Genomic DNA, 72,089 nt, shown 5'->3' with positions numbered 1-72,089 from the left:
ATCTACCCTTCTGACAAAGGGCTAATATCCAGAATCTACAAACAACTAAAACAAATATACAAGAAAAAAACAAACAACCCCATCAAAAAGTGGGTGAAAAATGTGGACAGACACTTCTCAAAAGAAAACATTCATACAGCCAACAATCATAAGAAAAAATGCTCTTTATCACAGGTCATAACAGAAATGCAAATCAAAATCACATTGAGATACCATCTCACGCCCGTTAGAATGGCGATCATTAAAAAATCTGGAGACAACAGATGTTGGAGAGGATGTAGAGAAACAGGAGCACTTGTACACTGCTGGTGGGAGTGTAAACCAGTTCAACCATTGTGGAAGACAGTGTGGCACTTTCCCAAGGACTTAAAAATTGAAATTCCATTGGACCCAACAATCCCATTACTGGATATATACCCAAAGGAATATAAATTGTTCTATTATAAAGACACATGCACATGTATGTTCACTGCAGCACTGTTTACAATAGAAAATTCTTGGAAGCAATCCAAATGCTCATCAATGATAGACTGGATAAAGAAAACGTGGCTCATATATACCATGGAATACTATGCAGCCATGAAAAATGATGAGTTTGTGTCCTTTGTAGGGACATGGATCAATCTAGAAACCATCATTCTCAGCAAACTGACACAAGAACAGAAACCCAAATGTGGTATGTTCTCATTCATAAGTGGATGTTGAACAAGGAGAATACATGGATATAGGGAGGCAAACATCACACACGCTGGCCTCTTGGGAGGTGGGGGAGATAGAGGAAAGAGAGCAGGTGGTGGGGAGATTGGGGAGGTATAACATTAGGAGAAATACCTAATGTAGATGATGGGGGGATAGATGCAGCAAACCACCATGGCATGTGTATACATAGGTAACATTCCTGCACGATCTGCACATGTTCCCCAGTACTTAAAATATAAGTATATATATACATATGATTTTTCAAATAGTTAAAAAGAAAAATTCAATTAACCGTAACTATCCCTGAGGAAGTCACAGGTTGGATTCACTAGAAAATAATTTAAACCAGCTATTAAAATATGTCAAAGAGCTGAAGGGGGCCATATGAAAAGAACTAAAGGAAACCACGCTTAACAGTGTCTCACCATTAAAAAATATATACACAAGATGAAGCTAGACAGAAATTTTGGAGTTAATAATACAATAACTGAAATAAAACTTTTACTAGAAGGATTCAAAAGCAGATGTGAACACCAGAAGAGAGATTAGTGAACTTAAAAATAGGTTGGTTGAAATTTTTCAGGTGAGAAAACTTGGAAAACAAATGAAGCATATGAGTATATGAATAATGGGAGTCCAAGAAAAATAAGAAGAGCAAGTGGCAAAAAGAAGTTCTGATAAAATAATGGCTTAAAACGTTCAAAGTTGATGAAGAATATTAATCTGCAAATAATGAAACTCAATACACCCCCAATAGAGTAAACTCAGTAATCCTAAGATTGAAAAACTCTTGAAACTAAAGTGAAGTAATTTGTCACATACTTAAGATCCTTAATTAGATTAACAGCGGAGTCTCATCGGAAACCCTGGAGGCCAAAAGGCAGTCAATGACATATCTTATTCGCATAATAGAAAAAAAAAAAAAAACTGTCAATCAATGATTCTATATCCTGAAAATCTATATTTCTAATGGTGAAAAGAATTTAAAACATTAACATATCAACAAAAAAGAGTTCAGCTCTAGCAAACCTTGTCAACAAGAAATGCTAAATGTACTCATTTGTGCTGAAAGAAAACAATTTTAAAAGACAATTTTGTACCAAGATTTATCAATGTTTTTTATTATAACGCAATTCATTTTAAACCCTCAAAATTTAATACGATTCTTACTATGAATAATATCAAAGTAGTACTCAGAATAATATTATTGTATTATATTTAAAGTTTAGTTTTTAATGGCAATTTTCTAAAAATATTGCTTTTTCAATATGAGTACTTCTTGAAAAAATAGCTTTATATTAATTAGACCAGAGCACATTTTTGACACAGTTGAAAGAGAAATTGCTGAAGTTGGTATTACTATGGTTTTAAGTAAATATTTTTCTTGTTATATTTGATTGCAGTTCAGAGAGTACTTTCATTCATTGCATTCATTCCTAACATCATATAAGTTCTGGTGCTGAATTAATTATTTGTTATTTATTCCAGTGAATTTCATGTGATTATAAAAGATTCATTTGATCTTGTTCAAGTAAATTATGATTTTCCACAGGGTTATCTTTTAAATTATGTCCTGTGCATTATTTGCATATTTTTTATTAGAATTAGTTTTAGGACATGAGTTGTGAATTATTGCTGTTTCATGCATCAAACAATCTTATCTGTGTCATACTGAAGATGTAAATATAAATTCCTCTCATGAAATTTATTCAAAATGATTCTTACAAACACCTAAAGATGGAAATTGTATTTGTATCAATACAAATTCTCTTCTAACATCAAATAACTCAAACATCCTTATTTGGCTTTATTCTGTGGTAACAAAAATAAAAGGCATAAAATTGATATGGCTTATATTTCTAACTCTCAATTTTGACATATTTATATTTTTAGACTAATAATGTTTGACATGGCCCAATAATGTATACATTTATGTCACTAAAATAATAGAAGAATCATTTATTAGGTTTTGATGTTTAAAAGGATTTAAGACACTATGATAAAAAATGGTACATCATAGGGCCCATGAATACTACTTTTGTAAGAAGTTATCAACATTTCAAGAATTAAAGAGAGAGAGAGAGAGAGTTGTCCTTATCACTTTATTCCAAGGAAATAGATCTTGTTTGGGTCATGTCCTTATGTCTAATGGGAATTAAGATATTAAAGCAACCAGCCTGAGATCCATTTATCTCTGAATACTAGGGCTGCAGGGGGAGGAGAAGAAGACATTTTGTCTCATTTGCTTGCAAACTTAATAACTGGACATTTTGATAAGTAGTATGATGGTATATGCAAGAAATGGTCCTTTTATATAGAATACTTTTAGTGCTGATTTGGAATTAATTACTGCAAACAAATGTCAAACATACAGATTCATGAGACATGGATAATGTCACATAAGATATTCTACCATTTGATGTATAAAATGGAGATGTTATGCACCTTAAATATTCCCTATTGATATTCTGGTCTAGAGATGTGTGCTTGATATGATACAGGTGTCCTTGGCACTGTCTTCACAGTTCTAGATATTCTTCCTGCTTTTCCTCTGCCTCTTTGTTGTTTGTCTTCTTGAAATTATTAGTTCACCCTGATTTTGAATAAGATCTCGAATTCATTTGAGTCTGATTGTACAGTACTATTTGTTATATTAGCTCATCCAGTTTCAACCACTAGGAAGTTTGGCAGGAATTTAGATGAACTATTGCATAGTCGCAGTCAAAGTCTCATGACTCTCTTACCTACATCTGTCTCAGGTTGACATTTCAACCTAGACTTGCTTGTTTTATTATTTCAACATTTTCCTTCCCTTCCTCTCTGTCTTCCCCTTCCTCCCTACTCTTTTCCTTAGCTCCCTACTCCGTTACTTTTGCTTTTTCTTATAAAAAATTTACAACTTTAGATGTATGTAACAAGCAAAAACCCACATTAGAAACATTCTGCTGGGACACGGTGGCTCACGCCTATAATCCCAGCACTTTTGGAGTCCAAGGTGGGTGGATCACAAGAGGTCAGGAGTTCAAGACCAGCCTAGCCTGCATGGAGAAACCCCGTCTCTGCTAAAAATACAAAAAGTAGCCAGGCATGATGGCGCATGCCTGTAATTCCAGCTACTTGGGAGGCTGAGGCAGGAGACTCACTTGAACCCAGGAAGCAGAGGTTGCAATGAGCCAAGATCGTGCCATTGCACTCCAGCCTAGATAACAGAGACTTTGTCTCAAAAAAAAAAAAAAAAAAAAAAAAAAAAAATAGAAACATTCTAATGATCAAATTCCTCCCCAGAGATAGTGCTTACAATTTATATATAACCTTGATAAACGTTTCAAACACACACATATACACACTCAAATGTGTGTTACTTAATTATATTTATAGTATCTAAATCAATTTGAAAATTTATTTTTGTTATTGCTTTGAGATTTGGTCTAATTTTAATTTTACTACAAATAAATTGTGAAATATTTCATCATTATACATTGACTAGCCTATCCATTAGCTACTTGTTAGAAATGCTGCCGATATCATACATTAAATCTCTGTATATAATTTTTGTATGTGATTCTGCTCAGTTATTTGTATTTTTTAATTTTGGTCTTAAACATTTAATTGCTATAAATTTATAAAATGTGAAATATACTTGAAAGCCAATTTTATTTATTGTTCCAAAAATAGTTGAGGATATTTTGCAAGCTTAAGAAGATTTCTTAAAATTCTGATTTCTTTTGTATACATATTTGTATTTTCTTTATAGAATAATAAAAAGGGATGTATTTATAACATGGACACATATTTTGGAAAAAGGACACATTTACAATATTACTTGTTCACATTAAGAACCCTTTATAATATCAATTTGTTCCCATATATGGATAATTCCCAACTTAATGGTTAAAGTTATGATTTTTTGACTTTACTAGGGATTTATAGGTGCATTAAATGCAGTTTTGACATGCATTTTCTATTTGTGATAGGCTTATTGAAATGTATCCCCAACCTAAGTTGAGAAGTGTGTGTTGGAGTTTTTATATTTCTTTCCAATTTTACCGTTTTGTTCTATTAGTGCTTTAGTTAGCTGTTTTTAAAAATCTTTTTAACAAACTAGGGATAAAAGGAAACTTTATTAACATGGGAAATATTATATCTGAAAATTTACTATGTTTTACCATTTCTTTAAGGATTATTATTAGTTTTTAACTTTTATTTTAGGTTGGAGGTACACGTGAAGGTGTTAACTTTAAGATGCTATAATGTTAGTTGCTTTTCTCAATGTAATATTTGTTTTATTTTGTAGTTAACTGGTAGAATATATTAAGCTAATTATTATTTTATTTATCTTGCAGTTAATTATTTTCCTGCTCTTTTTCTGTATATACAGCACTACGAATTACATTCATATATTAACTTATGTATTACCTCCATAAAACACAGTATGTTGTAGTAAGCATGTGGACTGTAAACATTTTGATTAGAATTTTAGACTGAAAAAATATCTTGAAGAAAGTTTAAAGATCTAATAATAGATCTTTATATTAATAATGATCTATCAATATAGATAATAGTGGATCATCTAATCTATAGCTTTAACTAAACTGGTTAGGAAGGTCTATTAAAAATAACATTAGAGTTTTTAACTCTTTGTTTTTGTTCACTTTGTTTGTACTACCTGAATTCTTTTCATGTTTATTCCATACCTAACCAAACTCATGGGCTACAAAACCTTATCTATAAATCTATCTTTCCCGGAATTTCACAAGCATTTTCTTTCTAATTATGCTGTTATTTTCTAGCTGTTTCGCATGTCCCTGCTTGGCTTTTAAGCTTGGGCAGAAACTTACTTCTTTGAATTATTACAGACAAGTGCACTTAGGAACAGGATTCAGGAAAATAGAAGATCCTTCTACTCCATTATGGAGACTTATTTATCAAGTTTTACTAGAACATGTATTTCAAAGTCTGTTAATGAAACATTTTTTGACTAAAGCATTTTGAAACATTTCTAGAATGCATAGTGTAATTTTCTAACATTATTAATTAACCTAGAAAGAAAATGCCCAATTTTACCAATAGTATTGAAATAATTTATAATTCTGCCAGGTTTTGAAACACATCTATTTGAATTCTCTGAATTAAAGGAAGTAATTGATATAAACATTCACCATTGAAAAAATGAGTTTTAAGAGCCAAATTGGAAGATATCTATTTAATTTAACACAATTAACTAATTAACCACAAAATCAATCTCTGTATTTGTTATGTAGAATATAAAGAATCCCCACTTCCCTTTCTAGTAAATAATTCTAATGTAAAAGTAACAGCTAATCTAATATTTATGAATATAGAATAAATTTATCTAAATGAGATTTATATATAGATACATGCATTGTAGAATATTTGATTTGGTTTTTACATATCATTATGCTTTTATTTGTTTTCATCTGGATATTTAAACATAACAGCAGTTTATAATTTAGCGTTTAGTTCACTATTTAGCATTTCATATGAATATAACATATTTTATTTGTTCCGATGTTGATGGACGTTTGTATCCAAATTTGGGCAATTATGACAGACTAATAAATGAATATATATATATATATATATATATATATATATATATATAAAATGTATTTAGTAGCTCATAATATAATTTTATTAAAATTTGTTCATTTCCTATAGGTATGTTTTATGTAAATATATTTTTTAAATATGATAGTCAAGTGAAATGATAAAGGTGTCATAAATAAGATTTTCACTTTGCTATACTTAAGAAATATAGCCCAAATTTATGTCAGGTCCTAAGAAGCAAAAGTAGTCAACTCACTCCCAGAGACAACTTAATTTATTTATGACCTTAGATACACAATGAAATAATGCTCATCATCACTAGTCATTAGAGAAATGCAAATCAAAAAAGATTTTTTCATCATGGATATTGGCCTGAAGTTTTCTTTTTTGTTGAGTCTTTACTGGGTTTTGGTATCAGGATGATGTTGGTCTCATAAAATGATTTGGGAAGGATTCCCTCTTTTTGTATTTTTGGAATAGTTTCAGAAGGAATGGTACCAGCTCCTCTTTGCATGTCTGGTAGAATTCAGCTGTGAACCCATCTGAACCTGGACTTTTTTTGGTTGGTTGGCTATTCATTGCTGCCTCAACTTCAGCCTTTTTTATTCATCTGTTCAAGGTTTCAACTTCTTTCTGGTTTAGGCTTGGGAGGGTGATAGTGTCCAAGAATTGATCCATTTCTTCCAGGTTTACTGGTTTACATACAGAGTTGTTTGTAGTAATCTCTGATTGTAATTTGTAATTCTGTGGAGTCAGTAGAGATATCCCCTTTATGATTTTTTATTGCATCTAGCTGATTCATCTCTCTTTCCTTTTTTCTTAATCTGGCTACTGATGCAACCAAAAGAAAAAAAGGATGAGTTCTTGTCCTTTGCTGGGACATGGATGAAGCTGGAATCCATCATTCTCAGCAAACCAGCAGAAGAACAGAAACCCAAAGACAGCATGTTCTCTCTAATAAATGGGTATTGAACAATGAGAACACATGGACACAGGGAGAGGAACATCACACACTGGGACCTGTTTGGGGGTGGGAGGACTAAGGGAGGTATGGCAGGGGTTGGGGGGATTGGGGAGGTATAACATTAGTAGAAATACCTAATGTAGATGATGGGGGGATGAATGCAGCAAACTACCAAGTCATGTTTATACCTAAGTAACAATCCTGCATGATCTTTACATGTACCCCAGAAAATAATAATAATAATAATAAGAAGAAGAAGAAGAAGAAGAAAAAATTTGAAATGGTTAGCTCATGGTCTCCAGAAAGTAAGTGATTGAATAAGGCAATTCTAATGCAGAACTTATTCTATAAAACTATAATACCCAGGGCAGCCTCCAGATTTATGTTCTAAATTTAAATCTTCCAGATACTCTCAGCACCTTGCTATGGTTATATTCATAATACAACATTATGTCCCACTCCCCATTTATAAACCTTTGGTGAGGTCATCATATTCTCAAATTAACTATGTCTTTCAATTTCCCTGCTTTTGTCCAAAGCAAGATCATTTTCTAGGACCAAGTGATGGAAGACGTCCTTGGTTCATTTGGAACCTAATTCTTATTTTCCAACCTCATGTTCACAAAATTAAAACTGTCTTCTGGACAAAAAAGTATATTAAATATATTATGTTAGCATGATTGGTGTACCAATGTTTATGTTAAGGTAATATATTTAAACTTAACCAATCTACAAAACTTCTAGTTGTATAAGACATGATCTTAAATAATGCTGAAGTACACAGACAATTAATTATGAAATCATTCCTGCCTTTAAGAAGTTTATTATACTGAAAAGAAGGGTGTAAGTACAAAAGAGTATATAATAGGAGCTTTAAGAGAGATACAATAAGAAAGAATGCAAGGAGATCTCAGTTGAATATAGCATGTTAATGGGAATGGTGTTAGGCTTTCTTTTATTTTGCATCATGGCAAATTTAGAAAGATCCCTATTTAACAACTATCCAACCATATTTCTTGTCATGCTTGATCTCTGTAACACATAAATCATTGAGATAACTAATATTTTGCTCCCACAGATACAGAAATATATAGGAATAAAGTAAATGATTCCTCCAAAACAGGTACATTTTATTTGAATCCTTATTATTTTAAAGATATTATATTTTTCAACATTACACAGCTAGAAAATGTCATTTTTGTGGCAACACCTACATAGATTTAACCACAATAACAGATGTTGGTCTACTTTTTAAACAGCTAAATTATTATCACGACATACAAGTTGTAATCACTTAGTTGTAATGTAAAAGAGACCTTTATTATATGGAAAAATAATACCTATTATGCAAACCAACAGGGGATGAGTGTGTATTACATCTTTATTTATAGCAGCCTAAAACTGTAAATAATTGAAAATCCTAAGAGCAGGTAAATAGATGATCATAATGTATTGTGCATCTGATGGAATGCTACAGAGTGTTCAAGAAGAATGGATGAATGCCACTACAGAGATAGCTCTCAAAAACTTGATGCTGAGTAAAAAGAGCAGACACAAATGAACATAGACTGTATAATACTATTTGCATTAAATTATAGAAAATGTAAATATGTACAATGACAGAAACCAGATAAGTTGTTGTCTGGTTCTGATCTAGAGGAGGAGATGGGCTGCAAGTGGCATCGAGAAATTTTTGTGCATGTAGCAATTGTCCTACATCTTGATGATTGTCGTGACTTTACAAATGCCTATATTTGTCAAAAGTCATCAAATGACACATTTTAAATTAGACAGTTTGAGTCTTTCAATTTATATAAGACAAATTGAGAAAGAAAAAGAATGAGAAAAGTGTAAAGATTTTTCAGATTATTAAAAAATATAGAGATTATAATAAAATAATACTTAAAAAGACATAGTTGCAACCAAGATGAATAGTTTCTTTTTTTAGTTCAATCAGAAGAAAAAATAGTGTACCCTTATAACTAGAATTCTGAAGAACCCAAGTTTTGAAATTAACTTCTTTTAAAGTTTATGAAGTGATGGCCCTTTTCAAGGTAATGACTATAAACATAGTTCAGTATTTTCAAGAATAATATATAATGCTAGTTACATATTAGCATAAGTTCTGATCATCTAACCTAATATTCTGATCACTTCACATCCTTAGCCTATATGAGATTTTGATATCATTCATTGCAGATTCAGTAATCAAACCTTTTTCTGATACCAAATTTTGATGCCTCTCTTAATAAATACCTACCTTTTCATGTCTATGATAATTTACAATAAAAAATGTATGTAATAAAGCTAAACTCATTGATATAATTAATTGCATTTTAGAATTAAAAATATGTTCTGTATAAAAATGTTTGAAATTTTAAACATCAGTTGATATATTAGACCCATGAAAAATAAATAGTATGAATCTAGTTGAAAAAGAATAATTAACTGTAAATTTTTAAGTAGAAATATATGAAAAATTAAAGAATATCTAAAAATTGTAGTGAAGTTTCTGTATTGTATATATGTTAACTAGCTGTATTAGTTTCATAACTATATTTCTCATCATATTTAGAAAAGTTTTTAAGCACTCGTGTATGTAGGTCATCTTATTTGCCTATAAGATTGCTCAGTTGAATATTTAAATAAATATCTAAGAATGTTTATAAAAATTTTGTATATATTTAACCTGCTTAAAGGAATTTTATTGACTGAGATTCTGAATGGAGTTAAGAATTATTGAGTCTTTATGAGTTACCATGCAGACTTGCTAATAAAATTCCCTGGGAATGCAGTTATTTATATTTTATCTAAAATTATCAGGTTGCTAATTAAAATGCCAAGACTTTTGAGATAATTTTAAATGCTGTGAATGAAAACTAGATTTTAAATGTGCTACTTTACAAAATGAATATGACTTGAAAACCTGTTATTTCAGATACTCCTTTGAGTACCCCAAGTTGCCCTCTTTGTTCGAAAGCTGACATCAATACTGTATAGTGGAGTGCTAGAGTCAAATGTGATTATATTGGATAGCATTAGGGCAAGATAATGGTTACGTTAGTGTACTGTTTTACTGACAGCAGCTAGATAGCAAAATCAGAAATCCATTATCAGTATGTCATATAGAGCTAGATGGCAAAATGGACATACCAACTCTAAACTTCAAGCAAATTAGAAAAAGACCAGTTCCATAAAATCAATATTGTGTCAACATTTTTGTGGAAAAAAATATAAGCAAATAAAAAGGCAATTTCTTACAGACTTAAGAACAGGGACATATTGACATAAACAATAGATATTTATAGAGAATATATAGCAAGAAATTTTTAAAACAGTAGCGGAAATAATATTGAGAAATACCAGGATGTTTCACTAGGCCTGCAATAAGGAGGATTGAGGGATGAACACTGTATCCCTTATGACATCTGGAAGCTTATGTTCTAGGGCTCCTTTCTATCTAGGTCAGCGTTCCATGGGGACAAGTATTTGCAATCAATGGGTTTAAAATTAAGCAGAGAAGAAACAAAATAGAGGAAATATGTATGTAATAGCTTTTTTATGGTATGGATTATATAACAAGAGGTAATGGGGTAACATATTTAAGATATAAGGAAGGAAATAATGCAGTAAGATTTTATATCCAGAAAAAAGTATTCGCAAACTAATTAGCATACAAGGTACAGGGTACATTGTTCCAATAAGTACTTTGAGAGTGACCTTCAGACAACCCAAACGACTTGAGAGGCTTGGACATCAAATATTAATGGGGAGCACTAAATGTAATGCTACCTATGTAATTAAGAGAAAATGTGGGGGCCGGACACGGTGGCTCACGCCTATAATCTCAGCACTTTGGGAGGCCGAGGTGGGTGGATCCCGAGGTCAAGAGATCGAGACCATCCTGGTCAACATGGTGAAACCCCGTCTCCACTAAAAATACAAAAATTAGCTGGGCATGGTGGCACGTGCCTGTAATCCCAGCTACTCAGGAGGCTGAGGCAGGAGAATTGCCTGAACCCAGGAGGCGGAGGTTGCGGTGAGCCGAGATCGCGCCATTGCACTCCAGCCTGGGTAACAAGAGGGAAACTCCGTCTCAAAAAAAAAAAAAAAAAAAAAAGAAAGAATGAGAAAATGTGGAATAAGAGGGACAGAGGCAGAAAATAAAAGTTGTAGTTTTTTACTATGATAATATAAAGTCCAACTGTAAAAATAGTAAGAGAATGGTTAGTTAATATGCACAATGTTTTCAATATTTAAGTAAATAGCAGTGATAGTATTGTTATTCTGAGACTTTTAAGTGGCTAAAATAGGACAGAACAAATAAATCATTTAAGATAATTAAATTCTATTATTTCTTAAGTCCTTAAGCACCAGAATCTTCAGTGTGGAAGAAGTTACAGATATAGTATTGAAATTTAAATAATCTTGTATTCTTGAATTTGATTAGAATCATTAATATAAAACATAAGATATATACATAAACATATATGATGATTCTGATTTCAACACACACACACACACACACACACACACACACACACACTTTTATCCTTCCAATAGTATCCACTGAAAATATATTAAGCAATGAGCCACTCAGTAGTTGATTGTGTCCTTGTATTAATAATTAATAATTAATAACAAGGCCTTCAAAAGTCTCACAAAGGACTTTTGGAGAAATGGCAGATTCCATGATGAGGGCAGGAGATGTTAAAGAAGAGCCCAGCCGGGCGCGGTGGCTCAAGCCTGTAATCACAGCACTTTGGGAGGCCGAGGCGGGTGGATCACGAGGTCAAGAGATCGAGACTATCCCGGTCAACATAGTGAAACCCCGTCTCTACTAAAAATACAAAAAATTAGCTGGGCATGGTGGCACGTGCCTGTAATCCCAGCTACTCAGGAGGCTGAGGCAGGAGAATTGCCTGAACCCAGGAGGCGGAGGTTGCGATGAGCCGAGATCGCGCCATTGCACTCCAGCCTGGGTAACAAGAGCAAAACTCTGTCTCAAAAAAAAAAAAAAAAAGAAGAAGAGCCCAAACAAGATACTTCTTTTTATATAAGGTATTCAGAAAACTTATACAAAAATCACAAGATCTTTGAAGCCAACTTATACTACTACCAGCATCCAACATAAGAAAAATCATCTAAAACAATGATAATAATTCAGTGTATTGAAACCCATCAGTTATCCTTAAATCAGTGAGTTTGTTATAAAAATAAATATAAGAAAAGGAATCATCATTATTGAAGGCAGATAGGAAATCAAATCATTGTCTTGAAAACTGATAAGTAAAAGGAAAGTAGCAAGCACTTATGCTGATTTTCTTATACGAACTGTATTACTGGGCAATCACATGGCAGATGTAGGAAAATATATCCTCTTATTTGTATTTATACAAGACAAACTGATAGAATTATAATGTAACTGTTTTGCAACATCCAATGATTTAAATGAAATGAACATTATTTATTAATGGCTATTAACAAAAAACAAACAACTGTATGTGCTTATCATAATCTTGTAAGATGCCATTTAAAACCCTGCCAAAATGTAGACAATTATACTAATATTAAATTGTTTCTCAGTCTTCAAATTATTTGGCCAAACTGTAGCAACTGTCTCAGACAATCATCTGTCTTCCTTGAACTTCTTTATCTCTTGGCTTCTAAGACACCATACCTACCTAGTTTTTATCTTACATTTTTGGAACCCCATCTCATTCTCTTGTACTGTTTTCTCCTAGTTTTTGTGACTTCTTAATTTAGAAGGAATCTAGGGCTTAAAATTCAGACAACATTTATTTCATACATTTACCTATTCCATTTGGAGTATCATGAATTTTAATGTTTTAAAATGTCATATATTTACTGAAAGTGTACAGAACTATAGTGAGTGCAGCTCCACACAAGTATATCAGCTTAGTACATATAACTTAAACTGCTGCATCACACATAATGTGCCTGAAACTGAGCATATGAAAATCCCTCCAAGACTTCTTTTCCTGAAATCTTCTCAAGATTAGTTAAGTTGAATTGAATTCTACTTAATATTTCAGGTGCCAAGACCAAAAATCTCAACGTCATGCTCATTTACTTACTCTATGATTTATAAAGCACTATATGAATCATTCTTCCTGTTACCTCTCTGACCTCAGCTTCTATTACTTTCCCTTGTCATCTCTCTATTTTACTGATTCCTTTGATTTTCTCCAAGTACAAACAGGAAAACTCCCAACTCAGGGCTTTTGCACTTGCTTGTAAATCCCTCAGACATGTTTGGGAGTTAAAAGAAGTTTCCTTACTTCCTTTAGGTCTTAAGAGTTTTATGTAATCTAAACTATCTTGCACACATAATATCAATTTCTCTGCTTTATATTTTCCTTCCTAATGTTCATGAATATGAACCCTGGACACTTACTTATTTTCTATTTTTTCCACTGAAATGTAAACTCCATTAGAGTAAAAATGTTTGCCTACTATAACTTGTGCCTGATGAAAAGTAGTTTATATTTTTAATGTATAAATAAATGAAAAAGTTAAGTGACATGTAATATGCATTATAAGGAGAGATTTGCAGAAAAAAATAATTTTATTATTAACTTTGAGCTAGTTTTTGAACATAAAAATGTAGTCCATACCAATAAACAGATTTTAAATTTAAGTATCATATTATTGATTTAATAAAATATTCCATTTTGTAGGCTCAAATATAAATGATAGTAGAATAAAAGTGAATAAATATAGCTAGACCATGACATTACACTTACATTGAGACTTTTCTCATAACAATTTACATACTTGTAATACATGAGATTAACTGGGAGAGGAAGATATATATTGTTATAGGAACCACATATCAAAATATATCTATGGGGAAAAAAATAGGTGAGGTAGAAAGACATAAGCCTTAAGAAGTTAAAAAAAAAAAAAGTATAGTCTAAGGGGGAAAAAAAAAAAAGAGCATACAGATTAAATTATCTGAAGTAAAAGAGATCTAAAGATGAGTGTATTCCATAGTGACAAATACGGCAGCAGGATTAAGTAGGATGAAAACAAAACCCAGGGATTGGATTTATTGATGAGGAATTCATCAGTAATTGTAGAAAAAGCTCTTTCTATGTAGTCACAGAGATAGGGACCAGATTTAAGGCATCAGGGAATCAAGTGGAAATAGAGACATTGACATTAACTGTTTCAGTCAATGAATTCTATTATAGAAGGAAATAAATAGGACATGAAATTGTAAGTAGAATAGTTTCGAAGATTTTTTTTTTTTAAGCATGAGAAATACTAATATATGGGTTAATGGAGGGAAGAAAGAACACTGAGGAATGAGAATTGGAAAAGACAGGAAGAAGAGAACAGAAGACCAAAGGTTTCAAGAACAATGGGATAAAGCCTTAGAAAAGTCAATCTTTCCTCTGAATAGGGAGGTATATAAGGTCAAGTAATATTAAAGGAGAGGAAAATTTTGGAGGTCGGGAACATGTGAATATCTAACAGATTGCTTCAAAACTTATCAAGAAAGATCTGAAAAAATATTATTTGTGATATGTCAGGTCATGTTATTTTTCTGTAATGATTGTGAGGCTTGTCTCCCTTGAATATTTTCTGAGCTCCAAAAGGTGGCTGCCAAAATTTTAATGAAAATTATTTTTATTTTCTGGAGAATAAAGATTGCTATTCTTCAAATCTATATATTATTCTAATGAGATTCAACGGGAGGATATCCCCCTCACTTGCTAATATTACCGCAGAGCAGGAAATAATGAGAATTTTTCACTATACTGGGAAAGTTTGGATAAACATGTTAACAGGATGTGGTGGTAATTAGAGAAGGGTGTAGTGCAGAACAAAATATCCTAAGGATTGAAAAAGGGATATGTGGGAAACTTTAAAATCAGGCCTAGCTCCAAGGAAGTTCTGATCCAGAGACTGAAGGAAGAGAATGTTTTTAAAAGTATTCCCAAAGAAGAAAAATGGAGGTATTTTCAAGGTGGGCAGAGGTATAGTGGGAAAAAAGGTTTGCAGTATTTGGTTGGGTGATTGCAGACATAAAGGAGACAAAAGGCATTACAATAGTTGGGGAGGCAGTGGATTGATAATCACAATGAAGTCTAAGGATTTTCAGAGTTAATATTAGGGAATGAGCTGAAATGATAAGAGGCAATGGTCAGTGAGTCGGATGTAGAAGGCTGCTGTTCTAGAAGTTCTACTATGCTTAGTACTGACAATTTCTGGTTATGTACCTGCAAGTAAGGGACTTAGAAAGGCTGGAATACAGACATTTTGGAGGAATAAATTCAAGATACTAACAGGCTACGGGTTGGCAGGATTATCCACATGTATATTTTACTACCAAGATGCCAAGAATTAAAACAAGAATATAAAGAGAGTACATTGACCCAGGAGCTGACATCGTGGAAAAATGAATGGAAATATGCAAAGCTGAATTGGACGAAGGACTGCAAAAACAGGAGTTATTGGATAATATAATCTTTTTAAATGGGACTTCAAAACTAATTGTGTATGAGTATTTTCCTGAGAAAAGAAAAATAGTCTGAAATTTTTCTTTCAAAAATTACCCCTTTGAGGACACTTAATTTCCCTCAACCCCTTTCAAGTTGGGGCTTCAAATAGCCCCAACTTGAAAGGGGTTGAGGGAAATTAAGTGTCCTCAAAGGGGTAAGTTTTCATTAGAGCATGACTATGAAGATGAATGAAACATGTTGAAAAACATTAATTATATAGGAATTTGCTTTTAATGGATCAGTGGAGAGAATACGGTGGAAGTGGAGAGAAGTGAGAAAAGGAGAAAGAGTGGGGAAAGTCCCAGGCCTTATAGTCTAAGACATAAGGATTAACTTGGGCCTTGAGTATTCTTAGTGTGGCTGCTATAATAAGAAATAAAAAGCATAATTATGTTGGTTCCAGAGGATTTGAGGCACATAGTCTGACAACAATCTAAATATGAGGAGTTTGGAAGGCATAGATTTCAGCTGATACTGAGAAACTGAAAAATACAAACTGGCAGTGGCTAGGTCATACATAAAAACCATACTCTAACCTACATTCTGAAAAAACTTGTTTAGAAAACCAACCCCCTCATCTAATAAATGGCCCAGGAAGCCAGCCTGCTGTAACTCAGATTTGTAGGAAGTCAGACTGCTGCCTTTAGTACTAATACAGAAGGAAAAATGATCAGGACTTGGTTAATACTTGTCAGTTTCCCTAATTTTTGTCTCAGCTTCCATCTTAAGAATAGAGAAAGCCAAATAAGCACCACTAGCCAATCTTCATCCCATAAGCCTACCTACAGCTTCCTCATGCCAACGGCCTCCAATGAAGACACAGCTGAAGCCCTCTTTATTCTACCGTGAGGCTTTCCCATCCTCTGCTTGCCTTTGCGTCTCTGTCAAAGCACTGTGATGATGGTGACTCACTTGCTGCTGTAGACTTTGATTGTTCTCAGTCATTTGTTTTTTACTTTGACAATTCATTTCAACACTAATGATGAGGGTAGAAAGCTATGAGGAGTCACTGTCTTAATTTTAGTGGTCAAGCATTATGCTGATACTTTTTTTTTTATTGTACTTTACGTTGTGGGGTACATGTGCAGATCATGCAGGATTGTTGCATAGGTACATACATGTGCAGATCATGCAGGATTGTTGCATAGGTACATACATGGTTTGCTGCCACCACCTCCTCATCACCTATATCTGGCATTTCTCCCCATGTTATCCCTCAACCACATCCCCACCCCCTGCTGTCCTTCCCCTAACCCTCCCCAAAAGACCCCTCCCTGTGTCCATGTGTTCTCATTGTTTGACACCCGCCTATGAGTGAGAACATGCAGTGTTTGATTTTCTGTTGTTGTGTCAGTTTGCTGAGAATGATGGTTTCCAGATTCATCCATGTCCCTACAAAGGACACAAACTCATCATTTTTTATGGCTGCATAGTATTCCATGGCGTATATGTGCCACATTTTCTTTGTCCAATCTGTCATTGATGGGCATTTGGGTTGGTTCCAGGTCTTTGCTATTATAAACAGTGCTGCAATGAACATGCCTGTGCATGTGTCTTTATAATAGAATGATTTATAATCCTATGGGTTCATATCCAGTAATGGGATTACTGGGTGAAATGGAATTTCTAGATCCTTGAGGAATCATCCACTGTTTTCCACAATGGTTTAACTTATTTACACTCCCACCAATAGTGTAAAACTGTTCCTATTTCTCCACATTCTCTCTAGCATCTGTTGTCTCCAGATTTTTTAATGATCACCATTCTAACTGGCATGAGACGGAATCTCAGTGTGGTTTTTATTTGCATATCTCTAATGACCAGTGATGATAACCACTTTTTCATGAGTTTGTTGGCCTCATATATGTCTTCTTTTGAAAAATGTCTGTTCATAGCCTTTGCCCACTTTTTAATGGGGTTGTTTGTTTTTCTTGTAAATCTGTTTTAGTTCTTTTTAGATTCTGTATATTAGTCCTTCGTCAGATAGGTAGATTGCAAAAATTTTTTCCCATTCTGTTGGTTGCCAGTTCACTCTAATGATTGTTTGTTTTGTTGTGCAGAAGCTCTGGAGTTTAATTGGATCCCATTTGTCCACTTTGGCTTTTGCTGCCAATGCTTTTGGTGTTTTAGTCATGAAGTCCTTGCCTATGATGTCCTAAATGGTTTTGCCTAAGTTTTCTTCTAGGGTTTTTATGGTGTTGGGTCTTATGTTTGAATCTTAACTCTATCTGGAGTTAATTTTAATGTAAGGTGTCAGGAAAGGGTCCAGTTTCTGCTTTCTGCATATGGGTAGCCAGTTTTCCCAATACCATTTATTAAATAGGGAACTTTTTCTCATTGCTTGTTTTTGTCAGGTTTGTCAAATATCAGATGGTTGTAGATGTGTGGTGTTGCTTCTGAGGCCTCTGTTCTGTTCTATTGGTCTAAGTCACTGTTTTGGTACCAGTACAATGCTGGTTTGATTACAATAGGCTTGTAGTATAATTTGAAGTCAGGCAGCATAATGCTTCCAGCTTGTTCTTTTTGCTTAGGATTCTCATGGCTATGGGGGCTCTCTTTGGTTCCATATGAAGTTTAATGTGTTTCTTCCCAGTTCTGTGAAGAAGGTCATTGGTAGCTTGATGGGGATAGCATTGAATCTATAAATTACTTTGGGCAGTATGGCCATTTTCGTGATACATTTTGTAATCAAGAACTTATACCATATGTATGTGTAACATTTCATTCCTAGCTAATGGGCTTGAGAATTTTGGAGCGAGGCTGGATAAACTCCAGTTTACAGTCTTTTTCCTGAATATTATCCAAATCTTGCATTTTTTAAAACTACTCAGACATCCTCTTCACAGTGTCTTCTCTCCTGATTAAAATACTTTATGCTCAGCCTTCATTTCTTTATCTTTGATCATCTCTTCTCGCCTTTATTCTACACTTCTGATCTTTTAACATATTTTATGTTACTTAGTTATATGTTAATTTGTATTATAGTATTCCCAAACTAGAATATGACATCTTTAAGGACAGAAGGTAAGAAATTTTAACTAATTGCTTAAGAATCATGAGCAGATCCCAAGAGCCTAGAACAGTTCTTAACAAAAAGGAAATTGATAAATTGTTTTTTAATGAATGGAGCAATGACAATGTGTATGCAGAGAAATATTATCACTTAAAACCTTTTTGTGAAAATGTCTCATAAAAGTATTTGTTAAAATTAAGTTACTTTTTTAATATGTTAAAATAAAAAGTGTGAAAAGGAGTAGCAATAGGTTGAAAATACAAATAGAAAATTATATTTGATTTGATGCCTTGGTCAGCGTTTAAAATTATAAATTATTATTTTTTAATGACAGGTCAAATGACTTAGCCACTGAAAGATAAATTAGTATGCTAGGAAAGATAGAATAAATGTTAATTGGAAATTAATAATATGCTAGGAGCAGGTTTTGGCATTGGAATATTTAGCAGATTTTGAATTGCAACTCAATACTATATGTGTGTGTTTGTGTGTGTGTGTGTGTGTGTGTGTGTGTATCCTCAATTGTTTACAAGTGCTCACTGGTTCTTTTTTGATCTGTTGCATTTCTACCTCAAATGGGTGTATTGCAATTCAAGTTTGACTCTAATTGTATCAGTTTGCTATGACTGCCATAATAAAAGAGACTGGGTGCCTTAAACTAGAAAAACTTGTTTGCTTACATTTCTGGAGGTTGGAAGATCTAAAGCATGGTGAGGGCACAGTTGACTTTTTCTTAGACCTTGCTTTTCAGGGTTATTTGTGAATATGGAGTCTTTATCCACTAACTTGTAAATGGCTGCTGAATACAAGTTTTATGTAACTGGGCATTCGCTTGTGTGGATCTATTACACCTGAGGAAAATTCTATTATCAGTAAAATTTACTTTCCATTTCAGGTGTTCTACAGATCCTTATCCATTCTATTTTCTTGAGGTCTAATGTGTTTCAAAATGCAGAATTTTATAGAATTTGGTGAGTCCATATTGCGGTTATACTACTTCACTAAATCCTTGGAAAACGTTATGTAATCAAACTAAATGTTTTTAGTCGACTATTAAGAACTTATTCTGAGGATTGTAACAAAATGTCTTTAAAGCTTAAAATGACAAAAATAATCATTAAAGTACTATATGTTAAAATTTCAGAAATAAAATTTTCACACACAATAACTCAGTGACCTTCCTGCTATTGAATGTACTCCTGGCATTGTTAAATGTTTTCAAATTATTATTATTAAATCTGAATGTTATCCAGATAGAAATAATCATATTTGAATATTATAGCTAAAAAGTCCTCTATGTGTGTGACCAGCAATTACATCATACAGAATAAATGATTTAGGAAAAAAGAATCACCTCCAGATAGGAAACAATTCCCACAAGAAAATACACAAGATGCAATTACTCTCTGTTGCTAGGCCTGAAAAGAACAAGCAGCTAGACATTAGTGCTGTAATTGTAGTCCAGAATATTTCAGTGAAGAGGGTTGATTAATTTTCTTTAAATTAGAACATTGTCAGTAAACTCTGAACTCTTCCTATGCCTACTGAGTAGATGAAAAGCAAAGGGAGGAAGATGGCAGTATGTGGAATGAGAAGATGGTAGTGAAGCAGACTACGAATTTAACATCTAGGCTGGTAAATATAGTAAAAATTCCCAGAGAATTTAATCCCCCTGGACCACCATCACAGACAGCATTCATAGCTGGCTATGAACTGTAATACCACACCAAACACTTAAGCAAGGGGATATTTGTCCTTTTTTCTTTTTCTTTTTTCTACTAACCCTGTCACACAGAAAAAAGCCAGATCTACAAGAGATAAAGAGGATACGACTCTGGAACTTGACTGATTTTATAACATAGAAAAAGGGACTATTTAAAATTTAAGGTAACATTGCAATTCTAAACTGGAGTGAACATTTTAATAATTTCAAGTAAATAAAATGTATAGAATAGTCTACATTTGTCATCAAAGATTAAAAAGAAAATTTTATATAGTGCAGTTTAAAACAGTGCAACAGATGATTTCATGGTTATGACCCAATGCTCAGGAGCAGTTACATGTAACACCATGGGCATAGGTTTGAGGGAACCGTGAAAATATGGAGAAAACTCCTACAAGCCGCTATTTCAGAGACAAGCACAAAAAAGAATCACTAGGACGACTGTGCCAGAGGCAGGGAAAAAAGGGCCCTGCAAATACATGAAAATGCTTTATCCACTTAAGGTAACAATTAAACAGACAAATGTCAGCACTTTTGGTGTTTGACAAGCGCACACAATAATATGAAATACAAAAAGATCACAGAAGTCTGAGTGAGTCAGGCCACAACAGGTAAAACACAGGCATTGATGATCTGTTTTTCTACTTACTTCTTGACGGTGTGGTTATGCTATGAACATTTTGTTTTTTTGGATAGTTATAAAAGATAACATAAAATACTACAGCATTTACTATTATTCTTCTTATTAGAAAAGGCCTATGGCTAAGAATTGCCATAACGTTTTTATACCTTTATAATATTGCCATCAGAAGATTGTAGTAGCTCTATCAATTGCCTATGGATCTTTTGTAGAAAATTCAAAACAATGACAAAAAGTTATAAACACCACAAAGCTTAATTGTCTATTTATGTATTCAGAGTTATATTTCAACATAAGTTAGTAATCTAAAATACAGGATAATTTATCTAATATTTTGTGTTTTAATATTCAAAGCTGATTCTTAATAAACATAAAGGTCATTAGCCTAATTATTTTATATATAATCTTATTTTATCCCAATTATCCCCTATTGGAAAGTTGCATATTTCTCTCCTAGCTTTTCTAAAGTGCTATTTGTAATCCCTTTATCTTCCATTAACACAGTAATTCTCTCTAGCTCATCTTATTTCTTTTATAAATTTCAAGTAAAATGAATGTGAAAGGATTGTAGGTTTTTTTTTTTTGTTTTTTGTTTTTTGTTTTTCCTGACAAACAGCAATCTGTAAATGGTGTAAAGATGTTACCAAAAGTTGAAATAAAAAGTTGAATCATTGGTAACTTCAAGTCTCATGTCAGGACACAAAAAGTCACCTCACCTAGTTCTGTCATGCCTGGAGAGTCTTCGAGTTCCCCAATTTAGTCAGATACTAAAATAACATTTTGTTATTGAACACCACTAAAATAAATTTGCATATTTGGGATGATCTTTTGTTTACTGGAGAAATTTCATGGGCTATAGACTTTCAATAGTAAGCTATTTCTAATTTTTTAATGGTTTCTGAGATAAAACTTAGTACAGTAAATATTGTATTTCTCATGTTTTTATGTTCTAGATAAAATATATGAAAATTGTCTTCTATGTTCTCTTCAATGGTTTAAAAGATTTATTTTTTTTTACAAGTCTTCTGAGAGGTACAAGCAGCTTATTCAAGGCTTTGAAATTATTCACACAAATAGTTTATTTTGTTCTTTCGTAAAGGATGCTAAAATTCTTCCCCTTTCTCTTTTGATTGCTTTTCCTTATTTTCTGATTATTCCCTTGTTGGATAATTTTTCATGCTGCTAAGAAATATAAGACTTTTTTATAATAGTATAATATGCATAATAATTTAAAACATATTTAAATTTATTTAGCCTTTTCTGGGATAAAGTCCAATTACAACTTTTAAAGTATGCCCTAGTTGATGTTATGCCTGCATTGAACTTTCATAATATGTTTTATGATAAGAGCCATTTAAGGAATATATCTTGTTATGTGCTGATTTTAAAGTACTGTTTTATTACTATTTTGTCAATTAGTCTTCTCTGTATAATCTGCGTATACATATAAATCACATACATTTAAAATTATTTTAATAAACAAACATTTAAACATTACATTAGGTAAGTGAGCATTTTGCAAATACAGTTTTTCATTAGTGCTTGCCTTTTTTGTAATTGCTCACTATATGTTAATGAATAATATAATTTAAATTGACTTTTAAGGTAAAATTTATTATTTTTCTAATTTGCATATACAGACCGTCCCAGACATATGATGATTCAACCAAAGGATTTTAACATTAATATGAAAGCAAGACACATCCAGTAGTTCCTCGACTTATGAAGAGGTTATTTACAGATAAATCCATCCATAAAGTGAAAATATCGTAAGTTTAAAAGATACTGTCCATTAACAATGTTTACAATTTATGGATGGGTTTATATGGATTTAGCTCTATCATAAGTCGAGAAGTATCTATATTATACAATTAATAATTATTTTACTTTATTAAAATATATTTTTCTATTGATTTTAGGGATGCCTAGGTTCAATAAAAGATATTTTGTGCAAACTACATATGTATTACTTCAGTATGCACAGAGCAGGTTTTCAGTTAATTAAGATGTAGTTTAGGAACTTACATGTCTTCCCTTTGGGTTCTAAGTGTTTCTTTTCTAGATTGAATTAAGTAAAAGATGGGTTCTTGCTCTAACATTAATGCAACCACATTCTGTCATTTGTCTTCCTCGAATCACATTTTTTTTTTTTTTTTGTATTGTGAAAGAACCTGCCTTCTTTTTGTTTATTTATTTGAACCTCTATTTTTAGAAGAAGATTCTTGGTAATAACATGATTAATTATGTATTCATAACATCTTAGAAATGGGATGTGGAGTAAAGGGAAGATCACCTTGATTAAAGTAACATAATGACAAAAATTTAGTTTGTTGTTTCTAGATTGGGGAGGTAAAATAAGCTTTCACCTTTAACTAAGAAATTTCAAGACTCTTCAGTAACTTTTGGAATTTGGGATTCACAAAAAGGATGAATACGTGTAAGTTTATGTGTTCTTCATTTAGTTAGAATAATAGATTTTGTGTCTATTGACTATGGGCCTTGGAGAAACTAACTGATTATTTTGAGAGCACACACACAATCATTTAATAGCCTCGTAGTCATTAGGAAAGGGGGAGATTGGGAAAAGGATGTAGTCTTTTGGTGGCAACTTACTTTATATTTTTAACATTAGGCAACTAAACAGATTAGATTGATAAAGCCCTTCATTTAAGGCTAAATACATAAATAAATACTGGTATTATAATCTTATCAGTTTTAAAAAACATGTGATGCCTTCACCCAAAATTAAATAAATGCCCTTCAAGAGGACAGCACAATTTACTAATGGACAGATCCATGGAAAAAGCATGGTTTCCCAGGCTGGGTAGCACAATCACTCATTGCCTCTTTTTGGCTGGGAGTGGAGTCACTCATTGCTCCCTTTGTCTGGGGGTGGGGGTGGGCCCTCCCAGCCCTCTCTTTGCCCCATGTGGCTTTCAGATGGGCTAATATACCACCCTGCTTTTCCGTGCTCTCCATGGGCTATACCAGCCTCCTAGTTAATCCTGATGATAGAACCCAGTTGCCGGTGCAGGATTCACACTCTGTTTGAGTTCTTTTCTGTGGGAGACTCCCACCACTGCTGTTTCTATCAGCTGTCTTGGTCCCATCCCACTCACCTAAGAGCAACGTTGGGGAAGTGGAAAGAGGTTTGGAAGAAAAGGGCACTGATAAATTTCAGAAATTGTAGTAGTAACGACCCATTTGGCTGCAAATCAAGACTAGGTTTTCTACAATAATCATCAACTGAAAAAAGCAGATGTTTATCATATTCACATTTATGTATTTTTAAAGCTCAATTGTTGCTGAACTTGTATTTATGGGTCTCATAAACTTTAGCCAAAGCATGTCATATGACCAACATCCAAGTAATTAAACACAGTGGGGTTTATTTGTATGAAGTATATTACGTTGTTATTCTATAAACTGTTCAGTTTTATTTCAGAGTTCTGTTTTGAACTATTATGACAGGAGTAGGATCAAATAACTATAAATATTTAATTTGAGAAGAGATATTGAAATTATAATCAAAATTCTTATTCTGGCAGAACACACTTGTTCATCTAAATCTTCGCTAAAATATTGAAAAATCCTTGTACTTGATGAAAAAATGTTGGTATCCTACACTTTCTTTAACCAAGTAATGTTGCCACTCTCCCAAATTTAACTTCTTCCTATAATTTGCAAATTCAAGGGTTAATTCTTAACATACTTCCCAGATAGTCTCTGGTCTCTTCTGCCTCTGAGTGGGCTGTACTCATGATTTTGTGAGTATTGTATTACCTGTCCCAACCCCATGATAGGTCTCTGTGCATGTGGATAATCCCTGCTTTGATTCATATGAGGTAACCTACTGAAGGAATAAAGTTGCTCTGTGTTTTCACCTCAAAGGAAACCCAAATTACGCAAAGTGTCCAGAGCTGTGTCCATACTTTGCTGAGGAAATGAGGAAAAAGTTGTAAATTTAAAATATATATTTTATGGAAATGGTGTAGTTCTATTTTTCTCTTTTTATTTAAATGTTAACATAGTGATCCAAAGAGGAAAATATGGCTCTCAAACTAGAAGTAACATTTAGAAAGAAAAATAGGGTCAAGAATAATGTGATAAATAGTTTTCTTTCTAAAACAATCTATTCACCTGTCTATATTATTATAGTAACATAAATCTAGTCCTATCACAATGCTCTGGTATTGTATGTTACTATAGAATTATATTAACCGGATATCATCACATCATTTTTTTCAGTTAGGATTGAAATCAGAAGAGCTCAAAAGATTTTACATATCATCATCATTGTGTTCTATTACCAATTTGTTGCTAATGCCAAAAATGCAAACCCTGCCACTATCTAGAGATAGACACAACATGGATTAGAAGCAGTAGAAGAAAAATCAATAGATGGAGAATCGGAAAGAAGACTGACATAAGTGGATGTCTTGGGCCAAGAGGTCGAAGCTACAGTAAGCCACGATTGTAACACTGTGGTCCAGCCTGGCCAACAGAGCAAAGACCTTTTGTTAGAACAAAAACAATACAAAAATACATTCATGAAACAATTTTTAAAATTTTTGTATTTTTAAAAATTGTCTCAAGTTTTATTTAAAAAATATACTCGCCAACAGCCAGAGACAATATAAGAACAAGAAAAAGATTGAAGAATGTCAATATCATAGCACATAATAAAGTCACCATGATCAAATAAATAAGACATGATTTGAAATGGCCATGATTACCAATGGAACAGAATGGAAGATTCAGAAATTGCTGTCAATATATAATCTAAATTTTATTATATCTTATTAGACAACATGAGGAAATAAGTAATTGAATAATGATATACAGTATTGGGAAGTTACATTAGAAGAAAATTAAACTACATGTAAAATAAATGGGAGTAAGGCAAACAGGAAAATAAGAGCAATGCATTTTATAAACTGCCTATTTACATAAATTTAAAAATATTTGCCTAACAAATATTATTTCAAAAAATGAATTTCAGAATTAAAATTATAATTCAGATGATCATTTGAACGTTTTCTTATTTAAAACAGTGGTCTCAAAAGTGCCAACCACAGACCAGAAACATCGGCATCATAGAAACTTGTCAGAAACGTCAAATTTCAGGAGACTCCCAGTACCTGTGAATCAGCAACTCTAGAGGTCATGTCCTGAAATCTTAGTTTAAACATCTCTAGGTTATTTCAAAGAATGCTAAAATGTCCACTAATTAGTTATATCCAAAGTGCTCTTAGAAACTGACAACAAATAAAATAATACTTATATTAGGCAGAATTTAACCATAGATGCAGAGCTACTAATATATATATATATATATATATATATATATATAGTAGCTTCTCTACTTTACATTCTTCTTCCCTACTAAGATATATCTTAGTGGGCAGGGAATTTGGAAGGGAAAAAGAGTGTAAAGTAGAGAAGCTCAAGAGAAAAATTGAATATACAGAATGGAATGCTTCTGGGAGCAACTGAAACCTGTGTCCATTCTCTTTTCATTGCCTCTGACATTGGTGGTATGGGTATTCTGTAGAAGCCAGCACCCTTTTTCACAGAGCCAAACACACATACCCAGCCCATCAGTTTAAGAAGTGGATGTATAGTTCGAAGGACAGTAGAACAGTTGCAAGTCCAGGTGCTACTTTACGGAAAGAACGTGATTTATGAAGAAAGGAGGTTTCATTGACTCAATTTAACAGACTTAAAAGGATGCCTGACTGCTTGTGAACTTACAATCCCAGAAACTTATAGTCATAGAGGAAGGTAAAGGGGAAGCAAAGACTTTGTTCACATGGTAGCAGGAGAGAGAGAGAGCAAAGGGGGAAGTGCCACACAGTTTTAAACCATCAGATTTCATGAGAACTCATTCAATATGGGAGAATACCAAGGGGGAAATCCACCCTCATGATGCAGTCACCTCCCACCAGGCTACTCCAATTCGACATGAGATTTGGGTGGGACACATATCCAAACCATCTCAAACACTAGTGGGTGTGAGCAACAAAGTGATTGTTGCTTTCCTTCAATCTACCCAATCTTTAAGAATCTCATTTGTGGCATAAAATAAATGTACACATACAAGAAAATAAATTTTGGTAAATATAGGTATACCAAGCCAAATCAGTAGCTTTAAAGCAAACGATGCTTAAAATTTCTTTTGTTAAATAGTTTGCAAAATAGATAAAAATTTAGGCAAAATTGCTATAATACTTGATTAGAATCCAACTTCCAAAGGCAAATATAGAGTTGCTATTATTCTTTGTTGGGAAAAATACAAATTTTACCCAAACCATCAAAATGTAGAGATTCTTACGATCATTTAGTCATCAATCTTGTTATTTATTAAAAAAAAAAAAGCATTAATGGATACACATATGTATTTAAACACTGCAATGGCAAAAGAAGAAAAAAATCTGAATTCAGGGCTATTATAGGATAATTGATGAACTTTGCACAATTAAAACTATATCAAATGACTTTAATGCATTATCATAATAATTGTGAGAAAAAGCAGAAATTTGATGATTTAAACATATTTTAAAAGCATGTAATAATAGATATCTGTTACAATCACCTATAAATATAAAATATATTAGCCTTATGCCTTTTACTAATGGTGTGTAGGATGTAGGATGATATTATGGGAGAACAGGAAAAAGAAAGACAAAACAAAGAGGTAAGAAAACTTCTCAGAAACTCCAACATATATTACATGGTGTTAATGTTGTGAAATTGTCAACATATGGATGTGGGTAAAATAAGAAGTTAGTGTCAAATCTCTAAAGTTCCAGAATGGTATAACCAAAATTTATCAAAAGAAAAGAAAAAAAAAAAAAAAGAGAAAGAAAGGGAGTAAAGGGGAGGGGAGGGGAGGGTTGGGGAGGGGAGGGGAAGGGAAGATGAGAAACAATAATAGATTATGGTTACAGTATTTTCTTCTTTAGAAAAATCTATCGAAAAATCTTTATCACAGGCTATATTTATGGATATAAGTAAAACACACACATGCTCATGTATGTTTATTGCAGCACTGTTTACAAAACAAATGCAAAGACTTGGAACCAACCCAAATGCCCATCAGTGATAGACTGAATTAAAAAAATTTGGCACATATACACCATGGAATACGATCAGCCAACAAAAAGAATGAGTTGATGTCATTTGCAGGGACATGGATGAAGCTGGAAACTATCATTCTCAGCAAACTGACACAAGAACAGAAAACCAAACAGTACATGTTTTCACTCATAAGCGGATATTGAACAATGAGAACACATGGACACAGGGAGGGGAACATCACACACAGGGTCTTGTTTGGGGGTGAGGGGCTGGAGAGGGATAGCAGGGAGCAGGAGAATTGGGGAGGGATAACACTAGGAGAAATAGTTAATATAGATGGTGGGGGTAATGGATGCAGCAAACACCATGCCATGTATATACCTATGTAACAATCCTGCATGATCTGCACATGTACCTCAGAACTTAAAGTATAATAATAATAATAATAATAATAATAATAAAACAAATAAAAAGAAAACAAAACACAGCAATATATTCAGACTGGTTGCTCTCAAGAGGGTGAATGATATGAGAATATGAGGGAAATTACTAGAAAAATGCAAAAAATAATATTTTCACTAATTTTGGAGTGGTCAAATATTTCTGATTTTCACCAAGTGTCTTAGTGCAAATTTTAATCTCATATATCTTATTCAGTGTTATTACCAAGGTTTCCATAAATCAGTTAAGTACTTAAGTACTGAAAATATACAATAGCATAGATAGCAGATCTTTAGAAATAGTGTTTAGTAAAAAACAGTAAAACAGAAAAATAAAATATATCACAAATTTACATATACTCTATTATGTATTGCTTTAAAAAAGAAATAGATCCAAGATTTCTGATCACTAGCAGCTCCGGATTGTAGCTCCCAGTGAAAGTGCAGAGAACGAGAGGATGCCACACTTTCAGATGAATTTTTGTTGCTCATACACCAGGAGATTCCCAGCGAAGGAGCCCCATGGTTGCTAGCAAGTCTTTTGTGGCCAGCAAGGCGGTTTTGCCTCAGTGTAGCGGTTCTTGGTGCAGAGTCAGAAAAGCACCATCAATCTTAACGCTGCTGTTTTAGCTGGCACAGCGGGTTGCTCAGATTCTGGGGCTGGGAATCAACAAATTGGACGTCCACTCAGAAACCCAATTATAAAGATGGTAATTATAAAGACCTCAGATGGATAAATCTACAATGAAGGGAAGAAAACAGCCTAAAAAGGCTGAGAATACCCAAAATCAGAATGCCTCTCCCTCTACAGGGGATCACAGTCCCTCATCAGCAACGAAACAAGGCCTGATGGAAAATGAGTGTGTTCCATTAACAGAAGCAGGCTTCAAAAGGTGGATAATAAGAAACTTACGTGAATTAAAAGAACGTGTTCTAACCCAATGCAAAGAAATTAAGAACTTTGAAAAAAGGTTTGACAAAATGTTAATAAGAATACACAATTTAGAGAGCAATATAAGTGAATTTATGGAGCTGAAAACACAACACGAGAACTTCGCAAAGTATGCACAAGTTTTAGCAGCCGAATTGATCAAGCAGAAGAAAGGATATCAGAGGTCGAGGACCAACTTAATGAAATAAAATGAGAAGACAAGATTAGAGAAAAAAGGATAAAAAGGAATGAGCAAAATCTCCAAGAAATATGGGACTATGTGAAAAGACCTAATCTACGCTTGATAGGTGTACCTGAATGTGACGAAGAGAATGAATCCAAGCTGGAAAATACACTTCAGGATATTATCCAGGAAAACTTTCCCAACCTAGCAAGGCAGGACAATATTCAACTCCAGTAATACAGAGAAAACCACAAAGATATTCCTCAAGAAGACCAACCTCAAGGCACATAATCGTCAGATTCACCAGGGTTGAAATGCAGGAGAAAATATGAAGGGCAGCTAGAGAGAAAGGTCAGATTACCCACAAAAGGAAGCCTATGAGACTCACAGCAGATCTCTCAGCAGAAACCCTACAAGCCAGAAGAGAGTAGGGGCCAATATTCAACATCCTTAAAGAAAAGAACTTTCAACCCAGAATTTCACATCCAGCCAAACTAAGCTTCATAAGCGAAGGAAAAATAATTTTTTTTGTGAACAAGCAAGCACTCAGAGATTTCATCACCACCAGGCCTGCTTTACAAGAGCTTCTGAAAGAACCACCACATTTAGAAAGGAACAACCAGTATCAGCCTTTCTAAAAAATACCAAAAATACCAAAAAGTAAAGAGCATCAACATAATGAAGAATTTACATCAATTAATGGGCAAAACAGCCAGCTAACATTAAATGGCTGTATTAAACTCATATATTATTATTAAGTTTCCCAATAATAGTGGAAGACTTCAACATCAATATTAGACAGATCAATGAGACAGAAAATTAACAACGACACCAGGACTTGAACTTAGATCCAGAACAAGTAAACTTAACATTTATAGGACTCTCCACTTTAAATACACAAAACACACACTCTTATCAGTACCACATCACACCTCCTTACAGGTTTAAATGAAATATTGGTTGGCTGCTTGTTTGTTATTTTCTTCCCTTATTTTATTTATTTATTTATTTATTTATTTGTGTGTGTGTGTGTGTGTGTGTGTGTGTGTGTGTGTGTGTCTTCATTTTTAAGCACAGTTATAGGAATACCCATTTTTATACTGCATTCTAGCCCGGGCAATAAAGCAACAGCCCCATTCTCTCTCCCTCTTCCTCTTCCTCTTTAAACAAATAAATAAAAATAAAAAAGAAATAGGAAATTCCTAATTATCCAGAAAGACTAGGCAATAGCTTATCAAGTGAGTAGAAGTTCAATTGCAATGGAGTAACTGAAGTACCAATAATTCATTAGGGTCCAAGTTAACTTAGGGAAGTTTGAGAAACATTAGTTTGAAAATGTACACAAGGTCTCACTCAAGGGTTTTATATAACTTACTAACGATGTTGAACATAATTACGTTTGTTAAGCAGTTATATGCCAACTACTGAACTAAGAGACTTTCTTCTATGACTAATTTTATACTTGGAATGAAACTAAAATATTGGTGAATCAACCTTCATTTTTACAAATGGTGAAGTGGAAGCATAATACCTTAGTTAACAATTTTATTTTTAGGCCATGTGAACAAAAACATTGGATAACTTAGAACTAAGCAAATAGGCACTTGACAATGGGTTGAGTGCCAAGGAGATATTATAATAATAGTCCAAAAATATTAAAAATCTAAATTAAAGCAGAAGGACTAGAAAATGAAGATAATGGACATGATGTAAGTGATAATTAGGATACTTTAACTGGAAGGAGTTTGTAATGTGCTGGATATTTGAAATCAGAACAAGGCAGTCACATTTGAACTTGTGTTTAGATGCCTGAGAGAATAAAACTACAAGTAACTAAAATTGTAAAGGTGGAAGAAAGAACGTATCTTGCCCTTTCCCTGGGGAGATCATAAATTCAGATTTAAACGTAATAAAATTGAGTTGCCTATGGAATATTCAGTTGAAAAATATTTAGGAAAAATTGAAAATATATTTCTGGCTCAGAACAGATAAGTAAAACCATTAGCTTCAAAATAGAAATTAAAACTATGCATTAGAAATTAAAAACATGCATTTATAGTAGTTTCTTGATTGACAGTGAATACTGATAGAGTTGGTTATACTGCACATATTTGATAATCCTCAATAATACATCATTCCGAAACACAAAAATTGGACAAGAGGCATAGATTTGAGAGGTCCATTTTTCCACCTTTCTCTGCTTAAATGCAAATTGATTGTCTGCATTTATTTCTTATTTTCTGAATAATGCCATGCCTTAAAGTTATCTTCAAAAATATTAAGAACCCAGAAATAGATCCATATAAATATACCCAATTAATTTTTGACAAAGAGTTAAAAGCAATTCCATGGAGGAGGATTAGCTTTTGCAGCAAATGATGATGGATCAGTTGGGCATTCACAGGCAAATAAATGAATCTCAAACTAAACCTCACACCTTATGCAAAATTTAACCGAAAGTGAATGATAGGCTTAAATGGAAAACACAAAACTATAAAATGTCTGGAAGAAAAGTAAGTCTGGAAAGATCATTACTTGAAATGAAACTAGAAGCACAATATGTGAAAGGAAAATTGGATAAAAAATTTGATAAATTTGACATGATAAAAATTTAAAACATCTAAACTGTGAAAAATCATGGTAAGTGGATAAAAAGACAAATTACAGACTGGAAAAGGGAATTTGCAAATCATACTTCCAACAAAGCACTCATACCTAATATATATAAAAGGTACTCAAAATTCAACAATAAATGACAATTCAATTAGAAAATGATTGAGGAATGTGAACAAATATTTTACTAAAGAGAATATTCAGATGACAAGTATGTAAAAATGTCAACATCATTAGCCATTAGATAAATGAAAATTGGACCTCTTGTAAGAGAGCACTATAAACCTACAAAAATGGCTAAAATATTAAATATTTATATTACTAAATGCTGGCAAGGATACAGAGAAATTGGATTACTCATACATTGTTGGTTGGAATGTAAGTTTAGTGCCACTCTGAAAAATAGTTCGGCGATATCTTTTAAAACTAAAAATGGACTTATCATTGGACTCAACAATTTCACTTTCAGGCCAATATCCTACAGAAATGAAAATTTACTTTCACGATAAATTTGTAAATAAATGCCTATAGAGGCATTTATTGGTAAGAGCCAGAAACTGGAAACTACCTAAATGTCTTTCAATGGTGAATGGGTAAGCAAACTGTGATGCATCCATACCACAAGACACTACTCAGTTTTACACAGAAGCAAACTATTGATACACATAATTTGTATGAACCTCAAGAAAATCATGCTGAGCCCCAAAAAAGGTAATCTAAAAGAATGCATCTGAATTATACATACACGATTATGTAATAATACTATACAATAAAACATAATATATGCATATGTGTCTACATATATTTGTATAATTATATAACATTTGTGAGAAACAACATCATTATTGCAGTGAAAACCAGATTGGTGATTGCTGGGAGTTTGAGATGAATGAGAGAAGGAAGCTATAAAGAAGTATAGGTATGAGAGAATCTTGAAATGATGCTGCAGTTTAGGAACTTAATTTTTGTGGTAGTTATATGAAGTCTTACTTGGATTAAAATTGCATAGCACAAAACACAAACACAAACACACAAAAATAAGTGCATGTATAACTGGAAAAACCTCAAGGATCATCTCTGTGGTTTGCGCAAATGTCAATTTCCTAGTTTTAACACTGTACAATCCTTGTCAAGATATTAACATTGGGTGAAGCCGAATGAAGGGTATATAGAACACAACTCTCTGGAATCTCTAATTATTACTAAATAAAATGTTTAAAAATTCTTCCCAGTCTTTGAATTATTATTGAATCATATAAATTTCTCTGTAACACTGGATGCCTGTATTTAAGAAGGACTATATTTATATTTTCAGCCTCTTGTAAATTTCCCCAATATGAATATTTAGTTTTTAATATTTGTATGTATTAACATTATCCTGAATACCAATACAAGGTTAGTGTAGAGCGGAAAATTAATTATTTGCTAATAGCAAATAATAAATATGCCTATTCTACTTTTCCTCAATTTTTTTCCTTAGAGGTAAAACAAGAAGAATTAATTCTACATATAATAGAGTGTACTGTACATAAGGAACCCCAAAATAAAGTGAATATAGATATTTGTATAGGAGAGAAAGAGTAGTTGTGTCCACTCCCCTTCTGAAAGAGTCTTAGAACATACTGGAAAGGATTCTAGGTTTTTATTTTTTACTTCTTTGGAATTTAAATAAGTTTTTCCAGAAGACGAGACCAGTCAGCTATCTGCAACTTATTAAACTAAGGATAATTATGTCACTAATATCATTAATTATAATTTAAGTATTAGCCTTTTTATTTAATACAGGTGTCAAGTTTTAGTAAAATCTACTCAGAAAGTTCTAACTTTAGAGATATAGCAAATATGTATTTTTCACACATCTTTTAATGTTTCTTATTAAGCCATGCCTTTATTTCTAGTTAGTCTTGAGAGAAAATACGTCCCTGTATGTATTTATACTTGATAAATTTTTATTTTGAACATTAGAAATATCTATAACAGCCATAATTTTTATCTTTCAATTTCAGTAACCCTTAAAAAGTCTGAGTCTCATTGTAGAACTAGCTAAATGTTAGATAAGTCTTATTGAGTGTGTCACTTGGCTTACCAAAGTTCACTGAAGCATTTCTTCCTGAAATAGGTGCTGGATTTAAGTACGATAAGTAGTAGCTATATCAGGTGCTTGTTAGAAAAGTTTTCTATTGCTTTTATAAACTGACTATGTAGAATACTTATTTTATAATATCTACTTTAACTTCAAAAGGGAAGAAATTCACAGATACCCCTTGCTTTGATTTTGAGGAATTCCTATTGCTAGGGATATTTACTAAGTTGGGGGAAGTAGCTGTATAAACAAAAGGTGCTAGTCAGAGCCCTTAGAAAGTGACTAAAAGAAACAAAATTAATACTTCCGGATGGTGTCTTGTTTATTACTTTTCACCCATCCTCTACAAATGCAAAGACTAAAATTTTTGAAGATGTGCACAAGATTGAAAGCTATCTTTCTCCGTGAGTTCTTACCAAATCAGCCCAATTTCATTCACTATACATCCAGCTCCCAAGGTTTGTTTGTGTGCAGTGAGTTTAGGAGCAATCATGGAAAGTTTGGTAAATGATTAAAACAGCCTGAAATTTATATATGCTTTATTGGATATGCAAATACATATAATTTTGCAAATGATATCCACAATTGCTGATGATGGCAAAACCTAAGGAAGACAACATAAATACAGAAGTATCTGTCTAAAATGCCTTTTAGGCAGAAGCACCAGAAAAAAAAAATAATTTCTGTGGAATTACTATATTAAACAAGCATTTATTTCTGGGGATAATCAAGGTTAAGTGAAGTTATAGAAGTGGATGAGGTTTAGACATGCATCTGTACATTTCAATCACTGATATAATTTACAAGTATGTAAAAATGATTTTCATTAATGATTTTTAAAACCACTTTTAAATTCCAGATACTGAGGCATGTGTTATTTGAATGTGTCATTTCAGTGCTTGAAGTAAGCAATGAAATGCATATTTGAACTACATCATATACTACGTAGGTGAAAGTGGTGATAAAGCATTAGTATAACTATAACTTTCTTTCGTTTTTGTTTTTGTTTTTTTAAGATGGAGTTTTGCTCTTGTTGCCAAGGTTATAGTGCAGAGATGTGATCTCAGCTCACTGCAGCCTCTGCCTCCAGGGTTCAAGCGATTCTTCTGCCTCAGCCTCCCAAGTAGCTGTAATTACAGGCGCCTACCACCATGCCTGGTTACTTTTTTTTTTTGTATTTTTAATAGAGACAGGGTTTTATCATGTTGGCCAGGTTGGTCTCAAACTCCTGACCTCAGGTGATCCACCCTCCTTGGCCTCCCAAAATGCTGGGAATTCAGGCATGAGCCACTGTACCTGGTCCTAGAACTTTCAATAGTTATCAACTTGGGTAACTCACAAATAATTGATAAGGTCAATCTAGCTTTTATTAAAATATTCCATATATTGCACACAATGTACAAAACAATCACATATATTGAAGAGAAAGGCATTCATACATATTTTAACAGACATGCAGAGTTATTCTAATTTTTTAAAGACAAACTCTTCTATGTTTTCTGATTCTGCTGATCCATGTTATGATACAGGGTTTTATTTCTGGTATGTCAGGGCAGAATTACAAATTTTATATAAATATAAATGGCCAGTTACTTTGTGTTCTATTTTTTAGAAATTTGGTTGAATTTTTACTCTAGATAATATTTATGTTCTTATTTGTTGCTTTTACTTTTAGAAATATTACAAAAATTGTATTTATTCCTGATTTTACTGTGGAAGACTGTTTAGAAGGTCCATGGAATGATAGATCACCATAGTCATTTTGAAATAATCACTTACACATTAAAGTTTTATTCTGTAAATTTTAGCATATTTGTAGAATTAGATACATGAATAATATGCAGTTATATATTTGTTTAAATTTGTCGAGGTTAGGTTTATTTTTCACTTATTGACTATGCATACTATGTAGTCATGCATATAATTTTTGTATTCTTGGATAAATTACCCTAAATATAGTGAGAAGGAGGTGTATTGTGATACCGGAGACAACACACACATCTATTTGCATGTGTTACTCTTTAGGGTCAGGGAAAACAAAATTTCTGTAAATTACTGCCCACTGCATTATGTAATTTAATCTCCTTCCATTTAGTGTCAATTATTATTCTTTGGTTCAACTATTTTTGGCATCAGGTCCCTATTCAAAAACTTAATAATGGAGAACAACACACACTGAAGGGTAATTAATAACTAAGGGGTAGTAGGTTTAATACCTGGGTGATGAAATAATCTGTACAACAAACCCCCAGGATGCAAGTTTACCTATGTAACAAAACTGCATTTATACCCATGAATTTAAAAGTTCAAATAAATAACTAAATAAATTTTCAAATGCTGATATATTTTAAATATTTTCTTATCAGTAATTGAAACAGAGTGAACTGTTAACCTTTTTTCCCAAACATTGTGCTGCCCTTTTGTTTTACTTACAGTGAAAAATAAAATAACTATTTCAATAGTCCCAAAAATGTTGGAAAATATATATCAGAATAAATGTATGTATAATGATTTTGAGAATTAATAAAGCAGTTTGCACAACCTTATTTATATTTATTTTAGCCATTAATCTTTATATGATTATTCTATTCACTTAAAAAATTCTCACCACTCCCTCTTTTCTCATGGGTTAGTTAATCACCAATCTCTCCATATGGGCAAAAAACAAACAAAAAGCCATATATGTTTTATAAAACACGAACAAACAACTAGAGCTTACTTTCACAAACTACTGTATTACAAGTGTTACAAATATATAAATAATGTACATAGAAAAATGTGATTAAATAGACATTATCAACTATCACAGACATTATATAATTAATACAAATTTTACTATGTATTGAAAACACACACAGATACTTAAATATAATCAACTCTTCAATTGCCTAATATCATCCCATATCTATTTTGTGTTTAAATTTCTCTGATTATTAGTAAATGTGAGGTATTTTTTTTCAAAGTTAGTTTGTTCATATTTGAACATTAAGTCTTACTTATTACATTTAGTTAATATGTTCTTTAATTTTCTTTTTACCTGTAATATGTCCTTCTTTTCCATTTACTCACCTTTTTAATGCCAGGCTTTTTGTAAAAAAAAAAAAAAAAAAAAAAAAAAAAAAAAGTCATCTTACATTAAAACAAAATTTAGAATGTTAAAGATAAATAATTTCTCTGCCTAAAATATACTATTTAAAATGAATGATATTCTTTTTCATAGGTAAGCTTTCTCATTCAAATCTTCATTTTTTTAAACTAAGATACTGTAAAGTTGTAACTACATAATGAAGCATTTAAGAATACTTCTAAAGGATATTTTTTGTCTGATAAGTGCATTTTCCATAGCTACATTTATATTTATGATATTTTAAAGTAAACATACAAGATATCATGGTATTTTAAAGTCATTTATATTGAAAATTATAATACTAATTTTAAGAAACATAAGTAATTTCGGATTTTGTATGCATTCTTTTACAATTTTTTTTTTTTTTTTTTTTTTTTTTGAGACGGAGTTTCGCCCTTGTTACCCAGGCTGGAGTGCAATGGCGCGATCTCGGCTCACCGCAACCTCCGCCTTCTGGGTTCAGGCAATTCTCCTGCCTCAGCCTCCTGAGTAGCTGGGATTACAGGCACGTGCCACCATGCCCAGCTAATTTTTTGCACTTTTAGTAGAGACGGGGTTTCACCATGTTGACCAGGATGGTCTCGATCTCTCAACCTCGTGATCCACCCGCCTCGGCCTCCCAAAGTGCTGGGATTACAGGCTTGAGCCACCGCGCCCGGCCTACAATTTTTAATATATTTTAAAAGTACCATTTTTGGAAGATGTGTGTCAATAGGAGAATATACTGTTTAGTTTTATTCTGTAGGTTTAATTTTTCAATGGAAATTTTATGAGCACACTTCACAGGTTTGATACAATTATCATAAAACATTGAGTGTGGATTTCAGTAACTTGTTTTTAAAAGACCACATTAGGCTGAATGAATATAAACTGGGGTTCTATTTAAGAGACACTTTCAGGGTACATTAACATAATCCATTTGTAAATTTCAGGGTACTCTTCTGCAGTATTTCAGTATATAGACCAACATCTGCTATTTCTGTACATAATCATAAAACTAAACAAACAATTCAATTTTATTTAAAGCTGCAACTCAGACTTTAATATATTTTTCTATGCACAGAATTATAAAGTATTAGAAGTTAGAGAAGGAAAAGAACATCTAGGTTATATTATTTCTCTCTGTTCCAATATGAGATTGTTCCTGGCAATATATTCTTAAATATCCTTTATAAGAGAGATTTTAAATGATTCAAGTGAGACAGCTTCTGTTACTTCCCATGGGATCCCATTCAGCAATCTAACACATTTCAATAAAAACCTATTTCACATTCTCACTTAGGTTTTCATCTCTTCCCTTTTGCTACACTTTGTTGAGTTTGGTGTTGGAATACTGCTTTGTCATGTCATCCTTCAGATTAGAGCATCTCTGCTCTATAACATTTTTTAAATGCAAGAGAAAGAAAAATGATTTTAATCATTAAGAAAGTATATTATAACATGTTTATACTGTGCAAATTTAAAATATCATTGCAATATAATGTCAGTAAGACATTCAATGCTTTAGTGGCCTACTTATCTTGTGCATTTTCTAATCCAATGTCACATGCCTGATTTAGAGAAGAGGCATGAAAAGCATGCTGGGCCAGTCTTATCTTTTAAAACAAAGTGGCAATTTGTCCAAAATCAACTGTAACTAATATACCAATTGAATTTATATTTCTGCATTCCTGAAGCTCTGAAAAATGAAAGCTTTGGAAAACCTCAGAAAAATAAAAATATAAACAGGCAATGAAAGAGGTTTTGTTGAATAAGAACCCTTTGGTTGAGAAAAAGTTACAGTTAACTAACCCTCTCTACAAAATAGTAGCACAATGCTTTGCTGTGCTTGAGTGTTTTATAAATATGCACACATATAACCATCTCAAATATCAAATTATCTTTTCAGGACAGCATAAAGTGACCCTTCACATTAGCTACTGTTTTCTCCTATGGGGAAATCATTTTATTCCAACCCAGCATAATCAAAGTATACACTGCAAACTAATCGGGGGGGAAAAAAAAATCACACTTTCAATTTTTTTTCAAAGTAATGTATCTATATTAACATTAGATACATTTTCTTTAGATTTTGTCTAGGGTAATCAGAATCCTTCTAATATTGTCAACCTATTTTAAACATTTCTATGTTCTGATGATAGAAGGCTTTGGTAAACAAGTAATTTGCTCCCCACCTCTCACTATATTTTAATGAAAATATTGAATATTTAATATTTTCAAACTTTATCTTTTGCATTTAGTGCCACTCAATAAAAGTCTGGGAGATAATTAGATTGATAGATAGATAGACGGATAGATAGATAGATAATCTATTAGCTCAATGGATAGACAAACCATAGAATCAGCAAAATATTATATACACACAGACATGTATATACAACACATAATTTTAAGGACAAAAAAACAGTATCCCTTGTTGTAATTAATAAAGTTTGTGCTTTAAAAATACATTAAAATTAGTATTTTGATCAAGTTTTGTTTCCCACTCTATCCAAATAAAGGTGTATTTTGTTCAGAATTGGAAGCTGGAATGTTCAGGTTTTTGTTCTAATTCTGCTGGCTATCCATGTTCCAGATACTTATTGCTTTATTATCTCATATCCAAAATGAGACACTTAAGCTGAATATTCACTAAATTTTCCATAACTCTGATTTTTTTTTTTTTTTTTTTTTTTACTTTTAAGTTCTGGGGTACATGTGAAGAATGTACAGGTTTGTTACATAGGTATACATGTGCCACGGTGATTTGCCGCATCAATCATCCAGTCATTTACATTAGGTATTTTTCATAATGCTATCCCTCCCCTATCCCCCAACCCCTAATATTTCTCCCCTAACCCCCCACCCCCAACAAGCTCCAGTGTGTGATGTTCCCCTCCCTGTGTCCATGTGTTCTCACTGTTCAACACCCACGTATGAGTGAGAACATGCAGTGTTTGGTTTTCTGTTCTTGGGTCATTTCGCTGAGAATTATGGTTTCCAGCTGTGACATGCTAAAAAACCCCATAAACCTGCATACCTCAACCATACCTCAGCTTTCTGTTGAAACTGCTCTCTATAACCCAAATGTGAATAACTAATTAAGGACTGTAATTGCCACCCTACCCAGATAATGTGCAAACAAATGCTAATCTTGACTTTTGTGAACCACTTAAGTAACAATCAGAATGTCAAAAAGTCCCCTGGCCCTCTGAATGTCCAGAGCCCCTCACCCTCATCTTCACCCAGGAATCCACTGGTATGTCCAGAACCCCTCACCCTTATCTCCACCCGAAGGTGATTTACAGAATCCACCAGCCCTCTGAAGATCTGAAGCCCCTCACCCCCCACCCCCACCTCTCACCCTCACTCCCAAGGTGATTTCTAGGGGTATAAAAGGTCTCAACACCCTCCTTTCGGGGCCACAGGTTGGAAAGACGCGAGTCCTACGTGGCCACTGGCAATAAAGACCCTGCAATTTGGCATAGTTTTGTCTTGGTGTTGACTTTCTATGCTCGCTCCACTACAACACAGCTTTATCCATGTTTCTTATGCTTTCTGTTGTTGCTGCTTCTTAAATACACATGATTTACTTAGTGTTTCAGTAACTGCAATTTTTCTACTTAGAGTGGTTTGAAATATTTTGTTTTTTTACCATTCTCCAGGAGGAATTTCTTTTCTTTATGTTACAAGTTATGTTACTTCTACTAAATTTTTGTACACTGAAAAGCTGTCAGAACCTCTCAATCGTTTGCATTTATATAACACACCTCTTGTTCACTTTAAAGTGCTTTACAGATCAGAGCAAACTAAAAAACACCAACTCAAATCAATGTGTTTAATTTTGATTTAAAATTTTAAAAGGACTACAAGAATTTAATTCTGAGAAGAATAAAATGAGAAGAATTGACTATTGGCTATGATTATACAAACTCTAGTCTATTACATAACTAACCCATTTCTCAAGGCATTTAAAATTGAAATAAAGTAAAAAAATATATGACATTCAGTATTGTCAAACATGTACTTTTGTACTGAAAAACTAAGAACACTCCAGTTTATCTGTCATTGTGTTAATATTCCAGAGAAAATATTGCCTAATGGGAAAGTTGAGACATGGCATGAAAAATATAGGATCATATAGTAGGATCTACTAGTACCAATACTGGAATAAAGAGGACTCTTGCCAGTATTATACCAAATCTGTGTAAAATGTTCTTTTAGCTAAGCAAATCAAAGCTTCCTGACAAACTTGTGGTTAGCGGTTAGCTTTATTCTATACATGCAGATTTTCTTTATGCCAAGCCTTCACTTTGTGAGATTTGTATTTCTATGGAGCTGGAAGAAAAAAACAAAAGATAAGGGGAATGATAATAAAGTAGCATATATTCAACTTTGCAGAAACTAAGAAGGTATGACCTAGAAGATAGGAATTGATAATACTAACAATGTAGCTGTTTATTTTGAATTCCTTTCTGCCATTTCATATTCTTCTTATTGATAGTTAACTGAAATACTTATCTTAGTTTTTAATATACTCAGTTAAATTATTTCTATAAATCGCATCTAACTTAGAGAAACAGTATGCATATGAGTTTTTGAAAACTAAAATGTAACTACAATCACCTGATCAACTACTGAGAAAAATATACTGCTAGCGTTATTATTTTCTCATCCTGTTTCACCCATCTATATTTTTATCTCTGAGAATCCACCACTTCTAGCTGATGTTTTACAAAGACAATAACATCCTCTTCTAGTCACTGATATGCCTGTATCTCTGTTACGTAAAGGGAACATATGCCTTACTCATTGAATCTTCTTTTGCAACAGTTATAATTCTTATGACTTCATAGAATTCTGTTATAAGTAGGTACATAAAAATAATATTTTCTTTTTCATCACATATTTCCATATTAGTTTTCCTAAATTATGAATTGATGGCTAGCTTTTGAAATATGTTTAATTATTTATTTAGCAAAAATTCTTAGAAAAAGAAGAGTGGCAAATAAGATGAATGTATTTTAGGATTTGGGAAATATAGAAAATATCTTCTCCGTAGAAAATGTTAACACACATATATATAAATGGATCCAATGTATTGATACTATTAATGATCTTTTTATTTTAATTTTCCTAAAGTAGATAATGTGATAAATTCTGTTAAAATATTTTATAATATTAACTATTCTACTGTTGCTATAATAAACTAACTTCAACCATGGTGTATGTTGATAGAGATTAAGTTATCTATTATTTTATTTCTGGTTTGCATTTATATTCCTATAAGAAACAGATGTACAGATATTTTTAGTTCAGCATTGAAATTTACGCTATGATTGTATCATGATCTCTTTTGGGTCCATTTTCCCCTTTCAGGTTTTAAATAATAGAATAGATTTTATCACAGCACTTTAAACTTAATTAAAAAGCAACATGAAAATTGACATTTTATTATATTGAAGTTTTTGTTGTTGTTGTTGTTTTTCATCTTTCATTCTTATTGGTCTAATAAAAATTTTACTACTCCCCTTTTCAGTCAATTGTAATTTATAATTTTCAAAAAATAAGTTTTCTATAAAATTACATGGAAAATAATTTTCTATAAGTTTTTGTGGTGGTAGATATTTTTTCTGATTATTTTTTAAATTATACTTTATATTCTGGGATACATGCGCAGAACATGCAGGTTTGTTATATAGGTATACACGTGCCACAGTGATTTCCTGCACCAATCAACCCTGATCTACATTAGGTATTTTTTCTAATGCTATCCCTCCCTGTAGGCCTCTACCCCTGACAGGCCCTGGTGTGTGATGTTCCCCTTCCTGCGTCCATGTGTTCTCATTGTTCAACACTCATTTAAGAGTGAGAACATGCAGTATTTAGTTTTCTTTTCCTGTGTTAGTTTGCTGAGAATGATGTTTTCAAACCTCATTCATGTTCCTGCAAAGGACATGAACTCATCATTTTATATGGCTCTATAGTATTCCATGGTATATATGTGCTACATTTTCTTTATACAGTTTATCATTGATGGGCATTTGGGTTGGTTCCAAGTCTTTGCTATTGTGAACAGTGCTGCAACAAACATGTGTGTGCATGTGTCTTTATAATTAAATGATTTATAATTCTTTGGTTGCATACCAGTAATGGAACTAACTGCTGGGCCAAATAGTATTTCTATTTCTAGATGCTTGAGGAATCACCATCTTGTCTTCCACAATGGTTGAATTAACTTACATTCCTACCAGAAGTGTAAAAGCCTTCTTATGTCTGCACAAAGAAAGATATCAAAAATTTTCTTAGTATTGTTTTTGTTTTCTTCAATACTTCATTAATTTATTGATTTTGTTTGCTTTATTTTCTGTGTAAAGTGAGAGAGTATAGTGGCAGTCAACTGGTCTATGTTTTCTATGTATTTTCCTTGTACAGTATATATTTTTGAGTTAAAATTCCATTGCAGTCCTGTAATCCCAGCATTTTGAAAGGCCAAGACAGGTGACCATTTTGGAAGTTTCAAGTTCATATTATTCAGTTATGTGAATTGCCTTACCACACTGATTCATGTCACTAGTCTACTTCTTATAACTTCTCTTATTTTTCCCTGGGAAGAAATACTTTTTCCCTATGCTAAGCAAATTCCTACCTAGGCAAACAAAAAATAAATAAATAAATAAGTAAACAAACAAACCAAAAAAAACAAAGATATATTTGAAATGCAGTGTAATGAATTATCCTTTTGCAGAGGCACCCAACTCTGAGAAAAAAAATAAATATACATATATGTGCACATATATATGTATATGTATGCATATGTATATGTGTATATGTATATGTGTGTGTATATATACATACACATACACACACACACACACACACACACACACACACACACACACACAGACTTTCTGAAATTTCAGCTCTGCACTGTCTTTAAGAAGTTCAAGTATATGGATTTCTCTTGTCTCAACAAATTTCACTGTTGCTTTTTACTTTTTAACAACTTCAGATTTTTAAAGAACAATCTTTTTCACCAGTTTAGATTACTGTAATATCAAGCAAATATTTCATTCCATTAGACAAATAATATCATCCACTACATACTAGAACACTACATTTAATTTGTAAAAAAAAAAAAAAAAAAAAAAAACAAACAAAAACAGCATAAAGTCAAGTTTCATCAGTTTCTCTTAGAATAGACAAGCATCTTGTAGCCTAACTTTATTTTGATGTTTCTGTGTAAGTGTTAGCAATTCAATTGATTTCCCACCACCTTTATTGAGCATCTACAATATTCGGGGCAGGGGGGAGTTTTATGTTTTATTTTAAAAAGTAGAATGACATATAGCTTTTTCTTTTGAGATAGATGGTTGGTGAATTGAAATGTTCCACTTAGCATAGTTTATGTTTCCATTAAATATATGTTGGAAAAGTTCAAGTCAAAACTGCATATGTAAAAATAATTATATACATGTAAACATGGACAATTATATTTATTATAATTTTTTACACATTTTAAAATAAAATTTAGGTTGAAAACTATTTAAAGAAAAAAATATTCAATGATGTGTTAAAACAAGGTAAGGCATACTTAGAATGACTGTGATAGGTATAGAGATCAGTGCCATGGAATACTATAGTGCGGGAGAGTGATGGACAAGTAAAAATTTATGGGTGCTGAATATGGTGGGGATCAGTAGATGGAAAATTACTAAGAAGAAGCATCACGGATAAGGGGCATTCTGGCAAAATGACCTAGCAGGATTCTTGCTGAAGGCAGATAATATCACATGGTGGATGGTGGACAATGTGGAACCTGATAAGATATGGAGGATGATAAGATATGGAGGATGATAACATACTGGCAGGGAAAGGGGCAGTTTTTGCTAAACTGAATTAACAGCATTCTTGCTAAAATTAGATTTTATAAGGAAATGCAGAAATTGGCCTGAAAGATGTTTCAGGAGGCTGACTGAAATTTTGTCAAGCAAAGAATCTTTGTCAAAACACTTAATTATTTTAATACTTAGCATTATTTTTTCTTTCTTTCTTTCCCTCTTTCTTTCTTTCTCCCTTTCTTTCTTCCTTTCCTTTTTTTTTTTTTTTTTTTTTTTTGGCATCTCACTTTTGTTACCTAGGCTGGAGTGCAATGGCATGATCTTGGCTCACTGCAACCTCCACCTCCCAGGTTCAAGTGATTCTCCTACCTCAGCTTCCCAAGTAGCTGGGATCAAAGGTGCCAACCACCATGCCCATCTAATGTTTGCATTTCTTAGTAGAGATGGGGTTTCACCGTGTTGGCCAGACTGGTCTTCAACTCTTGACCTCAAGTGATCCACCAGTCTCTGCCTCCCAAAGTGCTGGAATTACGAATATGAGCCACTGAGCCCAGCCATACTTAAATTTATTTCTGATGATGACTTTCTTGACTGCTAATTATTAGGCTTGGAACTTATTTTATATTTATTTAATTCAAAATATTAAGTAGAAAATATGTTTAAATTATCCAAATTAGTTAAAAAAGACTTATCAACCTGTGTGTGAGTATATGTAATATTATCAATTCTAATTATGTAAGTTCACATGTGAAGAAAAAGTAAAACACAACAACAACTTGCCAAGAAGAATATTCAGAAGAACATATTTGGGAGTCCTAATATGAATGGAAGGGTGATTATCATTATTTCACTAGCCAGGTGTTTTGTGTGATTTTATTGTTATTTATGTTTCCCCAAAAGTCAGCCCTTCATTACCTATCTGGAATCCAAGGAGGTAAAAGAAAACTGGGAATTCTGAAAAAGACTTCACATGTTTTAATTCTGAAAATTCAGTGCATAGGTTGTATTTTTTTTTAAATAATTTTAAATTTTGTGTTATTACTTTAGATCTGTATCCATAGTCTCTAATTTTCTATTTCATATGTTGAAAGCCTAAATTTTCTAATTATAGTTGCTAGAATTTAGACATGGAATAATAATGATAACATCATATCTTTCTCAGTTGCTTCTGAAAGTCATTGAAGGTATTGGTAATAGTTGCTAATAATAGCTTAAATCTAGGCCAAAAATGATTACTTATGAACTGTATTAAATTATAGATTATTGAAGCTGAAAAAATGAGCAGTTACTGTATTAGCAAAATGTAGAAGAAAATATTGCCATATTACATTTTAATAGCAAAAACTTTTAAGCAAGAGTAGATTTTTAAACTGTTTTCTTTCATTATTGTGATGTACTTTATTAAAATATATTTTTAACACATGCAGCCATTTAAAAACAATAAGATTTATTAAAGTTCTACTGTAAAAATTCCTCCTTAAAAATCTGATATATAAAATTGGTATTTAACTATATCTACAAGTATCCTTTTTAAAATTCCTCATACTGTGACAATTATATAGTACTTAAAAACAATTTTCATAGTTTCATATAAATTATACTTTCCTAATGACCTCAATTTATTTAGGCATTAATCTGTTATTATTCAGTTTCTTTTAAATTTCTCTCTAATTGGACAATAAGGTCAAAAATATATTAAATTGAAGTCTTAAGTGTCTTTGAATCGTATTCTTAGAACTTAAAAATTTTCAAGATATTTAACACATGCAAGATATACATATTGCATTTCAAAGATTTTAAATATGAGATTCAGTTAAAAGTGCATCTTTCTATTGCATTTATCTGAATAATTATTTCTTACATATTTTAAGTTATATCTCATATAATTTAAATTCTGTGTACTATTTCATGAAGTAAAACTTTACCTCAAAAAACCCATTGATTTACTACAATTTCTCCACTACTTCAAAATTTAACTCTCACTAATGAAAGAAATTTTGATATAAATTTGATCTTTTCTTAGCTCTTTGCGTTGTTACATTGGTTAACCTGTTTTTTCTGCTACTATACATTCTCCAGTTTTAGATTATTTTATTGAAATAAACAATGCTTAATCATAGTCTTAACACTTAAAAATTAGCATATGCTTCTAGTATGCTTCTAATATTATTTACAGTTATACATATAAAAATTATGTCAATACTGTGGATTGTTTTTGTGATAACTTCATTAGATATTTGGGAATTTTGGCATTGTATTAGCCAGTGTACTTTAATAATGCTGCTTAACAAACAACCCCAAAAATCTTAAAGGATTACAACAATGGCAACAATAAATAATACTTATTTTTATAGATTTGTATAGTTTCATTCGACTTCTGTATATATTTTTGTTGGTTTGTTTGGTTTTTTAAAAATTTTCATCTCTTTTAGTTTTTTTTGGGTGGTTTGTTTATTTGTTTTTCTTTCTTTCTTTGGTAACTATTCATACTTATGAAATAATGTATCTGTTATTCAAAAGTTCGTTAAGCATTTGTGGATTATTATTGAAATATTTCAGGTTCACATGAAAAGAGAATAAAGAACTCTGCAGAGACTTTCTACAGCTCTACTCTACCAATTCAGGAATATAGAAAACGGGCAGTATTAACAATAAAGAAAATATAGTAAAAGAAAATAATATTCTTCCATTCTGACAGATTCATTCTCATTATCTTCACTCTTGCTTGGAATAAGCACCCTTGCCACATTAAAATAAATAATAATTTTACTATATACTCAGGTTGGAGGCTGTGCTCACTGTCTGTTTCTGAAGCAATTACTGGTGTGATTTTTAGGCACAGTCCCCAGAGCTGCTTGTTCACAGACAGAAACTCATGGGTGGGATTTACTTTTTCCTTTCATAATATATTAACTGAATTCTATATGAGTTGACATTTTTTTAAAAAAATTCCAGTATAATCACTTGTTTCATATATCTTCTTCTCTTTTTCACCTTCTCCTTTCAAGTCACACATTGGTGTTTTGACAGGTTTCACATGTGTACAGTAATCTTATTTTTTCCCTGAAATCAAAGTAGAATCATGAAGATGGAGGAAACTGTTGTCTGACATATTAAGTAAGAAATTAGTGATTAGTTGGTCATGCACTTTTTTTAGTTTTGAAGCTTTCAATATATTTCTTTTTTCCCAGGCCAGATGTTTTCCAACATCTCTATTTGCTGATTTCTAAGAAGATATTAATCCCAGACAGAACAAATTGAAGAAACTCTTCATTAACTGTCCTGGACTGGACATTAAGTCAACTTAATATGTTTTGTTCTGATTTGGCACTTTTAATCAGGTGCTTACCTCTTTATAAGATAAAGACGATTGCCTCTGATATCACACTTCCGTGCAGTGGTCACAACTGATATTTCCAATTCTCCTAGTCTACTCTTTCTTTAGCAGTGAAATAGATCAATGCTTATACACATGGCAGAACATAGTACCCATTGTATTAGTTCATTCTCATGCTAATAAGAAGAAATACTCAATACTGGGTATTTTATAAAGGAAAGAGGTTTAATTGACTCACAGTTCTGCATGGCTGGGAAGTTCTCAGGAAACCTACAATCATGGTAGAAGACACTTCTTCACAGGGCAGCAGGAGAGAGAATGACTGCTGATTGAAAAAGGAAGCCCCTGATAACACCATCAGATCTCGTGAGAACTCATTTAACTATTATGAGAATAGTATGGGGGAAACTACCCCATCTTTCAATTATCTCCTTCTGGTCCCGCCCTTGACATATGGGGATTATTACAATTCAAAATGAGATTTGGGTAGGGACACAGAGGCAAACTCTATTACCCTTCTATGTGTAATTCACATTTTAAGAAATGCAAGCAGTAAAACTAATATAATTAGAATCACTAATGATATTCAAATTACTATAACCATTATCATTGACAAAAGAAAAATTTTAATTACATTCTATACAAAAGTTTCTAGGTTTTATGAGTTTCTATTATTTATAGAACTTTGAAGCTTGCGAATACAATTTTATTGACTATTGATTTCATCCCATGATATTTAACAAGCACAGAGATATTTAGCAAGATGGAGATTAATGGCACTAATTTCCCATGCAGTACGATGAGAATACACAAAATTCTACTCTGCTACTATTTATCATCCAACAGTAAAATGTAAGTTGATTTCTTTGTTATTGTTTCTCAGATTGTTTATTTAGCATATCCATGTTAAATGGTTTTGATTGTTTAATATATTGGAGTTTTAAGAGCAAGTCAAAATGAGCAGGCACACACTCTCACAATCAAACATTGACTCTTAAACCCATCTATATTAGTAAGCTTAATTAGTAATACAAACTAAAACACAGGTTTAGTCTAGGTTACAAGAAAAAAAAACACACAATCATATACTTATAAAAGCAATTTAATGTACTTGTCACCACTGGTTTTGAGAACATATTATTCAATTTATTTGTTTTTGTTTTTGGTTTTGGTTTTTACCAATTCACATGCATTTTAAAGCTTTTTACAATATGTAAATGCATGCAATAAGTGTCAACAATAGGAAGCCTTGCTCAATCTAAATAATTATGTTCACTCTTTCTCTTTGAATGGCAATACTTCCTGCAGCATACAATTTAGAATATATTTTATGCCCTCCACAACTGAATAGTTAAGGTTATACAAGATTAAACAAATTGCCTATTATCAGCATGCAACTTCACCAGAACAATACAAAGAAATATCAGAAGTGGGTCTTAAAGTATACTTTTATTTTATGAATGAACAGGATTATCCAAAGCCTCTGTGTGATTTTGAAGTTTCTTGGACAGATTCAATGACAGAAGCATTTGCTCCAGCATGCAAGGAGATGAAACATTTATTCATCCTAAATAACCACAGTGAAACTGGGTTAGATTTTCTTTACTGGCAATTTATAAAAAATGGTGAAGATACAATAGTCTAATATTAATAACTCCTATCAAGCCCCAAAAATAAAAGGATATTTACTTATTAGTGGATTTCAGAGAAGAAAATTATACATATCTATGAGTCACATACAAGTTTTAATGCCATATATTGCAAGAGGGGTGAGAGATAAGTTGAATACTTTTAACTCATAAATAAATATAATTTTATTACAGTTTTAAGATTTAAATAAAAACATAATTAATTAACTTGGTGGCAATAGTAATGGATTCAGCATTCAGCTGTCAAAAGGAATCCCATGAAATTTTGATAAACCAGGAAATATAAATGAAATGAGAAAAAGAATTGAAAAACTAATTTAAAAAAACAATCTTAGCACATCAGATCATAAACTATATAAAGGCAAAATTTTAAGACAACAGATTTAAAGCGTTGTGGAGAAAAATAACTATTACCTTCTTTATTAATATGCTAAAAATTAAAGTCAAGGGAAATTTCCAAGTCTAAGTTTCAAGTGCTCTTATGGGTGGAATTGTGTCATCCTCAAAAGTATATGTTGCACTCCTAATCCCCAGAATGTGATCTTACTAAGAAATAAGATCATGGGCCTGGTGCTGTGGCTCACACCTGTAATCTTAACATTTAAGGAGGTCAAAGCAGGCAGATTGCCTAAGCTCAAGAGTTTGAGACCAGCCTGGACAACATGGTGAAACTCTCTCTCTACCAAAAATCCAAAAAATTAGCCAGGCGTGGTGGCATGGGCCTTTAGTCTCAGCTACTTGGGAGACTGAGGCATGAGAATTGCTTGAACTGAAAGTTGGAGGTTGCAGTAAGCCAAGATCATGCCACTGCATTCCTACCTGGGCAACACAGGGAGAGACTATGTCCAAAAAAAAAAAAAAAAAATTACTTAAGATGAGTTCATACTAGACTGAGATGGGTCCCTAATCAAATCTCACTGATCTTATTATAACAAAGGGAAATTGAGACATAGAGACACACACAAAGTTTACCATATAAACATAAAGATAGTTATTTATAAACCAAGGATAGAGAACTGGAACAGATTATTTCTTCACGGCTCTCATACTAGCCAACCCTTCCAATGCCTTGATTGCAGACCTCCAGATTTTAAAACTTTAAGACAATAAACTTCTGGATTATTTTTATTTATTTATTTATTTATTTTAACCACCCTGTTTGTAGTACTTTGTATGACAGCCCTAGCAAGCTAATACACATGGCATATTCTAACATGCAAATGGTGATTCTGTACTCACCATCTACCGTTAAACAGATAATCAATAATTTGGATTGTGATTTCAAAGTATGTCACACAATAACAGAAGAGAGAGACAAATAGATTTCAAGGTATTGGATCATGATGGGGCTGGCAAGTCTGAAATCTGTAGGATGGACTGAGCATGGAAACTGAGGCAAGATTTGAAGTTGCAATCTTCATCCCAAAGTCAGTAGGTAAAACTTGGGCAGGATCTTTAGGTGATAGTCTTCAGGTGAAATTACCCCTTGTCTGGGAAACTTCATTTTTGCTCTTAAGGCTTTCAACTAACTGAATGAGGTCCACACACATTAATGAGAGTATCTCCTTCACTCAAAGTAAAAATGTAAATTTTAATAATCACATATGCAAATGCTTTGACAGCCACATCTATACCAGTGTCTAACCAAGTAACAGGACACCATAGCACAGACAAGGTTGAACATAAAATTAATAATTATACAGATTTAGCTTGTCCTCCCCTTTGGATGAATCTCAATCAAGGCCCATTACTCATTCTTTAATAATAAGAAAAAAAAAATTGATTAATGTTAGTTTCATGAACAATTTGTTCAATCGCCCAAACTTAAAATTTATTAATAAAAATTCCAAACTTAACATTAATTTTTTCAGTTGTATCCATTTAAGTATTTAAAAATGGTATACAGGCCAGATGCAGTGGCTCATGCTTGTAATCTCAGCACTTTGGGAGGCCAAGGTGGGTGGATCACCTGAGATCAGGAGTTCTAGACCAGCCTGTCAACATGGTGAAACCCTGTCTCTACTAAAAATACAAAAAAATTTGCTGATCATGGTGGTGCATGTCTGTAATCCCAGCTGCTCAGGAGGCAGAGGCCGAGAGTCACTTGAATCCGGAACACAGAGGTTGCAGTGAGTAGAAATTGCACCACTGAACTCCAGCCTGGCAACAAGTGTAAAACTCTGTCTCATAAATAAACAAATAAATAAATATAAATAAATAAAATATGGTATACATTTATTTCTTTCTCTCTGACTCAAAGCTGTACTCAAATAATAGTAAAATATGATCATTCCGCCTGTTGTCTCAATTATGGAGCAAGCCATATTTGGCAATTGAGAGGGGTTAGAGGTGAGAGTTCTGGGTGCCACTGTTGTTAAATTCATTAACCTCTGCTGTTTAAAATGTTTGCTAGTTCATCCAGCTGTAAGCTTATGATTTGCACAATTTTTAAATAAATTATACTTAAAAGACAAGTATGTTAAAACGATACAAATTCACAAGAACAAATAATGAGAAAAAAAGATAGTAATTGAAAACATGAAAAGCAGACAGATGAGTGGCAAATACAGGTGCTATGTATTCATTTATTACCTAAGGAATCTATTCTAGCAAAATGAATCCGGATTCTCTGAATTTTTATTATGGTACAGAATGTTAAGATAATTTCGTGATTAACCATGTTTTTTTTTTTTTTTTTTGAGACGGAGTTTCGCTCTTGTTACCCAGGCTGGAGTGCAATGGCGCGATCTCGGCTCACCACAACCTCCGCCTCCCGGGTTCAGGCAATTCTCCTGCCTCAGCCTCCTGAGTAGCTGTCTATTTCCTCAAATTATTAGTCCTACAACAATTCTTCCATTTTACCCTTTTCAGCTTAAGCCATCATTTCCGCAGTGCTTTTTGGATCAATCCTCATATGTAGCTTGCATTATGTCCTTGATTCCTTACTGAGTTAGGGAAATTCTCTATTCTGGAAGAGAATAGCCTAATCCAAAATCTCTTTGTGCTCCACCCTACTCCCACCCCCGATTGACCACCCTTAGAATCCAATTTTTTTGTGTGTAATTTGTCAATGCTTAATCTCTACTGGCACACACAGTTTATATATTTCAGTTCCTTTGGGAACTGTCTTCCTTATAAGCCGAACACATCCCCAGGTAGATGGTGCTACTATAGGTCCGGTTGTTGGAGAACAGTACGGGTACAGATTGAGTAAGGCATATTTCCTGTTATCAAAGAGAAATCTCCACATTGTCTTCTACCACAAGGCTAGTGACAGATCTTATGAGAGAGATAAGGGCTTCTTCCACAAATCTAGAATCTTTAGAAGAGAATACAGATTTAAAAATCCTGGCCAAGAGCCTGTAAGGTATGCTCACACCTGTAATCCCAGCACTTTGGGAGGCTTAGTGGGATGGGTCACTTGACCCTAGGAGTTCAAGCGCAGCCTGAGCAACATTATAAAATCCTGTCTATATATTAAAAAATAGGATAATTAAAGATGCTGATCCAAGGGTTTCAATGCCTCTTTAGAGTTTACTCACTACATAGAACTCAAAGGACTGAACAGCAGGTTTTATTTATGGTTAAGATTTATTATTTATATGTTTGTGTGTGTATATATATGTGTGTGTGTACAGATGAATATATGTGTATATGTATATGCTTATATACATATATAGACATATATATACACACATATGTAAATGTAAGCAGATATATGTGTGTACATACATATATGGTATGTATATGTTTATATATACATATATACACACACCCGTATAGATACACACACACACATATATAAATAAAATAAACCTCATACTTAGTGATTTACTTCCCAGAAACAGAAGGCAAAGACAATACATAATTTCTCATTTTGTATAAGGTGAAATTCTTTTCTATATATTGCTCTGTTCTCTGTTGGTAATATATACATAAATATATAACATATATACACATATGTATATATGCTTATATATATATACACACACACATATGTTTACACATATGCTTATTTATACCTGTACATATATATACACTTTTATATAAATATATATATATATAGAGAGAGAGAGAGACCCACATATATATGTATATATTAGCAGCAGATAAAAGAGCAATGTGTAGTAAGGAATTTAACCTTACACAAAATGAGAAATTAGATATGGGTTTTGCCTTCTGTTTCTGGTAAAGTAATCACAAAGTATCATGCTTAATACAAATGTTTTTCTTTTCCTGGGAATGTTAGTTTATTCCAGATAATCTAAAAATGTGATCTATAGTAGAGACTGGCTACATCAGACAGCGTTTAGTATAGAGGCTGACTATGTTCCCCAAAAACATTGTGATGGGGTGGGTGGTCATTGAGGATTAGATGAGTTTTTTTTTAGTTGGCTATACTCTACATATTGTCACACATTCATTGCACTGCGGTAACACTGACTCTATAGAAATAGGACAATCATTCTATGTGTGCATTATGCTGTGAACTGGACACAGTAACCAAAACTTAGTACCTTCACAGTGAGACCAAGTACATATTGTCAACAATAATGCTTGTGTAATGCAACACTGACAACCTTGAATGGCCTAATCCTTTTCTCCATGTATAAAAAACAAAATGATCAATCATTAACACAAATAGCCTTCCAGGGCTACGTTCCCAGGGTGTTGGCAAGGTGTCAATCATGTGTCTTTCCAGGCTGTCTTGGAAAACCATATGACCAAGTAAACAAACCTGATGTGTTAACTTTTTCTTTCACGTATTTCTAAATTAATGAATCCAGGATGAGAAGAAATTTATTCACTTACTCTCTTAATTAAATTATTTCTTCTTTTAGACATCTGTATTAATTTGCTGGGATTGCGTAACACCATACCAAAAACTGGGCCCTTAACTGAAATTTATTATACTCAGTTGTGTAGGTTAGAAGTCCAAGGTCAAAATGCCGGAAGGGATGGTTTTCTCTGGAGGTCATTAGAAAACGTGGTTTTCAGATGACCACCTTCTTGCCACCTTTTTACCTGATTGTCCCTTTGTGCACCTATCATCCCGGTGTCTTTCTGTGTATTTAATTTCCTCTTCTTTTAAAAACACCACAAATCGGATTAGAGCCCACCTAGTATATAACACATTACATATTTTCTGAGTGCTATGTAGCAGAATAGAATCACAAAGACATTCTTTACATTATTTCCTAAGTTGCCATTTGATTGTTAAACATCTTTAGAAGTAAATGAGTGAATGTATAAGAAATAAAGAGTAAAGGCCGGGCGCCGTGGCTCAAGCCTGTAATCCCAGCACTTTGGGAGGCCGAGGCGGATGGATCACGAGGTCAAGAGATCGAGACCATCCTGATCAAGAAGGTGAAACCCCGTCTCTACTAAAAATACAAAAAATTAGCTGGGCATGGTGGCGTGTGCCTGTGATTCCAGCTACTCAGGAGCCTGAGGCAGGAGAATTGCCTGAACCCAGGAGGCGGAGGTTGCGGTGAGCCTAGATCGTGCCATTGCACTCCAGCCTGGGTAACGAGCGAAACTCCGCCTCAAAAAATAAAAAAAAATAAAAAAAATAAAAAAAAAAAAAGAAATAAAGAGTATTAATTTTAGAACAGACGAAGTGAATTTGTTCCTAGAATGAATAACGTAATGAATAATGCCCCAGGCTCTTTTCAATTTTCAATAAACAGGTAGAAGCTTGAAATAGAAGAGTAATTTAGAGAGTGAATCTTCTTAAAAAAAAAAAAAAAAGAACAATGCACACTGGGAAATGAGAACACTTTTTAACAGCAGGATATTTTATGCATAAAGTGGGAGGATATTTGCTACTCAGTGGTTTGATGGAGGACTGTTAACTTACAGGAGGTTACTGAAGGTAAGAAAATAGAAGCTCAGGCTGATAATTTTGCTTTTTATTATGAAAATTTAGAGAGTCCTATAAGTACATTTCTGAAAAGAAAGTAAAGGTGTTAGGAAAAAAAAATGTATACTTATGGAATATATAATTCAGTTGAAGAAAAGTTTTAAAATAAGATGCACTTGTCAGCTAAAATTGAATAATAAACAAAAAGCTTAGTGCACATTTATTCCCATGCATGAGAGGGTTGTTTGAGACATATCTTACCTAGGCAGCGCTTAGCTACCCTAACCTCAAAGTTAGAGGTTGGCTTTATATTTGGTCCATAAGTGATCCTCTTTGGACTAGCTGGTTGGTACACCCTTATAATGATTATAAAATTGTAAGGGATCAGGTGGAAATAAGTGATACATCTTGAGCCTTATCTCATATTTGGCACATTATAACTGTTATTCACGTTCAACTGGCCAAAGTGAGAGGTATGTTCAAACTTCTAGTGGAAATGATTGCAAAGTCACTGTAAAGCACATGAATGGGGTTTAAGTTTCTGTAAGAGTGCAGACTCAGAGCCAATAATTTAGTCTGCTACATAACATCACAGCAATCATTATTATCATTAGCATAGAGGAATATTGAGGCCAATTTCATCCATTTCGATTAATTCTCATGTACTTAGAAACCAAATTTTTCTTCAGATAAAATAAAAGAGTTTTAATGACAGCTAACATTGTCATTCAATACACTTCTTTGACTTCCCATAAATAGTGTATACTCAATATTATTAAAGGAATATAGTATAGTCCCATAAAAATATACCACAAAATAGCCACATGAGAAAGAATGTACATAGCCATAAAGAACTAAGAGAGAAGACCTAGGCCAGCGGAACTCACTCCTATCACTGCAAAGCACTGATTTCTACCAACAACTAGAGTAATCTAGAAATAAGATTATTTCTAATAGCTTACAGAAAGAAAGATAGCTAGTCAATACCTTTATTTCAGTCTTCTGCGACATTAATCAGAAAACCCAGCTATACTATTTCCAGACTTCTGACCCACACATACTGAAAAACTTGTGTTGTCTAAAGCTCCTAATTTTTTGGTCATTTTGTTTACACAGCTTTAGAAAACTAATGAAATGTTGAAAGCACTATAATAACAAATACAATAATAATATTAATACAATAATAAAATTAATGAGATAAGAAAGTACAAAATTCATCATATATTCAATTTTGGTTAATAAATAAGCACTTTATATTGTTGTGCAGGCTATCTAAAGATAAACACAAAAACTTAAAAGCAACCCGAAGGGGGCAAGACAAATTAGATTCAAAGCCTTTTTGCTTATATTGACAGCTGACTTCTCAAGAGCAGCAATCACAACCAAAGAACAGTAAAATGATAGCTTAAAACTACTGAAAGAACAAACTGCACATGTACCCTAGAATTTAAAAGATAAAATATAAAATAAAATAAGGGCAAGCTGTGAACCTGCAGTTCTACACCCAGTAAGGTTATTTCTAATGTTGAATAGGAAATGTACATATTTTTATTAAAGTTAAAATTAGACAAAATAAAAAAAATTAATGCCCTTATCAACTGAATTAAGGAAATTTTAAAGGTTGTAATATAAACAGAAGAAATTCTGTCTCAAAAAGAAAAGCTGATAGAACAAATTCAAAGCAACATAAAATGGTCAATATTGTGTTAAGACAAGAACATTACTGATTACACAATGCAGAAATTGGCAGACTACTTAAAAGTATTATAATAAAAACACTGCACAGAAAAATACTGTAGGATGCAATGAAATTAGTATTTAAAAGAATAATTTGAGTTTAAGTGTATATATTTAAAAAGTGAGATAAATAAAGCTCAGTGACATAAGCACCAAATTCAAGAAATTAGGGACCAGAATATTACATAAACTTAAAGAAAGTAGAAGAAAGGAAATAAATTGATTAGACTAAGAAGTAATGAGACAGAACAAGCATATGAGAACATGGATAAAGTAAAATGTTAGTTGACTGAAAATCTGAATTAAAAATAAAATACCTTGGGAAAGACGAACTTAGAAGAAATGTAGGGGGTGGCAGGAGAACAGAAGGATAAATAACCAATATTGGAAATGGGAAAAATGACATTAATATAGATGTCTTGAAATATGTAATTATAGTATACCATAAAAAGCTTTTAAGTCAATAAATTTGAACATTCATATGAAATAGATAAATTCCTAAAAAGTGTATTACCTTAACTATGCCATTCTCAGGAAAATACAAAATATCTCAAAAAATCCTATAAGCAATATAGCAATTGATTAAGTAATTAATATATATTGGATATATATAAACAATAAAGCGATTGATTCAGTAATTGATATTCAATATATCCCCAGTGATAGAGGTGGGGCCTGGAGGGAGACATTTGGACCATTGGGGTGATCCCTCACGAATGGCTTGGGGCTGTACTCCTGACAGTGAGTAAGTTCTTGCAAGATCTGGTTGCTTAAACTTGTGTGACACCTCCCCTCTCTCTCTTGCTCCCACTCTCATCATGTGATACACCAGCTTTTCTTTTCACCTTCTACCATGATTATAAGTTTCCTGAGGCTCTCACTAGAAGCTGAACAAATATTGGTGCCATGCTTATCAAGTCTACAGAACCATAAGCCAAGTAAATATCTTTTCCTTGAAAATTACACAGAATTAGATATTTTTTCAAGCAATGAAAAAAAAAAAAGCCCAGTAACTAATCAAATCCAAAAAGAAATCAATATATTTATTTACATTTGCTTCCAATTTTGTAATTTTTCTTTCATATGCTTTGAATTATATATTTATTTACTTGATAACCTTAATATTAATTTATATAATTCTATGCATATATATAACAATGTCTCACTTCATTGATTGAAATTATTGGCCAGCATCTTATTTTTCTTGTTTTGATCCATTTTTTTTTTCATGAGAAAATGCTCAAGTCCACTGGTAGTAATTATATAAACAGAAATTAAGACTTCCACACACAGAACACTTTTTTTTAAGATTTTGAAAATGAAACATTAGAGTGCATTTCAATCAGTAAGAAATTTTTCTCACTGAAAGTTGAAGTTATATTAGAAAGATTATTTTAAAAACCAATTTGATATATCTATTATAATTTAAGGTAACCAAACCACTACCTAAACATTCAGTGACTAGGCAAATCTCATAATCATGTTGACAGAAAGTGCACAAAAATTAAAAATAAATTTAATTCATTTTAATTTAAATAGCTCGTGCGAAGAATGGAGATTTGTTACAATTGCCCAATAATTTGTATAGCAATCATGTCAGGTTAGAAGGAAAAACTTCACCACAGAGAAAAATATCTGAGTTTATACCAGTTAAAAGAGTAAAAAAAGATCAGCAAAGAGGTGTTTGTAGTAATCTCTGATGATAGTTTATATTTCTGTGGGATCGGTGGTGATGTCCACTTTAAAATCATTTTTATTGCATCTATTTGAATCTTCTCTCTTCTCTTTTTTATTAGCCTGGCTAGGAGTTTATCTATTTTGTTGATCTTTTCAAAAAATCAGATCCTGGAGTTACTGATTTTTTGTATCTCTATGTCCTTCAGTTCTGGTTTGATCTTAGTTATTTCTTGCCTGCCTTCTGCTAGCTTTTGAAAGTGTTTGATCTTGCTCCTCTAGTTCTTTTAATCGTGACGTTTGGGTGTTGATTTTATATATTTCCTGGCATCCCTGGTGGGCATTTAGTGCTATAAATTTCCTTCTAGACACTGCTTTAAATGTGTCCCAGAGATTCTGGTACAGTGTGTCTTCATTCTCATTCGTTTTGACATCTTTATTGCTGCCTTCATTTCATTCTTTATCCAGTAGTCATTCAAGAGCAGGTTGTTTAGTTTCCATGTAGTTGTGCAGTTTGGAGTGAGTTTCTTAATATTCAGTTCGAATTTGATTGCACTGTGTTCTGAGAGACTGTTAATGATTTTCATTATTTTGAATTTGCTGAGGAGTGATTTACTTCAAGTTATGTGGTTAATTTTATAGTAACTGATATGGTGCAGAGAAGAATGTATATTCTGTGGTTTTAGGGTGGAGAGTTCTATAGATGTCTATTAGGTCGACTTGGTCCAGATCTGAGTTCAAGTCCTGGATATCCTTGTAAATTTTGTCTCATTGATCTGTCTAGTATTGACAGCGGAGTGTTAAAGTCTCCGGCTATTATTGTGTGGGTGCTCCTGTATTGGGTGCGTATATATTTAGGATAGTAAGTTCTTCTTGTTGAATTAAACCCTTTAACATTGTGTAATGTGCTACTTTGTCTCTTTTTATTTTTGTTGGTTTAAAGTCTGTTTTATCAAAAGAGCAGAATTGAAACTCCTGATTTTTTCTTTTTTTCTCTCCATATGCTTGGTTAATCTTCCTCCATCCCTTTATTTTGAGCCTATGTGTGTCTTTGAACTTGAGATAGGTTTCCTGAATACAGCACACCAATGGGTCTTGACTTTTTATCCAATTTGCCAGTCTGAGTCTTTTGTTGGGGAGTTAAGCCCATTTACATGTTATATATGAATTTGATCCTGCCATTTTGATGCTAGCTTGTTTTGCCTGTTAGTTGATGCAGTTTCTTCACTTTATCAATGGTTTTTATGGTTTGGCATGTTTTTGCAGTGGCTGGTACTGGTCGTTCCTTTCCATGTTTAGTGCTTCCTTCAGGAGCTCTTGTAGGGCAGGCCTAGTGGTGACAAAATATCTCAGCAGTTGCTGGTCTGTAAAGGATTTTATTTCTCCTTCACTTATGAAGCTTAATTTGGGTGGATATGAAATTCTGGGCTGAAAATTCTTTTCTTTATGGATGTTGAATATTGACCCCCACTTTCTTCTGGCTTGTAGAGTTTCTTCCAAGAGATCTCCTGTGAGTCTGATGGGCTTCCCTTTGTGAGTAACACAATCTTTCTCTCTGGCTGCCTTTAGCACTTTTTGCTTCATTTCACTCACTTCATTCACTACTGGTGAATCTGACGATAATGTGCCTTGGGGTCACTCTTCTCGAGGAATACCTTTGTGGTGTTCTCTGTATTTCCTGGACTTGAATGTTGGCCTGTCTTGCTAGGTTAGGAAAGTTCTCCAGGATAATATCCTGAAAAGTGTTTTCCAACTTGGTTTCATTCTCCCTGTCACTTTCAGGTATGGTCTTTTCACAAAATCCCATACTTCTTGGAGGATTTGTTCATTTTTTTCACTCTTTTTTCTCTAATCTTGCCTTCTTGTTTATTTTATTAAGTTGATCTTCAACCTCTGATATTCTTTCTTCTGTTTGATCAATTCAGCTATTGAAACATGTGTATGCTTCATGAAGTTCTCAAGCTGTGTTTCTCAGCTCCATTATGTCATTTATGTTCTTCTCCATGCTGGTTATTCTCATTAGCATTTCATCTAACCTTTTTTCAACGTTCTTAGTTTCCTTGCATTAGGTTAGAACATGCTCCTTTAGCTCACAGAAGTTTGTTATTAGCCACCTTCTGAAGCCTACTTCTGTCAATTTGTCACACTCATTCTCCATCCAGTTTTGTTCCTTGCAGAAAGCTGAAACTGGATCCCTTCCTTACACTTCATAAAAAAATTAACTCTAGATGAATTAAAGATTTAAACATGAGGCCTAAAACCATAAGAACTAAAAGAAAACCTAGGCAATACCATTCATGACATAGGCATGGGCAAGGAATTCATGACTAAAACACCAAAAGCAATGACATCAAAAGCCAAAATAGACAAATGATATCTAATTAAATTTAAGAGCTTCTGCACAGCAAAAGAAACTATCAATAGAGTGAACCAGCAACCAACAGAATGGGAAAAAAATTTTTGCAAGCTACCCATCTGATAATGGGCTAATATCCAGAATCTATGGAGAACTTAAACAAATTTACAAGAAAAAACAACCATCTGAAAATGGGTGAAGGGTATAAACAGACACTTTTCAAAAGAAGACATTTATGCAGCCAACAAGCATATGCAAAAAAAAAAAAAAAAAAAGCTCATCATCACTGGTTATTAGAGAAATGCAAATCATTCCACATTGAGATACCACCTCACGCCAGTTAGAATGACAATCATTAAAATATGAGGAGACAACAGACGCAGGAGAGGATGTGGAAAAATAGGAATGCTTTAACACTTTTGGTGGGAGTGTAAATTAATTCAACCATTGTGGAAGACAGGGTGGCAATTCCTGAAAGATCTAGAAATAGAAATACCATTTGATCCAGTAATTTCATTGCTGGGTATATACCCAAAATATAATAAATAGTTTTATTACAAAAACATGGACACATATATTTATTGTGGCACTATTCACAACAGCAAAGACTTGGAACCAACCCAAATGTCCATCAATGATAGACTGGCTAAGGAAAATGTGGCACATATACAACATTGAATACTATGCAGTCATAAAAAAGGATGAATTTATGTCCTTTGCAGGGACACAGATGAAACTGGAAACCATCATTTTCAGCAAACTGACACAAGAACAGAAAATGAAACACCACGTGTTCTCACTCATAAGTGGGTGTTGAACAATGAGAACACACTGACACAGGGAGGAGAACATCACACACAGGGGCCTGGGGATAGGGGGTTAGGGGAGGAATAGCAGGGGGTGGGGAGTTTGGGGAGGGATAGCATTAGGAGAAACACCTAATGTAGATGATGGGGCAATGGATGCAGCAAACCACCACCATGGCACATGTATACCTATGTAACAAACCTGCACCATCTGCACATGTATGCCAGAATTTAAAGTATAATAAATAAATCATAGAAAAAAAAAAGATAAGCAAGCTGGTTGCTAATAATTTTCTTCTGATTTTCTTTACTATTATAAGAATCTTCTTTTCACTTACATTAAAGGCTTGAATTAATAATTTGGAGAGTTTTGTTTTTAAAATCATTTTACTTTTTCAACATGAAATTTTGATAAACTTTTATGTCTGATCATTTAGCTTCTGGCAATTAGAAACAATGAAAATTAGATAAATGCAATTAAGTGCAGTCAGTCCTTATCATTGATGGCATAAATATTTACAAATTAACTTACTAAAACTTATTTGTAACTCCAAAAGTTGGTACTTACGGCACATTCAAGGTTATCATAAACATGTGTGAAACAGTGAGAAATTTGAGCAATTGACATGCACATTTTCAGCTGAGGTCACACAAGGTGACACTCTGCCTTCTTAATTTGGTTCTCATACTTTAAATATATGCTTTTTGCAATCTAATGACATGTTTTCTATACTTTTTTTTTTTTTTTTTGGTGTTGTCACTAATTAAAAACACCCAAGAATAGTACTGGAGTAGTCTAATGTTTCTAAGCACAAGAAAGCTATGATGTTTTCTACAGAGAAAATGGATGTGTTAACAAGATCCCCTCAGGTATGAGTTATAATGGTGTTGGCCATGACTTCAATATTAATGAACCAATGAGATATATTAACTATGGTGTCTTTCAACAGCAATACATATAAAACAAGGTTAAATATTGACCAGTAGATGAATATGTGACCAAAGGTCATTAGGAACCTAACTCTGCACATTTTCTTGGAGTAATGTTTGTGTATTCACAAATTAAATGTTCATAGTCATTTCATAGACTATAACTATCATGAATAACAAGAATATATTGTGATTCTTTACAATCATTTGGTGATAGTTACTATATATCAATACATTATTTATATAGTATCAATAGTATATAGTTATAAATTAAATAATTTGATGACAATTACCATAAATATTTGGAAACAGTATTATTTTAAAATATCATTGCATTTACATAATGTATATAGTTTATAAACATATTTTATTCCTATTTAGGTATTATAAAAATACAAATCTCTTGCTAATTATACAAAAATCTAAGTTCAATGAAAATACATGAGAAAAATAAAAAATAAAATAGCAACTATGTATAGCAGATCAGTGTAGGAGAATTTGACAAAAGATAAGGTGCTCTGTATATATTTAAAGAACCCTTGGGAGCCCACATAGTTCCTGTGTGAAGGGAAGGTGTTCTTAGTGAGGAAAGCAGTAAAAGTAAAGCCTGCTGTCTCTGATGGGATAAGGAAACCACAGGAGCTATTATACCATGGCTTAGAGGAAAAAATGTGCATAATTATAAGGAACATCATACCCCAAAAGAAGTGTGAAAGAAGGGAAAATTTTTCAAAGAATCAAAAATAAAAATATTCATATTTAACAGATAAGAAATCTCCCATCAAGAGGGCTCTTGTGAAAGATAAAATATTTTGGAAAGAATAGCAAGATAAATTATCTAGTTATTTACAGTCCAGGAGTAAATCTATTATAATAACATTGGGCTATTCCTAATAGAGTGTTAAGTAAGAATAGCTAAATTAAAGATTAGATGTGTACTTCTTTAGTAAAACCTGAGTAAGACAAAATAATGTTAAGACTTTACATCTATAATAGAAATAAATGAGTATAGATTTTCTATAATATGAATTTATAAGATGTTTTCTGTCTATGGATTGTACCTCAAAACACTTGTGGTTAACAGAAACTATGAGAAGTATCTCAATAGCTCAGACAAGTAGATATAAAGTTTATATATATGTTAGGCTTTTAGATGATGTATAAGGGTTTTCTATAGGGATATAACTAATAGGAGATATATATATCTAATATATATATCTAATATATATATATATATAACTAATATATATATATAAAACTAACAGGAGATATATATATATATATACGTATATATATATATGAAGGAGAGATATATATATGAAGGAGATATATATATGTGTATATTTATGTAAACACACACACACACACACATACACACACACACACACACACACATATACATACACATACATATGAAGGAGAGTTTATTAGGTGAATTCACTCACAAGATCACAACATGTAGTCCCAAAGTAGGCTGTCTTGCAAAACGGAGATTCAGGAAGCGAGTCTGAATGTCAAAACCTCAAAAGCAGGGAAGCTGATGGTGCAGCCTTCAGCCTGTGGCTGAAGATCCAAGAGCCCCTGGAAATCACTAGTGTAAACCAGAGGGTCTAAAAGTTGAAGAACTTGGAGTGTGATGTTTGAGGGCAGGAAGCAGGCAGCATGGAAGACAGATGGAGGTCATAAAACCTAGCCTGTCAAGTCTTTCCATATTCTTCTACCTGCTCTTATTCTGGCCACGCTGACAGCTGATTAGATGGTGTTCACCCGTATTAAGGGTGGGTCTGCCTTTCCCAGTCCAATAACCCAAATATTAATCTCCTTTGACAACACCCTCACAGATACCCAGGAACAATACTTTGCATCCTTCAATCCAATCAAGTTGACACTCAATATTAGCCATCACAGATCAGAAGCTATTATACCCAAGAGAAATTGAGCCATTAGTCTTCATTACTATTTCCTTGTCAGTGGTTTAGGAACTCCAAGTAAGAAGTTGACATGAGAAAAGGGTTCTAGTATCAATGACTTCACTGTATCTTCTGACCAACATCAAGTAACACCACTTAAAGGATGGCAAAATAGTGATAATTTAAAAGCATACATATATAAGAAAAAAACAAACATCATAATACAAAGTTAAAATCTGTACTAAATTTGAAAAAATAATCATCTCCTAGGAAGCTTCAAAAACACACAGGAACAAAATATATTTCATAAATAAAAACCCAGAGTGCTTATCATCTTATGTACATAAATAAGAAGCAAACAAAAATAAGAAATATATATGGAAATGTAAGAAATACGAATGAGCAAAAATTGGCCAATATATAGGTGATTTTATATAATAATTTACTATCAAATTAATGTAAAATGACTAATTTAAGAAAATGTACAAGTGTTGGTATTTGAGTATAAAAGTTAAAATGTTTCTACTGTATGAGAAAGAAAAAAATATTGATTAAATTGCAAGTAAATATGTTAAACTTTTATGTCTTTAAAAAACTCTTCAATATATAATGTACATATTCCAATGGTGAAAGAAAGAAGGGGTAAGATAAAATGAAGCTTACTAATTATAAAAAAAGAAGGTAAAATTTTACCAAAATATTGGTAATATAAAACATTCAATAATATGCCACATAATACAATAATCTTCAAATATAAAGGGTTAAGTTTACCTATAATAAAACAGAAATTCACAGATTGAATTTAAAAAAATGAACTTGACCTATATGCTATTTACACATTACTGAAACATAACCAAAAAATGAAAAATAAAGAGATGAAACAGGATTAATTAAAAGTATGCTAGTGTAATAAGCGCATTACAAGCAAAGATGTCTTTAAGGGAAAATGTGTTATATTGTAAGAAATAAACCATTTCAAAGATAAAAGTAACAGTTTCAAAAAGAAAAAAAAAAACTGTTCTCAAGTACAAACCTTACAAATATCACGCATGTTTTGATATAAAAGTATATATGTATATTAAGTATATATGTATGTGTGTGTATATATATGTATGTATACATATATTTGTGTGTGTATATATGTATGTATATATATTTATGTATATATATATGTATGTGTATATATATATATATATACACACACACACAAATATATGTTTGTGTACATATGGCAGACATATTTTTAAGGTGATCTTGTTCCTCTTGGTTTGCATATGCTTGTGTGATTCCTTCTCTTGGTATATGGAAGGGACTGTGACTTGCTTCTAACCACTTAAGAAAAGAGGCAAAGATGACCGTATATATGTTATTAAGTGTAGGTGATTATCTGATTACTATTATTTTTAATATGATCGTAACATCTGATTAACATTTGAATGTAAATGGGCTAAACACCCCACTAAAAAAACATAGAATGGCAAGCTGGAAAAAAAAAAAAAAAAAAACAAGATTCAACCATCTGCTGGCATAAGGATAATCATAGTCTTCCCTTCTATGGCTAGCTGTGAAAAAGTAAGCTGACATGTTGGGTGACACCATATGGCAAAAAAATCTTTCCTGGATTCCAGGTGCTGAAGAAAAGGAGTTAAGGATGGCCTCTATTAAATAGCTAGCAATAAACTTCAGTCCTCAATTGTACAACAAGAAGGAACTGTATTCTGCCAACAACCACATGAGTGAGGAATCATGTTCTTCTTCAGTCAAGCCCTCAGATGCAAACCAAGCCTTGACCAATATCTCGACTGAAGTTTTGTAAGTCCCTAAAAAGTGAAACCAGCTAAGCAGTTCCTGGGTTATGACTCTTGAAAACTGTGAGACAACAACAACAACAAAATGTGTATTGTTTTCAGCCACTAAATGTGCAGTAATATTGTTACAGAGCAACAGGGAGGTCTCAGTTCTAGAAGCATCACATTATCTGGCTTCAAATTACACTACAAGTTCATAGCAACCAAACAGCATGGTACCAGTATCAAAATAGTTGCATAGATCAGTGGAACACAATAGAGAACACAGAAAGAAAGCCACATATTTACAGCTAACAGATCTTTGACAAGTTGACAAAAATATACATGGGATAAAACAAATCATTTTCAATAAATGGTGCCAGGAAAATTGTATTGTCTTACACAGTAGAATGAAACTGGACCCCTATTTCTCACCATATTAAAAAAATCAACTCAAGATGGATTAAAGACTTAAAATATAAGACCTGAAACTGTAAAATACTAAAAGAAAAACTTTTCTGGACATCGGTTTAGGTAAAGAATTCATTACTAAGATCTTAAGTGCATTGGGAATAAAAACAAAAACAGACAAATGGGAATTAACTAAACTTAAAAGCTTGTTCAAAGCAAATAATAATAATAATAATCAACAGAGGAAACAGATAACCTGCAGAATGGAAGGAATTATTTGCAAACTATACATTAAATAGGGGACTAATATACAGCATTTTCAAGGAACTTAACAGCAACAAAAACTAAATAATCACAGTGAAAACTTGGCAAAAGACAGAGATTTTTCAAATAAGTCATAAAAATTACCAGGATACTTAAGAAAACATCATCACTAATCACCAGAAAAATGCAAATTAAAACAACAATAATATGATCTTACAGCAATCAAATGACTATAATTAAAAAAAAAAAAAAGATGTTGGTAGAGATGTAAATTAGTACATCCCTATCACAAATGTTACAGACATTTTTCCTCATGTCTGTGAAAAACAGTATAGAGATTCTAAAAATAAATAAATAAATAAATAGATAAATAAATAAATAAAATAAACCTACCACTGGATCCAGAAATCCTACTACTGGGTATCTACTCAAAGGCAAAGAAATAATTATATCAAAAAATAAGCACTTGCATGTTTATTACAGCACCATTCTTACTAGCAAAAATTTGGAATTAACCTAAGTCTCCACTAGATAAAGAAAATGTGGTATATATACCAAATAAAATACTATACAGTAAAAAAATAATGAAATAATGTATTTTGGAACAAGATGGGTGGAACTAGAGGCCATTATCTTAAGTGGAATAACTCAGATACAAGAATACAAATACAGCATGTTCTCATTTATAAGTGGTAGCTAAATAATGTGTACACATGGATGTAAGGATGGAATGATAGGCGATGGATATTTGGAAAGGCAGGGAGGTGGGAATGGGTGGATAAGAGAAAGAACTAGTAAAATGTACACTATTTCAGTGATAGATACACTAAAATCCCTGACTTCACTACTACACAATTCATTCATGTAATAAAATTACACTTTTATCTGATACATCTGTATAAATAAATGTTAAAGAAGAGTGAAAAATTTTTACCAAAATAAAAGAACAGGACACACAACAAAGACTCAATTGAACTGGATGTTGAGACCCCCATAACTTGGAACATTTTACTCTTCTAATTTCTGAGTGAACAGTCAAAAATAGGGGTCATGGACTAGCAGGGGGGTTGAGGTTGATCCTAGCAAGTAAGAAGTGATTGACTTGATAAAGAAGTGTTTGTGGAATGTGGGAAATTTCCCAGGACACCTCCTGTTCCTCCCAGGGTTTATATTTGAAATCAATGAAAAAACAACAGTCCAATTCAGAGAAGAATACAAATGATCTGAGAATTATGGTTTGATCATCCTAGGTAAGAATCCAGGATCAACTGAGGTGCTTGCTGAGGTCAACAAAAGACAGAAGGGGTAGAGAAATGAAGTAGTTATGTAAACCCCAAATAAACCACATAGTCATAATAAGATTATGATATTTATGAGTATCCTTTCTTTTGTGGGAAATAAAAAACTTACATATGATACAGACATTAGAATAAAAACTATCAAAATTCATTTGAGAAAAGAGAAAATAAATATATTTTAGGCTAAATTCAGTTCCTAAAAGTAGAACATATGATTATACCTATACTAAGAAAGTATCACCTGTATAAAGATATATTTTCTCAAAAAGCTCTGCCACATAAAAATTAAAATATTGCTAGACTATTATACACAAATTTAAAGTAAAAACAATCTGTCTCCTTTGCAAAGGCTTTCCAAAACTTGAAGCATTCAGAGAAATCTGTCATCTTATTCCTAAAACTAAATATCCTTGATATCACAAAATGAGATTGCTAAGAGTATCAAAAAGTACAGTCCAATCATATTTATGAGCATAAACACCTAACAAAATATTAACAATACATAGCTAACTATGTATTTAAAAATGATAACATTATGTCATCACCAAATAGGATATATTCTAGAAATGCAAGAATAGATGTATTTTCCACCACATAGTAAAATTAAAATAGAAATGTGTGATAATAGATTGAGAAAAAGTATTTGCAACCTTTCAAGATGCTTCTTGATAACATTCTTAGCAAAATAGGAATACTTACAATGTGATAAAAGATGTTTATAAAAAACAGAAAATGCCTTTTTATTGCATCATGATATGGTTCTAGTACAAAATAAGAATGAGTATTATTCTGCTTATTTTCAACATTAACTCGGGAGTTCAAAGCACTGTATTAAGATCACAAAAATAAATTAAAAACTATTATTATAAAACAAAAATGATATTTGGATGGGAAAATAACTAATCAAAGTGTTATCATATTGCTTGCTTATGGAGATACACATATAAACACAGACTCATGGTAAAAAGTTAAAATATGTTATTTGGAAAGGGTGAATAGCAACTTGAGTATAATCATTATTACTGAGATTGTACTATGGAAAATGGACTCTATGATAGCATTTGATATTGTTTGGCTCTATGTCACCACTCAAATCTTATCTTAAATTGTAATTCACACGTGACAAGGAAGGGTCCTGTTGGGAGGTGACTGGATTGTGTGGGTGGATTTCCCCTATGCTGTTTTTATGATAGCAAGTGAATTCTCACAAGATCTGATGGTTTGAAAGTGCGACACTTCCCCCCATTCCTCTCTCTTGTGTTGTGTAAGATGTTCCTTGCTTCCCCTTTGCCTTCTGTCATGATTGCAAGTTTCCTGAGGCCTCACCAGTCAGGTGAAACTGTGAATCAATTAAAACTTTTTGCTTCATAAGTTATCCAGCCTCAGGTAATTTTTTATAGCAGTGTGAAAATGGACTAATACATCATCAAAGGGATTTGGTTTATTGTTTGTTTGTCTGTTTTTGGTGAGACAGAGCTTCTCTACATTGCCCATGCTGGTCTTCAATTCCTGGTCTTAAATGATCCTCCTGTCTCAGCCTCCCAAAGTGATGGGATAACCAGCATAAGCCACCATGCCTGCCCTGCCCTCAAAAGATTTTTTAATGATGCCTGTAATATTTTAGCTCTGAAACTATTAAGGTCAATATAAACATTTGTTTAATATGGTTGTTTGGTATATAGATGTTGTATTTTCCCAAATTAAAAAAAAAAAAAAGAGAGAGAAAGAAGTCTGTATGTCTCTCTCTCTCTCTCTCTCTCTCTCTCTCTCTCTCTCTCTCTCTCTGTGTGTGTGTGTGTGTGTGTGTGTGTGTATACATACATACTGGGGGGAGAAAGAGAGCAAGAAAGAGACACAGGCAAACTGAGTTAAAAATTAGAGAAAACCGAAGTTACAATTTGTTCAGGACTTGACTAATAAAAGACATATTTCACTTACTAAATGGTTGATATTGTACTTTGCATACAAAATTTCCACTTGGTGAAATAGAAATTGTGATTTAAATGTAAGCTATTTGAAATGGGTGTTTCTATTATGTTTTCCTGAAAATCACTGCCTTTGTTTTTTACAGATTTATTGCACAGAAAGAGCTAATAGTCACTTTGGAGGACATCTGGGGAACTATTCTTATCTGATGGTTTTTCAAAACATAAAGACCATCCTGGAAATGGTCGTAAGAAATAAAGTTCATAGATTTTTATTTAATGTGTCAATGAAACCAAATAAGGAGCCTACAGAACCTTATTTATTGTTACTGCACAGTGACAAAGAGATTATAGCAATTGTTCCCCAGAAGGTTTTATTCTTTCCTTTAGGCCTAAGCAAGTATCATAGATTGATTTGGTTTATACCAAAAAATAAATAAAAATAAAAATAAATGATGAATATAGAAACTAAACAGATATTTGTTTCTGCAATCTATTTTTATATATTTTTATAGTTTCAAGTTTATATGCAGTCACATACTGCATAACAAAGTTTTGTCAATGAAGGACTGCAAATACAACAGTGGTCCAATAAGACTATCACGGCAATGGAATTCTTCTCACTTAGTGACATTTTGGCCATCATAACAATGAAAGACAACACATTACTCACATTTTTGTGGTGATGCTGGCGTAAGCAAACCTACTGTTTTACTAGTCATATAT

Source organism: Saimiri boliviensis, chromosome 18 (assembly GCF_048565385.1).
Source record: "Saimiri boliviensis isolate mSaiBol1 chromosome 18, mSaiBol1.pri, whole genome shotgun sequence".
In the NCBI taxonomy this organism is placed as follows: domain Eukaryota; kingdom Metazoa; phylum Chordata; class Mammalia; order Primates; family Cebidae; genus Saimiri; species Saimiri boliviensis.
Note: the sequence above shows the minus strand (reverse complement) of the source record.